The sequence below is a fragment of the Pseudonaja textilis genome, chromosome 7 (assembly GCF_049901715.1).
Source record: "Pseudonaja textilis isolate UNSWEBS1 chromosome 7, rPseTex1.2, whole genome shotgun sequence".
In the NCBI taxonomy this organism is placed as follows: Eukaryota; Metazoa; Chordata; class Lepidosauria; order Squamata; family Elapidae; genus Pseudonaja; species Pseudonaja textilis.
Window position 1 is genome coordinate 39,118,747 of NC_141996.1, and position 72,089 is coordinate 39,190,835.

Below are 72,089 nucleotides of genomic sequence, written 5' to 3' on the forward strand. Positions count from 1 at the left end.
CCTCAATGATTAAAATATACCTTTATTCCCTCATCTTGATTCCCAATAAACCATTATTTTTAAGAAGTTACAATAATAATCATTACATCTTTTCATTTGGATTCTCCAGCATATTTCCCCCCCTTGATTTTTAATAAGAGTTATCAGTATCTATAGTACCCTATTTTCTAAATATTTTTAATTGCAGAAATATTCTTATTTCTTTATTTCATGCAGCTGTTTCTTACTGCTTCTCCTCCCCCTCTTTTCCCCATATCTTTTCTCATTCCAGTTTATATCCCTCTCTTTCTTAATATCTTCCTTTCCCCTTTTCTGCTGGGTCTTTCTGCCTTTCCCAACTTCACAGGTATTCCCTTTGATTGCCTTTTTAAATCTCAACTTTTTAACCTTCCTTCTTTCCCCACTTCTTTGTAGTGTTCTTTGTGTTAATTGTCTATTTAAAATGTCTTCTCCTTGAGTCGACTCCTCCTCCTCTGACTCTCTTTCTTCTTGTTCTTCAATCACCATTTCCATTTTTTCTAACACAGAGCAAAGTGATTCACCTCTTTCTTGTAGCAATTCTCTCATATTTTTAAGTTCCATTTTTAATTCCCGAAGAGATATCATCATTGCACACTCTTATATTTTATGATCATTAAAGTCCACAAAAAAACAACAACACTTTTACTTTCCTTCTTTCTTCTTTCAATTTTCTAAAGTTCTCAATTATTCCAGCCCAGGGTCTATACCAAAAACATCAATCAATCCCACAGTCAGTCTTTCCTTGCTTTTTCCTTTATTCTGGTTCTGCTTTCACTTTCTGATATTCTTACTTTGTTTCAATATTTCTTTAATGTTATATCCACACAAGTTCATTCAGAAACAGGATGCTTTCCATTTTGTTTGAGCTCAAGTTTTTGTCAAAAGGTGGCACTCTCCATTATACAAAGTCTTCACCTTTTCCCCCTATTTTTTCATTTAGAGTTTTTCGAACCTCAATATTCCAGCACAGTCCAGTCTCCAATTTGTAAACTTTATTATTATTATTTTTTGACAATCTTAAGTCCAGCTTTATTTTATGCCTGTTTATTCCCAAAATATTTTAGTCCAATTTAGTTAAACCTTTAGTTCCAACTTCTTCCTTTCCTGGTTTGAAGCCCCGTTTAGCTGTCAAAAATGTTTTCTTATTTTTTTTCCTTTCCCTTTGTAATTTCACCGCTCACTTTTCTTTTCTTAAAAATTCCATGTTACCTTAATCCCGGGGTACTTTTGTTTAGTTGTATTGCCCAGTTGCCCCGGTTCAGATGTTATCCACCTCTTTCTTCCCTCCTGCACAAATCTTATCGGACGAACACAGTACAGAAGCCTGATGATGGCAGATGAGATTCTGCCAAAACGTTGCTACAACTTTAAAAGCACAACTATAATGACGTGGGAAAATACCCGAACAAAGCTGAATAACATAAATGTAAGTACCCCCGAAAACTTAAGAAATACACACACACACACACACACACACACACACACACACACACATGTATGTATGTATGTATGTATGTATGTATGTATATATATATATATATATATATCAGCTTTGTTCAGGTATTTTCCCACGTCATTGTAGTTGTGCTTTTAAAGTTGTAGCAACGTTTCGGCAGAATCTCATATGCCATCATCAGACATCTAAACTCCCAACCAATGAGAACACAGCCCCACCCAATCAGAACACAGCCAAGCTGTTGTAGTTTGAAGGAAAGGAGAGGCTAGACCAGGGCATGCGGTTAACAATGTTTATTAAAGGAACGGTGGTTGTCGCGTCTGCCAGCCAACGGGCAGACTAGCGCAGAATCAACGGTTGGCTTGGCTTGACAGCCGGCTTTATATAGCCGGCTGTCAAACGGCGCCAGCCAATAGGAACGGTTGGTGATCCTGCTTAAAGAGCGGACCCGGTTGGAACCCCAACCGGTTCCCAAGACATAACACCCCTTCCCCTAGATGGGAACACATATAGTCTTTGAGATACGCCGGTGGTCTGTGTTGGCGACCAGAGCAACGTAACTCAGAGGAGAGTCATTGGGCGAAGACAAGTTCGCGGACCCCTGGTCAGGGTACGTAGGGGGCGAACAGGGCTCGGTGCAGGAACTGGAGCCAGGGAAAAGTCTCTGCCTTCGCTGGGGATAAACGGTGGCGCTCCCGGCTGGCAGTCCCGGTCTACTGCCTGCTCCCTCTGCTCCGCTGGAGAAGGTTGGTCACTCTGGGGATCCTCAGCTGGACCTTGGTGTGGAGCCCGCGGCTCATCTGGTGGGGACGGGTCTGGGCGGTCAGGCTGCTCCGTCGTGCCTCCGCAGCTGGTCCAGGTGCCTTCGCCACACACCACCGTCTTCAAGTTGGACCCGATAGGATCTCGGACCTGTGACAGCCACGACCTTCCCGGCCACCCACAGTGGGTCCCCCGCATAGTTCCTAGCAAACACTAGGTCCTGAACTGTGAAATTCCTGGCCAGACTGTCAGACCCCAAAGGGGTGTCTGGACAGTAGTGGGGGTGCAGCCTATCTAAGGTAGTCCTCAGGCGTCTCCCCATCAGCAGCTCAGCCGGGATTTGTTCGTAACTGTGCACGGTGTGGTATGCTGGCTTAGGAGGAAATGAGACAGTTTAGAATGCCAATCCGCTTGGCTGAACCTGGCTAACGCCTCCTTGGCTGATCTGACTGCCCGCTCAGCCAACCCGTTGCTGGCAGGGTGGAAAGGGGCCGTGAAGACGTGTCTGATGCCCAGATTGGTGACATACCTGCTAAACTCGTTCGAGGTGAACTGGGGGCCATTATCGGAGACCAGTGTGTCAGGGAGTCCGTGAGTTACGAAAAGGCGAGTCAGGGCTTTAACAACTGCCTGGGTGGTGGTCGTGGGAAGTAAGGCCACATCTATCCATTTTGAATATGCATCCACGACCACCAAGAAGGTCTTGCCGTGCATTGGCCCGGCCATGTCGATGTGAAGCCGTGACCACGGGCATTGGCACTTTCCCACTTTGTGGGTGTGGCGGTTGGCGGGCTGCCCTAGATTCCTGACAGGGTCGACACGAGCTTACCCACTTGGCTATCTGATCGTCCATCCCGGGCCACCAGACGTAACTTCGAGCCAACGCCTTCATCCGCACGATTCCTGGATGGCCCTCGTGCAGCATCTTTGGGACGGGTATGCGAAGGGTGGTTGGTATGACCACTCTGGTACCCCACAATAGGCATCCCTGCAACTTAGAGAGCTCTAGCTGGCGAGTTTTAAATGGGGCGAAATCAACTGAATAGTTAGTTTCTGGCCACCCCCCTCCCTACCCAGTCCAGAACTTGGGCGATTGTTCTGTCCTTCTTGGAATGTGACGCGATGTCATCTGCAGTCACTGGCAGCTTGAGTTCGTTTACATCAAAAATGGCATGCACAGGAGCTGGGTCCTCGACTTGGGCTGGCAAGGGGCAGCGGCTGAGGGCATCAGCGTGGTTTAGATTTTTACCGGGACGATATACCAGTTTGTATGAGTAAGCCGCCAGGAATAAGGTCCATCTGGTCATTCTGGGTGACAATATCTGTGGGGTTTGCTTTTCCCCTGATAATAATCCTAAAAGCGGCTTGTGATCAGTAATAAGTTCGAATTGGTGCCCGAATAGAAATTCGTGGAATTTTTGACTGCTGCTACTGCAGCCAAGGCCTCCTTATCAACCTGGCTGTAATTACGCCAGTCGCTGAGAGGGTTCTTGAAAAGAAGGCAATTGGTGCCTCGGAGCCATTGGGGAGCTTGTGACTTAAGACAGCTCCTATCCCAAAAGGGGATGCGTCTGCGGCTAGGACCAATGGAAGGCGTTGGTCAAATTGTATTAAGACAGCCTCAGAGGTGAGTAGAGATTTGACTGCCACAAATGCTTGGTTTTCTTTGGGTCCCCAGTGCCATGGTGTGTTTTTGTCTAAGAGTCTGTGCAATGGCTCAGCAACTGACGCCTTGTGTGGGAGAAATGAAGCGTAGAAGTTCAATAACCCCAGGAAGGCTTGTAACTCGGTTTTGTTGGTAGGCGTGGGTGCCTCGTGGATGGCCTTGACTTTCGATTCCACCGGTGGATGCCTGAGGCGTCAGCCTGTATCCTAGAAAGTCCACCTGTTTAGTGGCGATGGTACACTTCTCCCGTTTTAGTTTGAGGCCATGCTGCCTGAACTTCTCTAATACTGCCCTGACTCTCTGGATGAGTTGGGGTCTGTCCCTGGCTGAGACTAAGATGTCATCGAAATATGGCACTACGCCGGGAGACCTTGGAGGATTCGCTCCATCAGTGATTGAAAATACCTGGGGCTACACTTACGCCAAACTGGAGACGCTTACATCTGAATGCCCCTCTGTGTGTAACTATGGTCTGTAAGTCAGCTGTTTGGTTATCCACGGGAACTGTTGGTATGCCTGTGACATGTCCAGTTTGGCGAAAATGGTGCCAGGTTCGAATGTGTGTAACAGGTGCTGAATGACTGGGACTGGATATGCGCTAACCTGTAGATAATGGTTGATTGACGTCTTGTAGTCAGCACAAATTCTTAGATTACCGTCTTTTTTAGCGGGTGACTATGGGGGTCTCCCACTTAGCGAAATCTGTGGGTTCTATCACCCCTTGTTTGAGTAGTTTGTCTAGTTCCGCGTCCAATTTGGGGCGGATGGCGAAAGGTACTCTACGTGGTTTTAAGTGAACGGGGACTGCCTGTGGGTCTACTGAGAAGGAGATGGGAGTGCCCTTATAGCAGCCTAACTCACTACTAAAAACGTCAGAGTAGTCTGTAAATAAGGAGTCAACATCAGAAGTTGAGACAGCATGGACTCCTTTATACTAAGGCCGAGAGAGGGGAACCAATCCAACCCCAAAAGACTAGGGAGGGCACCATTAACAACCACTAAAGGCAAATGGCCTTTAAAGGTTTGGAATTTCACGAGAAACTTGCCTTTCCCGAGGACGGGGATGTTCTTTCCTTGGTAGTCTCTCAAGGTGAGATGGCACTTTTGAAGCTGGTTCTTCGTCAGTCTGGGCTGGATCTTCTTAAGCGTGTCCCAAGATATGATTGAGAGCGCTGACCCGTGTCTACCTCCATGCGGCAGGGATTACCTTCTAGTAAGACAGAAAGTGTAATTTTATTGGGGGTGTAAAGTGTGTGGTTGGCTTGGTAGCAAGTATGGCAGTTTTCTACTTGCCTTCGGGAACAGGAGAGGAAGGAGATCTTTGTGGAGAGGTGCGCGCTGCCTGGCAGACTCTTGCGAGGTGACCTTTCTTGTGGCAGTTGTGGCAGGTGGCTTTTGAACCTGCATGATGCCCGGGAATGGGAACCTCCACAGGTCAGGCATAAAAGAGTTTGTTTTGGGCCACTGTTTCTTGGCCTCGCTCCTACCTGCGGCTGTCTCATCGGTTTGAGGCGATGCACATCGGAGTATTCTGCAGGGTCATCCTCACTTACCGCTTCTTCAGAGTGAACGGAGGACGTGCTGGGCCTGGGAGCGGTGCCCTGGATCTCAGCTGCGGACTGTGCTGCAAGTTCGGCAGCTAAGGCTTCTTCAACTGCCTGGGGAGGTTTAGGTCTCTTCTAGCCAGCAATCACCTCTGGAGTTTTAGATCCCTCACCCCACAGACGAGTTGGTCGAGCAGCATGTCGTCCAAATAGTTCTTGAACTCACATTGTAGAGCTGCTGTCCTCAGGTCTGCCATATATTGATTTATGGATTCCCCTCGGCTTGCTTCCTCATCCTAAAGGCGAAGCGCCTAGCAATCTGAGACGGTTTTGGTGAGTAGTGGTTGGATAGCGTTTCCACCAACTCTGCCCATGGGACATTCCCGATTTCTCGTGGTGCCAGGAGTGCTGTGGCGGTGTCGTAGACTACAGCCCCACAGTAGCTGAGGAAGTAGGATTTCTTCCTCTGCTCCGAAGCTTCAGCCAGTCCAATGGCATCGATAAAGTGGTTGAAGCGATTCTTATACGAATCCCACTTTTCCTCATCAGGTTTGAAAGGGGGAATACTGAATTGACATTCATTTTGGACCCCTCAGTCTCTGGGTAGACTGGTCTGCCTCACTGGGTGCTCGTGGTCTTGGATTGATGCTGCCTGAGAGCGTTGGCGGCTGTGGCTACAGTGCCTAGTCTCACTCTGTGACTTAGGCTTTCCTGAGGCGCTTGAATTTTCGCGCTCTTTGCGCAGCGTTAGGTGGCTGTGGCTGCGGTGCTGTACTGACAGCGCTTTAAAATTCGAGCCCCCCTTTTTTTTTTTGTGTGGCGGCTGAGGCGCCGCAATTTTGCTTGGTTGCTTCTGTTAGTGACCTCTATAGTAATTCGCGCCTTTTTGTAATCGAGGCGGCTGAGGCTCTCAGCGCCGTATCTTGCTCTAGTGGCTGCAGCTCAGTGACAGCCGTTAGAATTTTCGCGCCCTTTTTCTGCACGCGCGGGCGGCTGCGGCTTCAGCGCCCGGCTTTCACTATCTGTGGTGCTCTAACCTTCGCGACTCTTACTGACAGCACCTGGCCTTCGCTACCCGCGGCAGATCTAACCTGAGCGGCTCTATCACTTTAACTTTCTCGATGACAGGCTTCTGAGTCCGATGCTCGGTAAGCAAAACGGCTGCGGCTTCCGTTCCTTGAGAAAATGCTCCTGACTAGCCTTCCAATCCCACCTTCGTCGCCAGTGTTGTAGTTTGAAGGAAAGGAGAGGCTAGACCAGGGCATGCGGTTAACAATGTTTATTAAAGGAACGGTGGTTGTCACGCCTGCCAGCCAACGGGCAGACTAGCGTATAACAACGGGCTGGTTTGGCTTGACAGCCGGCTTTATATAGCCGGCTGTCAAACGGCGCCAGCCAATAGGAACGGTTGGTGATCCTGCTTAAAGAGCGGACCCGGTTGGAACCCCAACCGGTTCCCAAGACATAACACAAGCCCCCACCCAATCAAGTCACACCCCCACTAGCAGTTAAAAGGAAGAAGCAGTTGGAAGCTCACATTACTCCGAGAAGCACAAAGCCGAAGACACAAGCCTGAAGATGATGAATGAGACTGCATCGAAATGGGCAGTACATTATATATATGTTAAACTTTAACTCTTAAAGTTTCCTTAAATCAGTATATTTCAATCTATTTAGATGAGGGATATATTTTATTAACCAACAGGTGGCAGTATCATCCTTTTTTTCCTTCAACTTATTTTCAATCACTTCATTTAGAAGCTTTTGCAATATTCTTACCACATCAGTTTCTTGTTTCAAGTAAATATAACTGAATTATTACGATTTGTTTAAAAAAACACACCAAATTATACTGGTAACATTTTCACTCAGGACATCCTTTGAAAAATGTAGATATAGGCAGAGCTCTATGTGTTTACTTGTAAATAGTATTGGTATGGTGTGTGGTTTGTATGCGTCTGTGTGTGTTTATGTATTATTAAGTTGTAATAGAAAGCTGCATATAGTCTGTTTTTATTGCAATTAAAATTTCTGTCTAATAAACATTACATTTTTATTACATACACTAGAAAACCTATATATATGATTCATTTAAAAAGAGTCTCTTTTGGTTGCCTCACCTCTCATACCAATGTTGTTATGCTGCCTCATAAAGGGGAAGAGGATTCTGAGATGGATGAATGAAGAATGTTGGTAGTGTAGGCAAAGAGTAAATATTCCCAGCAGGGTCACCCAACTAGTGAAGATTGGTTCAACTGCCCAGTTAAAACAAGTGGCTGCCTATATTGGGTGGAAGTTGTAAAGGAAGATATCAGAGTTAATATCAATGTCAAAGACATTGATTCATAGATACAGGACAAGAACGTGTTAAACTACTTTTGCATTTTTACCAAAAATGGATAGAAAATATAAAATGATAGACAATAGAATACTGGATGGCAGACCTCTCAGATCAGATGGCATTCAATATGCTTCTGAGGATCATTTATACTGGGGTTTACCACATGTCTAGATTAAAGCATTCAGGATGTTTGATTCCTGATGTTCCTAGATGGATAAAGAAAATCTGAAGCTGCAAAGACATAATTGTAGTAGGGACATGGAATGTAAGAAGCATGAAAACAGGAAAATTCAACACAGTGAAAGATGAAATGAAAATACTTAGACATCTGTGTATTGAGATGGAATGGGATCGACACTTGCCATCAGAAAATCACACCAGTTATTAATAAGGAATGGCATTGTTTTATACTTATGAAGATTACTACCCATACACAGTCCTGACAGCTGCTTCTTATAAGTAGACTGTAAGAACTGAAATTTTGAAGATGGCTTGTAAGATGAGTATCTGGGGGATGAGGGATTCCATCACTGACATAAGTCAGTTTTTTTGACAAAAAGTTCAACTGAGTCTCATTTCTTTATCATCTTTGGAATATTTTTTTATTGCTTTTGAAATATTAAGAACCTTTGGAACAGCAAATTTTTATTGCATCAACTAGGTGAACCTCTTTATTTATCACAGAAGATGTTTTAAATATGAGTTTAAAAATAGAAAAATATTTTGACTAATTTTACTATTGACTAATCAGTAAAAGGGTGTTTATAGTGTTGATTTTGGAAATCTAAAAGCAGATTAAATGGATTTGGATTTGAAATAAGAATTTGAAATTAATTATAAGGATTTTTCCCATTGGAAACTGTGACTGTTTTGTTAAAAGTGAATAGATTACATTACAGAGGCTACCAGTGGCTATTCCCGATAGCCTCTGTACATCTGCACAAATTAACAGTGCTGAATGAGTGAAGAAAGATGACATAGAAGTTGATTGGCAAGAACAAGTGAAAGACCCTTAATAGTTTGTTCCATGTGAAAGTAATCTAATTAAGCTTCTCAGATATTAATTTAAATGAATATAATTGTAATGTACTGAAGACTTTAAAGAGTACAATATGGGCAATTATCATGAAAAACCTGTCTCTGAAGTCACTAAGAATTGATACCAATTGATGTCACATAATCAATTGATCATTATAGTTGATTTCTGTATTCAATTTTCAGTAATTGTGATGCCTTTAAGCTTAGTTTGATTCCTGCTTATTATGCAAACTAGTGTCCCACCTAAGTACTAAGAATGCCGTGTTTTCACATTAAGAGCTTATAGTGGATATTACAGAACTGTCCTGTTCAACTTGAAAAAATCAGTTCAAATTTGCAAGTGTATTTATATGTAAGTTGGATGATCATGAAAAGACTCAGTATAGAAAAAAAAAAAAAACCTTTGAATTTGTAAGTAAGCAGTGGTTATTAAAATCCAAAGGTGTTTCCGTAAGATCACACCACCATTTTTAAAAAAATGTCTTTATTTGGAAAAAAAAAGGGGGGATGAAGCAGGTTATTAAGGTTATTAAGCCTCTAATAATCCCTCTGGTATTTGGAGCAAAAAAAATGTTTTTTAAAAATGGTTTCAAGCATTAAAATATAGTCTGTTTGTGTTACAAATTCTCGTAGATCAACCTATTTCACAGAGTTGTGGGAAAAAATAGGAGGAAGAAGGACTGTTTGGTAAATTGGCTGCCTGGGATTATTTATACAAATAATAAAGGACGTATAAAAATTAAAATAAAGAAAAATAAAAAAAACAAATAAATAAATTATTTGAGTCAGTTCTACACTGGTTTGGTATAAATAATCTACAGTGGATGATATAAATATTCCTTATATTAACTGTTTGAACACTGATCCTGGTTTTCTTTGTCCTTTTCCACAGAGTGATGAGTACCACTGCTATAAAGCTTCCTGGAGACATGGCTATAAAAATGAAGTTTGCATAGCCTGGTACTGCACAGAATAATGTACAGACTGAAGTACTGAACTACATTAAATGAGAATTTGTCTTTTGGCTAAAAGTAAAAATAACTATTTCAATTTACATATAGTAGATGAAATACTGTAACTTTCATTTGTGTAGAATTTGTAGTAAATTTATAGCTCTAGCTGCCTTCCGTTGGAATGAAATTATATTTGCTTTATTTTTATTGCCTATCCTGGTCATAAATCCATGGACTTCTATATATTGTCTATCACTGTTGCTTACCCTTTTATTACAGGTTGGGGATTATTATTATTTTCTTTAGGGTAATTTTGACACAGCCTTAACTTATGTAAGCTTTGCTTAATAATTTATATCCTTATAATAAAATGACATACTTAATAAGCTTGTTACATGCTGACAATCTTATTGCACTCTTTCTGCTGATGTAGTTTATTGCAACTATATTAGTTCCTTGGTGTGTATTTTACTTTCAAACAATATGTGTGAAATCTTGTAGTACTGATGCATGGCGTATAAATTCTGCATGGATTTATAACTAGAAAATCCACAGCAAAGAATGAGCAGTATTTAAAGCTTTTCTGATTCAGGCATAGAAACAAACCTTGTTACCCCTCTATTCACACTATCAAATCAACTTCATAGTCTTTTTGAATATGGGTATCTAATCTTTTTTTAAAGCATAAGACATTCTCTTTATATAAGTTATAAAGATAGGAAACATCTGTGAAAAAGCGAGAGGGGATAGGTCCATAAACATAGAAATAGGCTTCAAGTACTGAAATTAGAATGAGTAATAGAAGCAATCCATGGCGTAAAATGTAATTGCGGGATGTGACAGTTGTGCTGCAGCAACATTAGCTTCAGCAGGCATCATGCTTTGAAGATTAGAGCAGTACCACATTTTACGATCAAGCTGGGCAAATAGACTAAGCATATCGTAGATAACAGATTGGGAGCTGTCCTTTTTTGTTTTTAGATTTGGAAACAATTTGGATTTAGGAAAAAAGTCTCCCAAAATATGGGTTCTAAGCTAACTGAACTGTTATAAAATTGTTGCAGATTTTCTGTTGCTACACATACTATTATGTGGGAAATGTGTTTTTCTGAGAAAGAGAGAAGAAGATTAACTATTTCTAGAGCAAACATATATTATTAGTGATGGGAAATACATTTAGTTCAACTTGCATTTTTATGTGTATTTACTCAGTTCACTCTTTTGAAACCTAATGGTAAGTTTGAATGTAGCTTTATTTGCATAATCTGCTATGAAAATTATTAACAACTTTTAAAAATAGTGCCTCTACATATTCTACTACTGTAGTTTATGCTTAGTATCTTCACTCAGTGAAAGAAACTGATGGAAATTCTGCCAAAATGAGAAAGGTACAAATATTTGCTTTTTCAGCAAACTTTAGGATTATATTATTTATGCAACTCATCATTCTTATGTATTGAATAAAGTTCATCTTGAATAAAGGCTGTGGGAAGTTATAAAATCAGCCTCATTTCCTTCCTCTACCTCTTCCTAACAATATCCTTGATGAAAAGTTTTTGAACTTTCACAATCAGATTTATAAACTTAGTTGTCTGATAAAATTATTGCATCTATGGATTTTAGATTCCTTTTATTCATGACTGGTACAGCTATTAGTGCTTTTGATTCAGTCCATGTCCAGAAGAATATGTAAACTGAATAACTATCAAAACAATAACATAATGCAAATCCTGGAATGAAAGAACAGTACATATATCAGCCGGCATAATTAACAACATTATCTTTTGTTTTATTTAGTTATTTAAGCTTGCAACTGTTAAGTTTGCAGCTGTTAGCATGTGTCATTTTTATACTTGTTTAAAATAAATTTTCTTATTGCACATCTGTTGTGTGTGTACAATTAATGTAGGAAATTAGATAAAAATATTTTTCTTTCTAAAATGGATAAATTGAAAACCAAACTCATTGCATAATGTTTTTAATAAACTGAAAACGTAGAATTTAAATTTGTAAATGTAATTTGCAAATGTAAACATAAAATGTAGAAGGAATGATCCATATTGTCATTTTCCAGATATTACATTCCAGATATTACATTCCTGGTTTTAGAAAGTCAATGCTAAAATCTATTTTAAATTCTTCAAGTGGTTATTATTAATATATGAACAGCACATCTGCACAAATTAACAGTGCTGAATGAGTGAAGAAAGATGACATAGAAGTTGTTTGGCAAGAACAAGTGAAAGACCCTTAATAGTTTGTCCCATGTGAAAGTAACCTAATTAAGCTTCTCAGATTTTAATTTAAATAAATATAATTTTATTTTCATTTCATACCTCATGTCTGGCATTGTTTACTTTTTAGCCTGGCATTGGTTTTTATCTTTTAGACATGGTTTTTTTTTTCATTTTTATCTTTTTTGATCGTAATAATGTTTTATTTTATATTAACTTTAGATTTGTGAGTAATTCAGAATGATGGAGATTGCTTATTGAGTAAATGAACATGTTTTTATGTTACTTTTTTCATTGCTCAAGGAGGATGATTTGTCCTATTTGCATACAGTACAATGGAGGAGAAGAAAACGGTTTGATTTTGCATTTTCAAGAAGTGTTATCTAAATGAATCCTTCTACCTTCATCATATATATGTTAATGCGTTCTAATTTTTAATTGCATCCATTTTTTCATCCTGTGTCACTAGTTGTCACACAACTCCAAACTCAATTGTATGCTTAACAATTGCTAAAGTTATTTTCCACAAATATTATACTCTTTTCTCCAAATGTACATTGTATGAGTTGTGACCAAACATTTCAATTTTAATTTCATTAGTCTATACCACTTTGTTCCTACATGTGTCAGGATTATCTGTTTTGAATACCTTAGATCAAGGTTGCTTTTCGGCTTGCCTGAGCTGCATTGGATTACATATAAAATATGAAAGATAATTATTGTATATAAATAACAAATTTAATTTATTTTTAAATATTTTTTATTATCTTGTATACTAGCCATTTAAGCCTGCATCTGGCCGGTGTTACATGTTTAGACTGTTTGGACATACCTGCTTTAGATGATGAAAAGTTTTCTTTTGACAATTCTTCATGCAGATTGCTGGTCTTTATTACATTCCAATTTTTGCTAAATTTGTTAATGAATCATTGATAGTGATGTTTGAATTTTGTTTTGCATATATGACCAATTTTAAGGTAATACTAAACAAAGTTTTTTCTTTGTCTTTCAAATCTTGCTTTGACATTAACAGTTCTATGTAACTTCATTTCTTAATTAAGTTTCTCATAATTGAAACTGCTAAATGGATGGTTTATTAAAAAAATTATTTTCAAATGCTAAGGAGTGAAGATGAAAGTAGTCAGAATTATGATCCCAAACTAAAAAATTAGAAGACTGAAGCCAGCATATTTCTTTGTTTGTGGATTTGCGTTCAGTAGGTCTAACCTAACAAGTTGGTTGCCTTTTTGGGACTAATTGATTTTCAGTAAAGAAACAAATCAACAAAAAATAGCACTGAACCACTAGGGCAGGAGTATCAAACCTGCATTGTCATGGCAGCGTCATGTGATGTATTTTTTTGACAGTTTTTCCCCTTCACTAAAATGGGTGTGGGTGTCGCCATTGCATGACACATCCAGTCTGCAGGTCATGAGTTTGACAGCCCTGCAGTAGGGTGACCAAATTTTTTCACCTATCATATTATTTTCCTATTTTGTGTGCCTGAAAAATTGCACATAAGTAACAAATGTGCACTCAGTTTTGCAGAAAGATGTCAAAATTGACTGTGTTATATATGTCAGTTTCTATTCACTTAGGGATTTATTGAAACATACAATCTTTGGGGTGTGGGTTTTGAGAATAAACATTTGCATAAAAGTGTAAACATATATTTGCAGACCTTATTCACTTATTCAAAAGAACTAAAGCTAGATGATTACCACACAATATTGCCCTATTCTATGTGATGACATCAAAGTACTCCATTCCCGGGGTGTGATGCTAGTTTGCCTCCTCATGGTATACCCTGGAGAGCACAATAGCAGGAACCAAACAACTAGCAACAATTGGCAGCCAGACTACATTGAAGAATTGGCAGTTTATGACAGTTGGCAGCTAGAAAACTTTATAGAACTCCTGGCTCTCTAAATACATGGGAATGGATAAACAATGGATAAACAACAAAGAACAAGACACATTGTTGTGGGATCTTGTCTCTACCCTTCAGTGTGACTTTTGTTCAGCATGGACATTTGAACTACTGTGGGTCCATGTATTTGCCATATGCTAAATAAATAAACAAACTCCATTCCCATCCTCTTTTATAATAATGTTTGATTAATTAGTTAGTTCTCTTTTTATACCTTGTAGTACTATTGCCTGACCAGTTCATAAAGAAATTTTATTTTGGAAATCTTCCCTGATGAGAGCTGTTTCTGATTTTGAGATGCATTTCTTGTTCAGTAGGTCCAAAATAGACTATACAACTCTAATGGTACTTTTCCACACAAATAAAAGAGCAAAACTACATGTAACAGATACAGCTGATTTTTTTTTAAAAAAAACTATTGCTTGGTCTCTAACCTTTTTTTAGGAAAAGTGGTTAAAAGAGTTTTGGGATTACATTTGCACTGTGCCCTAGAGGAAGCAGATTATCTAGATCCTTTCAGTGAGTCAGACATCAAACAATTTTAATGATGATAGCTGGGAATAAGTCTTAAATCAGAGCTGTACTTTAATATGGTTGCTCTAGACCTTGTCAGAAAGCCATGGCTTCCTTCAGAGTAGAGGAATAAAGGGAGCAAAAAAAAAAAAAAGCCAAAAAGGATATGTTTTTGCCATGCACTACATAGCGTATATAAATTCTATTGAATATTTTGCTCAGTGTAAACCACAGCAGTACTGCTTTCCTCTCCATAGAATTCTACCTGAAATAATTGGTAATGTCCATCATGATATTGATTTCTTTGGTTTTGTTTATCTGTTGTTCTTTTTTGTGGTTCTTACTGCATTTTGTCATTTATTAACATTTTTTGACTTTTAGTTCATTTACACTGTTCAATGTCAATGTATCTAATAAATACATAAATATGATAGATATTTGCACCCAAACTTTCACAAACGGATGAAATGGTTAATAACTGGCACGTGAGTTTTGACTTTTTCCGTGCCAAAGTATTTGCCTTTTGACTGAGTGTCTCAAGCTGTCCACCATCTGGGTTTGCATTCTTCCTGTCCAAAATTCAAACTGATGAATGCCCACCTACAACCAAATGTCCACACATTTTGCTATTTCAATATGAATCATAATTGTATAGGAAAAGTGTGTCCTATCAATGTGATGAGGTTTATGAGTCTCTTTCTAAAATCTTAGCTGTTTCTGAAAAGAGGTTTCATTCACCAAGATATCCCGATTGCTTGAATTCTCTAACAGTTTTGGAATAGTGCCCTATAAATTTGCTTAAATTATTTCTATTTTTCCTTTTTAAATCAGTAGATATTTCATGGCTAGGGTAATGATATGATTTTATGACTCATGTATTACATTTTTCATTCTGTTATGTTTGGGGTGAAGAGATAGGTACTATGATGCATAATTAAAGTAGGTGGCTGAATTTTTCATAACCAGCACATCCACCATGTTTATAAAAAAGGATGTATAAACATGCCAGCATCAATATACAGAAACATTTCAGCTTTGCCAAAGTGGAGGTAGTAAATCCAAAACAGGATAGGAAAATGATTTTAACCAGTAAATGGATTAATTAATTTAATTTAATTAATTTTAAAAAGAAAAGTTTAAACAAACAACAAATATTCTATAGTTCACTGTGAATTGGAGCTATCATTTCTTGACTCATATTTATGATCTGGTTAATTGTATTAGTTATTCTGATTTTACCAGCACCTAATGATGTTAGCTGGTCTTAATTCTTAGATCACATGGATTTGCAAAGGTGCTTATTAGTATCCCTTGGAGATGCAGTACAAGGTGAGCAAATGTTAGTTTTCTTGGCTCTCTATGGTTAATGATTAATAGAAATAGGGGATCACAACAAAATACCAAAGTTATAGTTTTAGACTGAGGAATAAAAAGGAAAATGGCATGAAAGAGCACAGGGCCAAACTATTTTCTGTAACCAATTCAACTGCATGAAATTGTCTCCTTTTGATTTGAGAAAATTTTTACCTTATAGGCATGGTTCCAAGTAGCCTTGTTTTTCACACAATAGCTAATCCTGTGTGAATAAACTGACCCCTTGGCAGGAACACGCAGCTGGGGCTAGTGGGCAAAATTGCAGGCATTGCCATGGATTGAAGTCCTACCCCTTTTTACACCACACAATATTGACACATGTGAAAGAGGGAGTTCAATTTTATCGTGCCTGCCATTTTGACTTCTCTAAGCTTCCTGATATGGATTTCCTTGCTAGGATGGAACTTTCCCAAACAACAACCTATTAGTTTCTGTTCAAATGATCATCAACTTTCCAACCAGCAGGGAGCTCTAAAATGCAATTTTCTCCCTATCTGCTTCTATCCAATAAAAATATATATAAATAACTGGTTATTTCTTCCTCCCTCCTCCCAACAAGAAAGTGATAAAGTTCAGAAGCACAGTACACATTCATACAATTCATCCATTCTCCTTCAGTTAAACAAATATGTTTGTCATTGTACTCTTCTGCTTGATTCATCCCGAATCTCCTTCCTGCTAGCCCATTCTAATCCCATCTACTCCTCTTCAGCTATGTTAGCCAGATCTTACCATACTGACACACTCTAAGTCATGTGTGTCAAACTCGTGGCACCTTGGTGGTATCACATGACATATCAGGACTTCTTTTGCCCTAAACCAGGTGTGCACATGGTCAGCATGTGACGCATCTGGCCCATGGGCCACAAGTTTGACAGTCTTGCTCTAAGCAGATATTTTCCTTTGGGCCTCAGGCTAGGTATGCAGCCTAATTATGTACAGAATATCCCCCAATCAGTTTTTCACAATCTGTACTGGCTAAACTACTCAAGTCTTTCCCATTTACTTTATTCACAGGAAATTTTTCTGCTCCTTATTTCCCATCCATGGGGTGGTGTCACTGAATCTTTGAGTAAATACCTCTCTGTTTAAAGTGATTGTCAATTATCTTCTTCAGTAAGATTGTTTCTTGATCAAAGCTAGCCATTTTTCTTCTTTAAAAAAAGTACATCCAAGTTGTACTTCTTTTTTTATTTCACCCACAAATGATTTTCCAGGCCATTTTATCTAGTCACATGTCTAGTATTTTTCCAAACTATTTGGTGTTGATCAAGTACTTCAGATGGATACTTGACTGCATGTTTTTCCAGATGACTACTACTTGATTTTTTTTTCACTGTAATCTGTAAGGCATACTTCAAAGGCCCAAATATCTCAAGAGAAATTCGGAGTGTATGTATGTCCTTGGCTTATGACCACAATTGAATCCAAAATTTCCATTGCTAAGCAAGACAATTGTTAAGTGAGTTTTGCCCCATTTTACAACCTTTCTTGTCACACCTGTTAAGTCAACCACTACAGCTGTTAAATTAGTAATACAGTTGTTAAGTGAATCTGGCTTCCCCATTGACTTTGCTTGTCAGAAGGTCACAAAGGCTGACCACATGATGCCGGAACATTGCAAATATGAGTTAGTTGCTAAGTGTCCAAATTTTGAGCATGTGACCAGAGGGATGCTGCAACAGTTATAAATGTGAAATATAGTGATAAGTCACTTTTTTCAGTGCAGTTGTAACCAGTGGTGAGATTCAAATTTTTTTACTACCGGTTCTGTGGGCATGGCTTGGTGGACATGGCAGGAGAACGATACTGTAAAATCTCCATTCCCACCCCACTCCTGGGGGAAGATTACTGCAAAATCCCCATTCCCACCCCACCCCACTAGCCTACTTTCCAGCTCCATTCTCCTGTGCAGGGCAACAAAAGAAGACCCAGCCGATCAGCTGGGACTCGAGAGGCAGAGAATAGATGGAGGCAAGGTCAGTCAGAAGTGGTATTTACCAGTTCTCTGAACTACTCAATTTTTCCACTACCGGTTCTCCAGAACTGGTCAGAACCCACTGAATACCACCTCTGGTTGTAACTTTGAATGGTCATTAAATGACTGTAAGTCGAGAAGTACTTATAAATAATTGTCAAATATATTATTCCATTAGTGGAATAACTGCACTTATATTGTATTCAAACTTAAAACTTATGATTGATGGCAGTCTACTACAGTGATACTTGGAATTTAAAAGTACAAATTAATTATTTGTATTTAGAAAGATACTAATTATTTTTTCTCAACTTTTTAGTGATGCCATTGTTCTAATGCCTCACAGCATCTTCTGTGTCATTCCCAATAGCAAAATGTGCCCACTAGTGCATGAGATCTAGAATTATGCTGTAATTATTCAACTTCAGAAAATACTATTATTTCATTAATTTGACTTCTTTGCTGGGTTTTGAAATCCAAATAGATTCGGAGTCTTTCAAATGTAAATTTGAAATTGGAAGCATCTGTTCTAAGATTGACTGCTTAAACTATGTAATAATTCATGGATGTCATCTCCATATTTAGGCACTCCATGTATCATTTGCAGAAGAAATATTAAAACATAGGACAGCCTTTGGCAAATGATTTCAATTAAAGTATTTTAACATAATCAATACAACTGACAACAAACATGTTATGTACCAACATCTCAAACTGCTCAACATGCCTTGTACATGTTAGAGTAGAAATTTATTTTTCATCAAAGAAACTAGGGCAAAACTAGAGGAGATCCTGGTAAATTGTTTGTCAGACAACAACAATCTCAGAATTAGAACTGCTGTCTACAGTAAGTTAGAAGAAAATACATATTGATTGACTTTAGTTGTGAAAAATGTATATGAGGAAGAAGCAGACCTTTCAACTTTTTGGATTGAACTTAATGCATTATTCTTACATCCAGTCAATGTTATTTTTTAAAGAAATAATCTTCTTCCAAAGATCAAGTATATTGACAAACTGGAAGGGACCAGAACATAGATATTGTAACTCTTCCCTCATTGCTCTCATGCCTCTTACTCTATCTACTGTGCTTACCTAGCAGAAAGGTACAAATGTAGCACCTCAAGCTCACATTGCTAAATTCGTGCTTTAAAGTCTTGCTCCATATGGAACATAAGAGTTGTAAGAGTTATTATGTTCAGGAGATGAAACAGACCTAGTGACAATTTTCCATCAATGTAATGATCAACTTCTGAACTACAATGCCATCTAATACCTCAGAAAGGAATCATCAACCTATTCACACCCACAGGTTAAAATGGAGGGACATTGAATAAAAGCAGGAACACCAAAGCCCGAACACACTATATTTTAACATGCCTGTCATCAGACTTCAAGGATAAATGTGTACCTAAGGATTAAAGAAATACACAGTGGCTTTAATTCACTGTTCCAGAGATATGAACTGCATCCATAAGAGTCTCCATACTATCTGCAACTTTGTCTTTTATTTATCTGAAGGGACATGCATGTGGAGAATTATCCCTATATCAAAATGATGAACATTGTTCTTTCAGCGAGCATATGTTGTACATCAGAGAAACCGGATGAGGGATTACTATATCAAAAAATTACAGGATGTAACATGGAGTTTCATCTCTTGAATAAGAAAAAAAAATCTAAAGAAGTACCTTCTGATCTTCATCACAATAAATACAAACTTAATAATTCATCACTCTTCTTCTCATAACCCATATCTTATCCATAAATCATTAACATAAAATTGCTAGTGTCAGCAAAAAGTCTGTAAAGAAAATATGTCATTTTAACCTTGATCAAACAAACCAATTCTGTACTCAATCCTTTTGCTTTTAACAATCCTAATGTTTAGTTTACTCAGATACTGTCATAGAATTTGATATCTCTTCCATTTTTATTTATCCTATCCTGAAGTTTCCTTTAAGAGTCTAATCAAGTTCTTTGACCTGGAAGGGAATTTTTTTCTTAGTCTTTACCAATTTCTTGACTTGTCATTTGTATTTCCAGTTTAGTTATGTTCTCTGTCTTATAGTCCTTTTTTTCCAGAACTTCTGTAATTCCTTTATCTTATTTTTGTCATCAAGGCAAGTTTGTTTTGTCTCTTTATCTTGTAAATCTTCCAAGATATTTTTTTATTTTGCATCAATAATTTCTTTGTTAATATTTTTTGATGTAATCTATATGAGATTGAAAATGCTATTTTTTGATCCTATTCTTACAAATATCATAAATTTCTTCAACTGTCAAAGCATGCAGTCTTACCATGAGCAATAGCAATAACAGTTAGACTTATGTACTGCTTTACAATGCTTTACAACGCTCTCTAAGCAGTTTACAGAGTCTGCATATTGCTCCTAATAATCTGAGTCCTCATTTTACTAAAGACTGAGTCAACCTTGAGCTGGTGAAGATCAAACTGCTGAACTGTAGCCAGCTGGCAGTCAGCAGAAGTAGCTTGAAGTAGTGCATTCTAACCTCTGCCCCACCATGGCTCATGGTGTTGCAGCTGTGGTCATTGTTTCCACTAAATTGAAGGTGTCTTAACTCATTCATTCCTGTGGTCTTTTGTGTTAGATGACTTTTGCTAAATCTTTTGAGGACTATAGTAAAAATTAATATTTAAGATGATTAAATCTAATAGAGCAAATAGACTTGGCAACCTTCCATATTAAAGAAGATGTAAAAAAGAAACATAGGAATGGGAAAACCTTGGATGTTGGGTAGAAAAATTGGTGTGAGAGTGGCAATTAGATTGGAGGAATCCAGAAAAGCTCAATGTTTTCTTAAGCAGTAGCAAAGTGTGTGTGTAAGAGAAGAAATCCCTAAGGATATTCTATTGCTTTTTCCATGGAACACATTGCCTTTGCTATCTTTTTAATTTAATTTAACAGTATTGATTTCATAAAGTTATTTGAACTGATTTGGTCCCATTTGGTTACTAGAAGAATTTTAACTTTAAGAATTTTAACTTTAAGAACCTTTTGTTAGGTATGTATGATTCCTTTTCTTTTCTTTTCTTCTTTTACTTTTTGATCTTGCCTAATTATGAACCTGAGAATTGAAAATGGCTGAAGAAGTGAAATAAGTAAACACATAAGATTAGATTGATTGCTTCCACTTTTTCAATATACAGGTGAAACTCGAAAAATTAGAATATTGTGCAAAAGTTCATTTATTTCAGTAATGCAACTTAATATATGAGATAGACTCATTACATGAAAAGCAAGATAGCGCAAGCTGTGATTTGTCATAATTGTGATGATTATGGCTTACAGCTCATGAAAACCCCAAATCCACAATCTCAGAAAATTAGAATATTACAGGCAATCAATAAAACAAGGATTGTACAGGGAACAATAGCGGACCTCTGCAAAGTATAAGCATGCATATGTACTCAGTACTTGGTTTGGGCCCCCTTTGCAGCAATTACTGCCACAATGCGGCATGGCATCGAAGCTATCAGCCTGTGACATTGCTGAGGTGTTATGGAAGACCAGGATACTTAAATAGCAGCCTTCAGCTCTTCTGCATTGTTCAGTCTCATGTCTTTCATCTTTCTCTTGGCAATGCCCCATAGATTCTCTATGGGGTTCAGGTCAAGAGAGTTTGCTGGCCAATCAAGCACAGTAATCCTACAGTCATTGAACCAGGATTTGGTGATTTTGGCAGTGTGGGCAGGGGCCAAGTGCTGCTGGAAAATGAAGACAGCATCCCCATAAAGCTCATCTGTGGAAGGAGCACGAACTGCTCCAAACTCTCCTGGTAGGTGGCTGTGTTGACGCTGGACTTAATGAAGCACAGTGGACCAACACCAGCAGATGACATGGCTCCCCAAATCAACACAGATTGTGGAAACTTCACACTGGACTTCAAGCATCTTGCAGTGTGTGCCTCTTCGTTCTTCCTCCAGACTCTGGGTACTTAGTTTCCAAATGAGATGCAAAAGTTGCTCTCATCAGAAAAGAGGACTTTGGACCACTGAGCAACAGACCAGGTCTGTTTTTCTTTAGCCCAGGTAAGACACTTCTGATGTTGTTTGTTGTTCAGGAGTGGCTTGACAAGAGGAATATGACATTTGAAGCCAATGTCCAGGATCCATCTCTGTGTGGTGGCTCTTGATGCACTGACTCCAGCCTCAGTCCACTCCTTGTGAAAGTCCCCAACACTTTTGAATGGCCTTTTCCTGACAATCCTCTCCAGGCTGCGGTCATCCCTGCTCCTTGTGCACCTTTTTCTTCCACACTTTTCCCTTCATAACTTTCGATTAATGTGCTTTGATACAGCACTTTGGGAACATCCAACTTCCTTTGCAATTACCTTTTGAGGCTTTCCCTCCTTATGGAGGGTGTCAATGATGGTTTTCTGCACAAGGTCAGCGTCTGGTCAGCGGTCTTTCCCATGATTGTGCTTCCTACTGAACCAGAGACCATTTAAAGGGTCAGGAACCCTTTGCAGGTGTTATGGCTTAATTAGCTGATTAGATTGGGACACTTTGAGCCTAGAATATTGAACCTTTTCACAATATTCTAATTTTCTGAGATTGTGGATTTGGGGTTTTCATGAGCTGAAAGCCATAATCAAATCAATTATGACACATCACAGCTTGAACTCTCTTGCTTTGCATGTAATGAGTCTATCTCATATATTAGTTTCACCTTTTAAGTTGCATTACTGAAATAAATGAACTTTTGCACGATATTCTATTTTTTCGAGTGTAACCTGTAGCTTTTCTGCATGATTTGTTTTGTGAAGACAGTAAGTTTAGATGGCTTTGCTAAGTTTAGACATCTAGGTCCCTACCTAGATGAGTTTTGCAGAAATGAGAACAACAGGGCAGAGAAGTGGAGTAACAAGGAAGAATATGCAGTTTATTTTAATTTTATATATTCAAGGTTTGACAGCATATGACTACATATGATAATTTAGGTGTGTGGAGTAGAATTTACAGAAAGAGTAAGACTGGGCAGGGATTTGAATGCGCTAAAAGGATTCCACCAGAAAAACTTGTGATTACCTTATGCAATTTTATCATAAAGAGACGATTGTCAAAATAACTGAACATTACAATCTTTTTCTTTTTTCTGAATGGAATAATTTCACTTGAAAGGACCAGTTTCTAGCACCAATACAGAATTTATAGTTATATGGCTAGGTAAATAAATAAATATTTTTTCACTTCTCCCCATATTAAGAAGCAAAATGTGTAGATCATCAAGATTTTTATTATAGAGAACTCATATAATAGAATGTCATTATTCTTGGTAACATTCTGTGAAACAAAGAAAAAAACCTCTGAAAGCAGATCTTGTTTCATAACGTTATGCGTCAGTATAGAAATGCCATGGCAATGTTAAGTACCTACATTTGCCTTTTATGATAGAATAATGTCTGCATAAAATTGCATTTCTGTCAGTGAAATGTTGCAATGGTCAACACTATGGAACATCTATCATAAGAATCTTAGTTTTAATTTTGAAACCATAAATCTATGCAAAAAAAAGTTGGAGTTTTTTTTTAAGTCTGTCTGTGCATGTGTGTATGATCCTACAAATTTCCTGCTTGGGATTATTATACATATATTTTAAATCTGCTGTGTTAGCCTCGGCAGCCGCGGTGACCCTTTATTCACCAGAATAAAGCCTGTTAACGTTCAGCCTGCGTCTGTCTCTATCTCTACCGCCGCTCCACAACAAAATCCTTCTGAGGGATCTACATTTTCTTTAGTTTAAAGGGGTTTTAATCATAGGCTTCTATTAGGACTGTGCACCAACATGGTGTAAGTGCTTAACTGGTAGGTGATTGAGGCAAGTTGTTTTTGTATTCACCTTCAGTATGTAGGCTTTTCTGTTCCTAGGTAATGCTTGGAACGGGTTTATTTAAGTTTATGTACTATATGTTTATGAGTAGGTGTCCGCCAGATCTCCAGCATGGGGTTTCCCTTTAATGCTTGCTTGTTCTTGGCTGGCATAGGGAAGTGAGCTGGTGTGAAGAAGGCCCATGTGAATAAAAAGGGAGGTTTGCTCCTACAAATTACTGCACTGCTGAATAGAGTTGTTTACATCCAGTCAAGGCCAACTGTCCTGGAACTCCAGATGGACGAAAACACCTGAAGATGCCCCGCATGACACTATGTGGGATGGGGATTGGACATTTAGCCTGGGTCCCTGGGGGAGTGATTTGGGGAAACTTTCAATATGTAACTTTCACACCTTTTGGCTCAGATCTTGCTTTTCTTTCATTTCTATCATTTCAAACTCAGTAAAAGTACCTCTTCTCTACTTCAGTGGAATCAGGGGTTTTCTTTCTTGGATTTTGAACAGAGGCAACCCATGACAATAGGTGTATTTTCTGATTCAATCTCTTTTCTGATTCAGAAGAATTGGAATGAGCTGCTGTCCCATTGGGTTTACATTAAATGCCTTGGAATCAAGGATCCATCTAAAAAAATGACTTGGCAATCTTTGTCTGGCCCTCGTCTTTGTGCTGTGCCAATAAATTAATATAGTTGGTATATTAACAGCTTTTCCTTCCTATTTAAGAATAAGCAGTCAAGTTTCTTTCCACCATCATAATAGTTTGCCTATTAATTTGTGTTAATTTGAAGCCATCGAACTCTTTTGATTATGTGGATTTCCCAAGAATTCCCAATAACTATGGTCATAGACATACATCAGTTTTAATCCCTGTGTTCAGTGCACACCACATGTCATTATTATTGATTAAACAGAAGCATGTTCCACTTCTCCTTCCATTTGCCATAAACCTTTTTTGTGCCGTCCTTAAGGGTAAAATATGACCTCTTGAAGAAATTCTACCTAAACTTTTAAACTTTTGCTTATCCTTTATACCCATCTGCAGATGACTTTGTTTTCCTTTTGCTTTGTTAAAAAATAGACACACTTAAACCCTGGAACATTCAGTTATACATAAAATATTTTCTTTGGTCACAGTACTTCTCCCACTACGTGCTTTAATCTGAAGAGGTAGATCTAAAAGCCCATCTCATCTTCAATAATCTTCTTCCGTCCATTTTACCGTCCATTGTTTGGAAGGCTAATAATAACTCACTTATGCTGTGCGCCACCCTCTTGATTTTATTTATATTCCTGGTTCTGAATACTTGAAATTTCTGCTTGTGCTCATACTTGCTGCATATGGTCCTAAAATTAAACAGGATTGCAGATGCTATGGATTATTGGGACAAAAAGGAGGAAGAAACAGCTTGGTTGTTTTTGTTTTTATAAAACTATATAAAAAGGAACACCTTTAACTAATTGGAATAATGTTCACATTAAAGGGTAAAAAAAGGCACCCCACAGAACCGGTAGTGAAAACATTTGAATCCCATCACTGATGTTCTCCTTAATGTAATGTTGTCTAAGGTAGAGCAAGATGGCTGCTTCAAGTAGCTGAGAGAACAGCAGTGGTGGGATTCAATTTTTTTTAAACTACCGGTTCTGTGGGAGTGGCTTGGTGGGTGTGTCAGGGGACGGATATTGTAAAATCTTCAGTCAGAGGTGGTGTTTGCCGGTTCTCCGAACTACTCAAAATTTCCGCTACCGGTTCTCCAGAACTGGTCAGAACCTGCTGAATACCACCTCTGGAGAACAGCAATGCCACTTTGTTTCTTTTGCCCTTGTATTTATACTTGCTCCAAAATGTATAGGATAAATAAAATACCTTTGGGTAGAATTCAGTTCTTCATGATTTACATGGACCTACTGAGGCAGTTTTCATTGTCTAATATGATAATTGTTTGCCATTACTCCTTTCTGAACATTTCCCCCCAGCTTTTAGTCTATCTACCTATGCTCATTGACTTCTAGATATTTTCCCTTAGAGTACTAGCTAGGGCCCATCTTTCATACTGAAAGTTAATTCTTATAAATAAATGCAGCAAATTGTGCATGAATGAGCACAAACATGCACAAAACCAACAATATATTCTAAAAAACAATGTTTTTTTTTTACTGGAGACAGCAAGCTTCAAATCTGCAAATAACTGATACAATAATGTGAAATCTACTTATTTCTCATTTCTAAGGATTTTGCAGATATCCACGGAAAGAGTAATCTAGTATGAATGGTCATTGCAGAAAGTCCTCATTTAGTATTTCTTTTATTAAGTGAGCCCTTTTCTTCCTGGACCTGAATGGGAACATTTTCAGAAGAAACTAATTTAAACCTTGTTATTTTATGGAAGAAGTTATTTTAAATGATAAGAGATCACCTTATTCATTACAGAATATATTAATTTTTCTGCATGTTGAAATTGTCATAAAATATTTATCTCAAAATCCTTATGGTAAAGTAGATGAAGTAGACTTCCTTTATATCATTGCTTTCTATTTGGAATATACAGGTGAAACTCAAAAAATTAGAATATCGTGCAAAGGTTCATTTATTTCAGTAATGCAACTTAAAAGTTGAACCTAATATATGAGATAGACTCATTACATGCAAAGCAAGAGAGTTCAAGCTGTGATGTGTCATAATTGAGATGATTATGGCTTACAGCTCATGAAAACCCCAAATCCACAATCTCAGAAAATTAGAATATTGTGAAAAGGTTCAATATTCTAGGCTCAAAGTGTCCCACTCTAATCAGCTAATTAAGCCATAACACCTGCAAAGGGTTCCTGAGACTTTAAATGGTCTCTCAGTCAGGTTCAGTAGGAATCACAATCATGGGAAAGACAGCTGACCTGACAGTTGTGCAGAAAACCATCATTGACACCCTCCATAAGGAGGGAAAGCCTCAAAAGGTAATTGCAAAGGAAGTTGGATGTTCCCAAAGTGCTGTATCAAAGCACATTAATTGAAAGTTATGTGGAAGGGAAAAATGTGGAAGAAAAAGGTACATAAGCAGCAGGGATGACCACAGCCTGGAGAGGATTGTCAGGAAAAGGCCATTCAAAAGTGTTGGGGACTTTCACAAGGAGTGGACTGATGGATCCTGGACATTGGCTTCAAATGTTGTATTCCTCTTGTCAAGCCGCTCCTGAACAACAAACAACATAAGAAGTGTCTTACCTGGGCTAAAGAAAAACAGACCTGGTCTGTTGCTCAGTGGTCCAAAGTCCTCTTTTCTAATGAGAGCAACTTTTGCATCTCATTTGGAAACTAAGGACCCAGAGTCTGGAGGAAGAATGGAGAGGCACACATTGCAAGATGCTTGAAGTCCAGTGTGAAGTTTCCACAGTCTGTGTTGATTTGGGGAGCCATGTCATCTGCTGGTGTTGGTCCACTGTGCTTCATTAAGTCCAGTGTCAACACAGCCATCTACCAGGAGAGTTTGGAGCACTTCGTGCTCCTTCCACAGATGAGCTTTATGGGGATGCTGACTTCATTTTCCAGCAGCACTTGGCCCCTGCCCACGCTGCCAAAATCACCAAAACCTGGTTCAATGACCGTGGGATTACTGTGCTTGATTGACCAGCAAACTCTCTTGACCTGAACCCCATAGAGAATCTATGGGGCATTGCCAAGAGAAAGATGGGAGACATGAGACCGAACAATGCAGAAAAGCTGAAGGCCGCTATTTAAGCATCCTGGTCTTCCATAACACCTCGGCAGTGCCACAGGCTGATAGCTTCCATGCTATGCCGCATTGAGGCAGTGATTGCTGCAAAAGGGGACCAAACCAAGTACTGAGTACACATATGCATGCTTATACTTTTCAGAGGTCTGATATAGTTCTCTGTACAATCCTTGTTTTATTGATTGCATGTAATATTCTAATTTTCTGAGATTGTGGATTTGGGGTTTTCATGAGCTGTAAGCCATCATTATCACAATTATGATGAATCATGGCTTGAACTATCTTGCTTTGCATGTAATGAGTCTATCTCATATATTGGTTTCACCGTTTAAGTTGCATTACTGAAATAAATGAACTTTTGCACGATATTCTAATTTTTTGAGTTTCACCTGTTTTTTTTAAAAAAGCTGTAGCATCCATCCATCCACATTCACATTATATTTGTTGTAGGATCCAATCTGGGTTGGTCACCAGGACCAGAGACCTGTCTTCTGAGCTTTCAGACTTGTGTTGAAGCCCATCCTCAGGGAACTTCTCTCTAGCAGAGAGTGTGCTTTGCTGTAATGTGTGTGGCTTTTCAGTTGTTGATTGGGATGTTGATAGTTGACTATTAAGTCAACAATGATTTCATAATCAGCCATCAATACCCATATCAACAACTAAAAAGCCACACACAACCATGTATCATATAACTAGCCCAAAGCACATTCTTTGCTAGAGAGAATTCCCTGAGGATGGGCTCCAGCATGAGACAGAAATCTCTGAAGACTAAATCTCTGCCCCTGGTGACAGATTGGATCCTTCCACATTATCCCAGGACATGTAAATTCACCTACATTTATTGTAATCATCATTTTTATTTTTACATAAACTAAAAATTATCTTGCTATTTTGAAATAATAATTTTTATTTTAATGAATAAATTTCTTCCAATCTAGCTCATAGATTTATAAAAGAAGCAGTAACATTACAGTTACTTTTATGTTCCTGTGAAAGCTACCTGACAACTTTAGAGCAGTCAATTTCTCTCAGCCTAGAATGACAAGTTAAAAATCCTTAGTGAATCACACTGGACCAGCATAATAGATTCTGGTAAAAATTAGTCTATAACCATAAACAGCTTCCACTTGCTATTAGATTCAGCAATCTACTAGATTGCCAAGGGTATTCAGAAGATTAACTGTACATCATGCAGTAATGTCAATTTCTTTTGAGTGTGAAGAAGACAAAGATGTATTTTCCCCTCAAGAGGTCATCCTTGGACTTTAAGTGCCTGGACAGCTGGATCCATTTAAAAAATATGGTCTGAGAGCATTTGCAGAAGATCTGAAGGAAGCCCATTACGGTCAGGTGTCAGGCCATGGTCCAGCACAGAAATAGCATTGTTCTTACTTTCTAGTGACCAACAGAGCTAGCATGGACCTGTCAGAGGATTTCAATACTATTGATCATGTTTATTTTGGACTAGTTGGCTGTGGATAGGCACTGTAATACAGTGGTTTTCCTCCTTTCTCAGTAGCTAGTAGCAGGAGAGAGAGGTTGTGTCCTTGTTTCTTCATTTATGGAACTTTGATGCTTCCTTCCCTCCTATTGTCATCTTAATAAAACTATTGGGACAAGTCATTTGTCAGTTTGGTTTGAGTACTAGGACAAGTGCCTTCTGTCATACACCTATTCTGTAGAATGATTTCTACTCAGATTTCTATGTGGTTTCCATCCTAATGATGTTCCAAATATTTTTAAAAAACTGTTTTTCTAGGTCTTGAGGTCGACTAGCTGTGGAGCTCCATTAGTGTTATTTTTATATAAGTTATTTTCTGCTCTGTTCAACATTTTTCCTTTTGGGTATTACTTTTTTATTGTAAGTCAAATTAGATTTGGCTTCCACATCTAATAAATAAAAAAACTTTCAGTGATAAGACCTTTACCTTCAATAGATTGATTCAGATAGATAGGTAGGTAGCCCTTCTATTGGTTGATAGTTCTCACTGTCATATCACTAGGTGGTTCCAAATGAATTGGCTCTGAAAGATGGAAAATTGCCTCTAAGTTCTGTAAATGCTTTTCTTAACTCAAGGTAGAATATGTTTAATATTTAGCAACATACAGTAGAGACATATAAACATGTTATATATCCATATAGCTTAGGTTTTTATCATAACTTGTTCGGTGATTCCTATTTAAAATAGCTTGGGAGAAATTAACCTTACAGAAAAAATAATAAATAACAGTCCAGAAAAAAAAAGTGGTTTTCTTCTACAGTTCCAAACAAAATTGTTGGAATGGAAGACTCACCAACAAAAGAGTACAAAACAGTTATTTGAGTGAGTGAAGCTGTTTGACTGTTCTGACAAAGCTTGGCTGAGCTTTCTTCCTACCGATATTTATAAAATGAAATAATATTTTATTAAAAAAAAAAAGAACTGGAAAACTTGTTTCTTTCAGATATCTCAAACTGGTGAATGTACCCAAGCATATTTTCGCTTAAATTAGCATGATTACTGTGTATGAAAATACATTTGAACTGGGTCCTTACAAAGTCCATTTTATGGATTTTTGCTTTATTTCTAAATATTTTGCTATGTTTTTTTTTGTACTTTGTTCTTATATCTTTTTATGTATATTTATTCTGTGCTAACTGTGCACCATGCCGACAAGACTTGATTAGTTTTTCAAACTAGCAAACAGGCATCTATCTATCATCTGTCTGTCTGTCTGTCTGTCTGTCTGTCTATCTATCTATCTATCTATCTATCTATCTATCTATCTATCTATCTATCTATCTATCTATCTATCTATCTAGACCTTTCCAACTAACAACTTTGATTGTAAGAAGTTTTCTTGAGTTTTACCTCACTTCATCAGAAGTAGAAATTAACTAGACTGATGATAAGATTTATGTGAGACAGAATACAGGTACCTTGTATAATTACAAATGTTGAGACTGAGATTGCCTGAAATTTTATCTTTTGATGGTTCTGCTTTTAAAGTTCCACTTTTTTATAATAAGCATTTAGAGTTTTGCTATGGAGTCTTCCTCTACCATGTGAGTTCCTCTGTGGCCAGGACAGGCAGTATTTCCTTACAAGTTCTGATCAAAACTGGATTTCATTCCTTCGGTCACTTTAATATGTATATTGTCTCCAAATCCCAGTTTTCCGGAGAGCGCTTAACAAACTTTAAAGCCTTTATCTTATCTCACCAGCAAATGGATATAAGAAAACAAAAGAAAAGTGAAAAATGGCCCATCTTTGTGATAGTCATAGAATAACAAATTATCAGTTTCTTAAAGATTTCATGGAACTGATACCAGTAACAGTGTGTAGATAGGCATTGGTATTGGCACATTTCTGTGCTTGTGTGTGTTTCTATTCATATCTGTTGGCGTCTCTTTGCAAGCTTACCCATGTTCTGGTTCACTGGCTCAAAAAGTCCATATGTAGCTTTTCAGTCTCAGTATCATTTACTGAGAGGTACTGCAGATTGTGTTCTCAGTAAAATCCAAGGAAAGCAGCTGTGCCTGCCTGGAATAGCAACTGACTACCTGCTGTGTGCAAATACACAGCCCCCATGCCCATTCCTGCTAATCCACATGTTAGCATAGCATCTTGGCAGAAGATAACAGCAAAATAGGGATGGAAATATGGAATCAAAGGGAATAAAGGGAGTCCATGGTGACCTGCATGTTGCAGTCTGCTTTTGAAGGTATCCTACAACTCTTCTGGGATGCCCAGTCCCTGCTGTAGGGAGTTCCATAGATGTCTAATCATCTTTTGTCCCTACACTTCTGAAATGTGGAGAAAGCAGCAGTAAGAATTAAGATACCCAGTCCCTTTTGATCAGGACTATCAAAGAGCAGTAGAATTGGCTGTTCATTACTATAAGCACAGGATGCACAATTGAAGCAATAATCAAGTGTAGGTTGTAGATTGATGTGTTTTCATACACAGTTGTTCATCCATAAACTCTTGTCAATTTATGTACTTTTACTGAAAATTCCACCAGGTTTGCCACACAGATGAATTCCCAGTGCACTTCCATCCTTTCCATATTGCAGTATAGGAAAGAGAAGTTTTGACATGGCAAAGACAAACATTGTGAGATAATGGATCTAGTATCATAGCATTGCTTCTGTGGGCTGTCCTGCATGCCAGTAGGACAGTAATATTAAATTACTATTAATTCATTCCTACTATTCAATACTATTATTGAATTAAAATGAAATCTTCACCTATGGTTCAGCTTCTTTTTCCTGAGGTGGAATTCTTGGTGCTCTCTGAGCTTTGTTATTTGCTTGCAGACATTTCATTATCTGACAAGGTAATATTATAAGTGCTAGTGACTATGTGGTTTTTCTTTGGTAGTTCCTAACCGGTTGGGATGGAAACCTGTATATTTTGTAGCAGGGTATCACATCTTGCTAAGCTGAGTTCTGCATGGCAGATTTTCAATATGGAATATCTAGCAGTAGCAAATATGTGAGTCACTGTGAATGCCATATAGTTTCCAAATTTTGTACTATTCTCATAAAACCATTCCCATACACATATCCTGGCAACCTACAGGTGGGGAGATTGATTCAGGTGATGAAAGGTTACTAAAAAGAAATAACAGGTCAAATATAAAGTCCAACTTTCCCTCAATGCCCACGGCACAACCTGGGTACCCACAATTGCAAGGATCCTAGCTTTCCCTCGTTTTGTCATAGAGTGAAAGGAATATTTTTGCATACTGTTGAGTCTGACTTGCACAGGTAGGATCCAAGCCTCATAATACATGTAGCACACTGTAAGTGAGAGAAGGTGGGAGAAAAGAAAGGAGATGGTAGAGTCTTTTTCATGTTAATTTTACAGGTGTTTCCTGTTTAACCAGAAAGCTTTGCATTCCTCTGCAGGAATAGTCTGTACAAAAGGCATAACCATCCCCCATTTCCACATATCTTAGTAACAGTATGCTGCTAATTGACCAGTTGTGTCCCATTGTATGTACACTTTTCCTCTATATACTTCATATACACCTGGTGGGTGGCAGATAGCACTTTAATTCCAGCTTTTATGATGTCTTCCAATAAATTGCAGAACAGAATAGTCAAAAATTGAAAGTCATTTCCCCCACAGACCCATGCAGAATTGGGGCCAGGATAATTTCTTCCATAGCAATGTTGGAGACAATGGAGTAAAGGAACTGAGAGTTAACACTGACTAATCACATTATTGTTGCAGCAACTCCCATCTAACAAACAATGAATCTGGATGCTAAGGCTAAACCAAGGCAGTCTGACAAATCATAAATCGAAAAGAATAAGAGGATCATTCTTCACCATGTAGCAACCATAAGGCATAAACCACATGCAGCCTTCTGTATTCTGTTCTGTGACATATTGACACATGGGTTGCACGTGCTCACCCCTCCATGAGCAGTTAATTACACAATGGTCCACCTTTCAACAGAAAAAAATGTAGATGTGGATGGTAAATCTACATTATTCCAAAGAAGGTACAATGAAATCCAATAAAGCAGCCATCCATGACCCACTTAAATGCTCATGACTATTGTTAGGGATACACCCTAGCAGAATCTGCACGGCAGTCAAGCAGGCAGGCAAAATATGTGAGATTTTTGTAGCTTACACTCAATAAAACAGATACACTGTGCTAGTTAAATAGTTTATTCTAGTAAGAGTTATAGCATAGTCAAACAGTCCACATATCATTCACTAGTTCAGTCCGTCCGGGGATTATACAGTTGCAAAGTCCAGTGTCGAAAAAGAGGTCAGTAAACTTACAAATATCAGTCCAGTAATATATCTCCTCGCAGTAGAGATATGAAGAAGTCAAACCTCCTTTCTTCCTTCGACATCAATAACGCAGCAGCAGGGAACACGCAGTTAGCAAATCATCAATCCAGTATAGTCAGCAATCGTCAGCAATCCAGCAGGTTCTCTTGCTCCCTCTTATGGCGGTTTCCTGACCGCACCCAAAATTACATGCTTTGCAGTTTAAAGTAACACACACTTAAACTTACTATCATAGTTTATATATATTATTTTACACAAACTACGTTAGGTAAGCTTGTTATTCCTAACAACTATATTGTAGATAGCTAAATGACCATGGTCAAGCTTTTAATGGACATGGGTGATTTGCTTGCAATAGCATTACATTTTCATGGGTGGATGACAGTATGATGAAAATGTTGGGAAAAAATGAATTGAAGCACATGTGGCAATTTCTGAACACATATGTAGCAGTCTGTAACATTACATGGTAACCCTCAGTTGGTTGTCTGATTGCCATATGCTGCCCCTGGATGGATAGCAATAATATTATGTGGGTGTGGGTGAATGTGTACAGGTAAAAAGATTCTGAGTATTCTATGGCTACACACACACACACACACACACACACACACACACACAGAGAGAGAGAGATAGAGAGAGAGAGAGAGAGTATTTCCTTTCCTTTAAAAATAAACTACTTCGTTCCCACATGATGGAAAACCAGAAAACTATAAGCATTTTTCCAAAAGCAGCAATTCACAAAATGCTCCAATTGAAAATGGTTTGGTGGTAGTTTTATGAGCTTTGGCATTATATTGCATAAGGTGTCTTTTTAAAAATCACATGAGAAGAAACGGTTAAATCTGCATCAATTCTTACAGATTTGTCATTTCTTTTTTTCCTGAAATTATTTTATTATAACGCACTTTAGGAAAACAGATGCCATTATACCTGCTGCGACTAGAACGAAAGTTTGTTTTTTGCTCTTTGTATGTCCCATCTTTTATGCTAAGGTTATAACAATGCAATGCAAAAATGCAATGCAAAATTAAATTAGACGATGATGTATATTCCACGATGAATTTCAAATTGTCAGATACATTGACAGCAAAGAAAAAAAGCAAAAATGTATATTATTTCCTCATCCTTCCTTGGGCGCAATTGCTATTCTCAGCTTTCGCGAAGCAAAACGTACCGCAGCATTCCCATCGCGCAATACCCCAATCTAACCCAGCGGACTGACACAGTGCGCTTCTATCAACCTGCACAAAAGAAGCAAGCCGGCAGTTTCTTTTTTGGTGAGAATCCACTTTCAGTCTCGATGCAAACTTTGCTCCAATCCGAAGAGGGCAAGGCGGAGTTTCCAAAGTGGGGACGCGCTGCCTGGTGCTCTAGCAACTGATCGAGCGTGGGGGCTCCGTATTACGTATATGATAATAAGGGCGGCAGAGGCGTATTGCGCTTCTCTGCCTCCTTAATGCGGCCGCCGCCGCCGCCGCGGCTCAGAACTTCTTATATAAGTGTTAAAGTGGCCGCCTGCTGAAGATGAACGCATCTTGGCTTCGCAGTCCCATCAAAGCGCCGTTGTCGAGATCACTTGGGAAAAGGTAGCCGTGACCGGGGCGTAGAGCTGCAGCGACCAGCAAGGGCAGGTCCTGCGAGTCAGCATGAGTTGCTCGGATGTGGTGAGGCACCAGGCACAGGCGACGTGTCACCCGTCCCAGGTGAAATTGCCCGCAGCATCCTCCGTGTCTTCCACGAGTCCTTGTCCCTTCTCCACACCGGCGTTCGCGTCGAGCCAACAGGTGAGAGTCTTAACGAGTCAACAGGAAAGCTGTTCTTCTAGTAGTGGGCGGAGAAATGAGAATGACGAAGTCTGCTAGTCCCGTTCTTGGGAGAGGTGGGGTGGATGAACCCAGCAGTGAGAAAAATTTGGTGAAGTGTCGGCTCAAAAATAAAGACTGGACGTTTATCTCTAGAAGGGGCTGGGTTTCTTTGTAGTTTAACCAATGCTGTGTATCACTTAGGAGCTTGATTCATGAGGCTCATTAGGTGAACATACCTGGTTGAACAGAGTGACTGGTTGCTCTGTGTTGAGACCTGTCTTCAGCCACACTCCATATACACAAATATTCTTCCGGTGTTCTCTAATTTAGAAGTAATACTCATCTCTTCAACAAGCAGACTACATATAAAAAGAGCATATGAATCCAGTCAGATGCAGTGCTTGACTCGGTCACTTACTCACAGTTGTATTCATGAACACATGCTTTGACTTACTACTAACACCTTATACATAGCCCTTTCAAACCTTAGTCTGAACATGATCCAAAATGCCCCTACATGGTGAATGGCAGTTTATTTTTTGCCACCCTATGAGTATTTGGGCAGGCTCTGAGCAGTGTAGGTGTAGGTAGGGTGGCTTCAGCCACTCATTTGACAAAGTGTCTGCTCAAACGAGGAGCACTGGACCTTTGTCGCTGGAGGGCTTGGATGATTTGGATATCTAGATGCTGAAACTGAAGAAGAGAGGCTATCAGATGAGCAGACTTAACAAGGAACCTGTAAGAGGGCTGCCTAAGAGGGCAGAAGAAAAGGTGCTGCTATGTTCCGTAACATAGAACTAATATACTGCAAACTGGTAGCACTTCATGTTTAAAGTTATTTCCCACCTGATCAAAATGGAAGTATCAGTATCAGAGGATTGTGGAAGATACATCCAGCTTGCTGTTTTTTCTTCTTTTTTTACCATTTCTGTGCCCAAGGCTGGAGGGTTTCTTGAGTTATCCTCTTCTTGGAATATGAAAACCTTTGTGAAGACAATATTGAGAGCCACTCTGTCCCTTTTCTGAGTCACCTGATATCTGTTCAAAGTTCTGCTATTATCTTAGAAGTAGGAATGTACGGACTTGGAAGAGTAAGCCTGCTTGCATAAATTGCTAAAAAGAAGGGATGTTGGTGCTGTGAATTCATGAATTCACCATTAATTCTGAATAAAAGCTGAAGGTTGTCCTTAAGGAAGACTATTTTTCTGCATTTATGCCCCAGGTTTGAATATACAGCAAGTCCAGAAACAATTCACATTAAATTCAGTATGGTCTTTTATTTACGGGTACATGTCTTCAGAATAAATGACTAAAATTTTCTTTTGAAGGGTAATGTAATATTGTTTTGTCTAAATTAAAAGTAGGTTCCAAGAAACATTTGAGGTTTGTTATAGTGTACATTTGATCATTATGATGATTGTAGACTCTAAAGCACAATAAGTTATTTTTAAATAGAAAGCCTAGTCAGTTTTGAGTTTTAGTCTTTTATATATGTCACCAGAAATAAAATGTCCCATAGTTTCAGATAGAAAATTGGTTTGTAACAGCAAACATTTTAAAAACTATAGGATGTATTACTGCAAAGACTTTAATCCTTTGCATAAGAGTATTCGATTAACTGAGTTGTAATGCATGGAAATATAGTATCTCAGTAAATGAACACATTTCTGCTAAAAGTGCCATTATATTATGTTGCTTATATTGTTTCTACTGCTTGCTATTTGTTTTTAAGTCAATTGATTGTTCAGGTCAGTATTATAACAGCCATGATACAACAAAATTAAGACTTATATGAATCAAATGTCTGCATATACAGTATATTTACCATGGCAGCAGTTTCAGTAGATATGTTTTATTAAATACAATTTCACTGACTTCTTTGCTAAATATGTGCAGAGTTATTCGCCAAAATTTAAATAAATGATAGAAAGCCGAACTTTGTTATATATTTGATTATAGTATTGATTTCAAAGAAAAGTGAAAAATATATAAAAACTATATATAAAATTTTATTTTTGAAATTTAGCTTTTACTCTTTGACTTATGAATCTGATGTAACAAAATAAATCAGTACATTCTTATCAGGATGACAGCACTTTTCGACTATGCTGTGCGTGGGTGAAGTGGGACTAATATTGACTTGGCCTCAATATAGTCATCTGAGAATTCACTTTTTTTTTTTTTTGCTTTTACTGCATTCCATGAGGTTTTATCATTATTATGCACACACACACAAAAATGTTTTCTCCATACATGGGAAGTGACCCTTAATACTATCTTGGTTGGAATTCACAAATATGGTCTAAACTTCAATAATTTCTGTTTTATTTTTTCTTTCTTTCTGCTACTGTGAGCAGATTTATCAAAACCAGGCTAATTATTTCAAGCCCACTCTACAGTGTCAGAGCAGTATAAATCTGGAGTTCTCTCCCCTTCAGTTGAATTGTAATTGATTTTTGGATGTAGGTATTCAAGTTTATTTATTGATTTATAATTTAATGTTGTATGACATTAATTTCTACTTTGAACAAACTTTTCTATCAAGAAGCAGATGTTTTTCATATCTAGAAATCTAAACTGCTTTGAAACATTATGATTTATTTTACTGAAATTTTGATTTTGATTTTTATAATAGAATATTGGGGTATCATGTCATAACAGACAATTTTTTTGTAAAAAAAGGGAATATTTTGAAAATTATTGGGTTAAATTTGGCTGATTTTTTCCTAGCATAATTGTCTATTTTATTGGAAAATAATTAAAACTTACTTCCAAGTAATTATGTATAAGATTGAGATTATAATTCTTTTGTTTTCCACATTATTTATTCAGCTTAAATCTGCCTTTTTATGCCATGCACAAAAATACTGCAAAGAATTTGCTTTTGTTAAATATGAAACATCTTAAAGCTGAGTAACACTGAAATAATAAATTATTGGCATTCTTCTTTTCTTCATCAAAATATATGGCCTCTATTTTTCATTTCTGAATACTTACTCCTTTTCACTGAGGGAAGGGATTACTTTTCTCCTCTTTCTCCATCATCTACTGGTCATGACTGCTCACCCAAAGAGTGAAAGAGACATAATAAAAATGTATTTGTTTAGGAGTGAGATAGTATTTTTCACCATTATGAAACATTCAGAAAGACTTGTTTTAATTTTTTTTCTATCACAATCAAATAACCAGATGGGAAATATCAGTGAGATCCTAACAGGCCATGATAGTAACTAATTAGCAAATTTCGTACTATGGAGAATGGGTCATGAATGACAGTTGTAACAAATATATAATGTATATTCATTTTCATAGGTTGACAATCATTAGCTTTTATGATATGTAATTATATATTATTCTATTATTTATCCATTTTTTCTCTCTTAGAATAAAATAGTTGTATACAGTAAGATGCAAGAAACTCTGGAAGTAACACTTTCTAATAAGCAAGAGGAAGAGGAGAAAGATCAGCCTACTGAAATGGAATACCTTAATTCTCGCTGCGTCCTTTTCACCTACTTTCAGGGAGATATTGGCTCAGTGGTGGATGAACACTTTTCAAGAGCTTTAAATCAAGCCAATAACTTCAATTCAGAGGCTGTTCTTTCAAAAACCAAAACAGATTTATGGAGAGGTAAGTTTTAAAAGGAAAACTGAATTGTACATTGTTTTCTTCACATACTGTGATTTCTTTCATCTTACTATATTATTGTTATTTAAAGAACAAAAGCAATACAACACAACACAAAACCATACATCTATCTGCAACCAACATATAAGAGATGCAGCTAGAAAAATTGGGCTAGCTAGCAAAAATATTGCCCTGGCTGGATAGAATCTAAACAGCAGAATGTAAAAACAGCTGGGAATGTTTTAATTATCATTATTAATCAAATCATCTTTTAATGACCCCATAATCCTTGCAAGGTGGAGTTTGGGCAACAGAATGCAGCTGAGTGGTTACTGGCCGGATGCCCTTCCTGTCACCAATGTGGAGTTATATTCAGCAGATATATTCTCATCGTGTCCAAAGAGAAAAATATCTGCTTCTACCCAAGATCGAACTCACAGCCTCCTGAGTGTGAGGTTAGAGCTCTACCTCTAGGCCATTGTACCACTCATCATTATTAAGTTTTAATGTATAGATAAATAACAAGTAAGAGTAATTAAAAATTCAAAACACACAAGAAAGCAATTGAAATGCATATCATATATAGAGAAAATCATTTGCCCAATTTTAAACATATCAGTGTGTGGTCATGTGGAATAACATTGGTCATTATATCAATTAAGTTTAAGTTAACAGACATACAGTGTTGATTCAAAATTGTCATTCTGAACCTCTCTGTTTTTAGGACACTGAAGAGTAGTATCATTTGTAGCACCTCAAACTTTGCAAATAGTTGGAATAATTCTTCCAATAATGATACATTCAAAACATGGGATATGTAATTCAAAATATTCAACTCTGCAAACCCATTTAAACCATCTAAACAAATGTATGGATATGAAATTAACACAGTGACATAAGCCTATATCATAGGAGTTAACATCTTTGCACCCATTTTATACTTCCACTATTACGGGATTGGCAACAAATACTTTTAAAAAGTGAAAACTTTATCTGATTTTTCAATATTCATAAAAGGTAACATTTTACTCAATAATTTTATCTGCAGAAAAACAAACTTTTTTTAAATCTTCAGAGCTCTTAATTTATTAGTGTGTGACCTTCCCATTCTTTATTGTAGAGTTCTTATAAATAATTAATATGTATCTAAAGTTTTACTCTTTAGTTTTTTTATAAAAATATTTTGGAGATTTAAATTTTTTTCCAGACCCAAACCAACATTGAAAATAATTCAGGATTAAGAATTACCTACTGATTTATCTTGATAGAAGAACAAATAAAAAATATTCAATATTCTTCTGTTTTGCAATGGCAGAAAAAAAAGTTATGAAGTGTTTTCCACTTTTAGAAATTTGGACACTAGTATGCCACTAAGTAATTTTCTCAGGTCTTATTAAAGGTAATCACAGTAATAGCACAAATCCAACAATTTGGGTTGATTATGCTTTTTTGTAGCCATGAAAGCCAGCTGGTTGACTTTGAGACGGCATTCTTTCTTAGGCCAACCAGGAGTGGGTTTCTACCGGTTCTGTCCACCTCTATAGAACTGGTAGCTCTGAAGAGCATCAGACATAAAACCAGTTCTATGTCTGCTGATGTTTTTGCCCACCCACCCACCCGGGCTCTTACCTGACCTTTATTTCCTGATTTTTCAATTTCAGCTGCTGTGCAAGGCACAGCTGCAGTTAAAAAAGCAGGAAAAGAGGACTGTTTCAAAGGCTGCTTCTCTGCGCGCAGCGTGCAGGGAAGCACATCATAAATCACCAAATCTCTGAACCGGTAGTTAACCCTGTCGTATCCCATCCCTGAGCCCAACCCTCTTTACAGATTGTTGTGGAAAAATAGATAGGGGACAGGTGTCTTAGGCATGTTTGCTGCTTTGAGTTTTATATATGAAAAGATAGTATAACATTATTAGGTTGGTTGCATAATCAGTCAGATGTTTAGACATCTGGATTTGGCATTTCCAAGGACTCTGGATTGGCAGATGTTGTGGTCTGATAGTATTAAAGGTATTGTCACAGGATGTAAGCTTTTCAAAGTAAAGCTTACATCCTTAGCAATTGATTGATGATGATTTTGCCATTGCCAAGTATTTTCAAACTGTGATCCTATTGCTTTGGGATTGCTTCTGAGATACCTATTACTATCTTTGTTTTCCTTTGCCACAGTTGTTTTACTTCTATGTAAAGAACTTTGTATTTTGTGATTTTTCTCTAGTTCTTTCTTTTATATTCTGCTTATCATTATTTTATATTAGATAGTTCCAATAATATTACTACGCATGTGTCTCCAGACACTAGTAAATTTAAAACCATATAACATATTTTCTTCTAATTATTTTCACTAGTTTAACAGCACATTAAGACCATACAAAGTACAGTGAAGAAATACAACTAAGAAGCAATTTAAGTTTACTTTGGATGGCCAGATCTAAAGAGATAGTAGCATCTTGAATTCATAGATTCATATCATATTCAAGAATTCATATCTTGAATTCATAGAGTATTGTAACTTAATTACCTGAACAAATGATTTATGTGGATTTTCAGAATTTGTGAAAGTATTGTAACTAATTTTATTATTTCTCAGTATATTAATCATTAACATAATGCTACAACAAACAAAAATAAGAACAAACTAAATTAACATATTAAATTGACAGAAATCACATAGTTCCTCTGGGTCGCAAACAGAGGATTAAAACCTCTGTTTCAGAACAATAGATATAATAGAATCCTAAATTAATAATACCTAAAAATCTAACAGGAATCCATACAGACCAGCAACAAAACCACCATCAGGTAAATTTAACCCCCAGGCTTATTGCTGGGGTGCATGTTCAACACACTACTCCATGATTTTCAGTCCAAGGGTGCTTTCTGCTGTAATTCAATCTGTTTGTCACCTTTAAGGTCATAGTTGACTTAGAACAGCATTTTTCAACCCAGCATGTCTGGAGTTTGATGCTAGCTGGGCAATTCTGGAAGATGAAGTTAACATATCTTAAAGTTGCTGTGGTTAGGAACACTGGTATAGACTAAGGATAACTGCAGGACAATCTGACTATGATTATGTTTTGCTGAGTACTGGCAAGGCTGACATGACATGGGTCCTTTCCATTAGGATATATCTAAATAGCAATTGTGCCTTCTCTGTTGAATAACATCCCTATAGAGATCTTTTATAAGGCATCTTGAGACCTCCATTCTTATAAGAAATATAAAAATATTTGTCTCCATAATTTTCAATATTTTTTCATGGTGTTATACAGTTTTTAAAAACTGCCTCCTTGATTCAGAAATCACTAGTTCATCAGATTTTCAATTATTTCACATTCTGTTTTAATAATATGAATTTAATTTTAGATTTAATTTAAAAGGTATAATAGATATAAAGCACTGGTCACTATAAAATGTGCTATGATTATTATATTTATTGGTATACTTTCATGAACATTTAAAAATGTTTATGAACATCCTTAGTTTCTCTACATAATAGCAGTGGTGTTTCTGAGTTCATTTTGAGAGTTTATATCATTTTTGCTTTTTCTCTTAAAAGAAAACACAACAATTGCAAACCAAAGGAGGAGCTTCCCAGCTTCATTTTGGACCAGTTCTTATCAAACTCCACCTCCACAATCTTTAAGTGGGATTCATCGTGATTTTCCCATTACTATACCAAGCACCTTTTCAGTAGCAGATCCTAACAGCTGGCCAGGGCATACGTTGCATCAGACTGCTCCACCTCCTTCATCTAACATGCCAGAGTCTTGGCATTATCCTTTAGCATCTCAGGTGAGCTCTTCATATGGACATATGCATGATATGTACATGCATCACCATCATCCCCATGTACACATGCATCATCATCATCATCCGACTTCACATCTTGACCCACGGTACAGACCTTTGCCAGTGCCCTCAGTTTGTTCAGGCAAGATTCCTCCACCACAGTGTGATGCAATGAAGTCAGATCCTACTACTGTCAGCTGTGCTACCTCGGCTTGGGCAGGAGCCTTCCATGGGACAGTTGATATTGTGCCAACGTTTGGATTTGAAACAGGTAAGCTGGAATTAGCCTGTGGGTATCTATACATATTTCAGAAAAGTATGACTTATAGCTCTTAAAATATTGTATTTATATTCTTCCTTATTTTCCAGAGTTCAATATGGTATACTTAGTTTTTCCTATTTTATCTTCATAAAACTCTAAGACAGGTTAGAAATATTAATTGGTTTAAGGTCACCATGAGCCTTTATGGTTGACTTTCATAGTCCAAGTTTAACTTTTTTCTTTATTAGAATAAGCAATTGTAATAAATTTTGTTCTTAATCTTGTTCAAGAATAGGATGGTTTAAATTCACATACTGTAGACCTGAATGATTTTTTTTAATTCAATGATATGTCAACCTTTTCCGTAATAAATCAACACACACTATAAATTTTACTCAATTTTTTAAAATATAATTATGTATTTATATTTGTAAGTAGGAGGGTTTTTTTTTGCTAAAACTGAATTGCTTTTTCTGACTTTTGGTTTTAAGTTTGGAAACTTCATAATCTTTAGTCATTAATTCAGTTGAAAACTGATTTCAGACTTGATATTGCCATAATTTTCCAGAATGTTAAGTTACAATTTCAGCTACAATTAATTGCCTTGTAATTATACAAACCAAATTCCATTGCGACAACTCAATATTTGGAGTACATATTACATTAATATCAGAGGTGGTATTCAGCAGGTTCTGACCAGTTCTGGAGAACTGGTAGCGGAAATTTTGAGTAGTTCAGAGAACTGGCAAATACCACCTCTGACTGGAGATTTTACAGTATCCTTCCCTGCCATGCCCACCAAGCCAAGCCCACAGAACCAGTAGTTAAAAAAAAAATGAATCCCACCACTGATTAATATGTTTTCTGCATTTGTGAAAATGTCAAATTGTTACACTAAACTACAAGCTTAGTTCTTGCAATAAAAACAGATAACATTATTGTTAGGCTTATTTTGAATCAGTCACTTAAAACAACTTCTTAAATTTACAACTTATAAGAATGCTGATTTCAGATATTGTCATTCAGCAGATTTGACTGCATTATTGATATTGAAATATAAAATTTGAGGCAAACTCCTGTTTGAAGTGTTGATCTGCAAACTCATTCAAAGCTTTTCAAAATGTCCTGTGACATTAATCCTGCAAATATTTTTTCAATGCATTTTAACATGATTATTAAATCAATCATCAACATTTGTAAACTATTGTTCATGCTTTGTGTTATGAACAAATAAGTAATTATCACTTGTCAGACAAGCCATGAATTAAAACATGCATGGTGTTATGTCATCTATATACCAAGCCTGTGTTGTTAGAAAGTTGGAATAACTCTAATGAGTTGGCTTGTCTAGTTATTGGCATTTTTTTACACAGAAACTGAAATTTTCAGAACTCTACTGCATTTGCCCAATTTGTTATTAACTATTAATATAAATATGATATGATATGATTTGATATTAAACTATTCCTGTGCTGTGTTATATAGCAGATGATACAGGATAGTTCATTGGCCTTATTGTGGAACTTATACATTCTGCTTGTGACTGGCATAACTAATTTCTGAAAAAATATGAATTATCACTTACTGAATTGTGAAAAATTTAGCATAGGCATGTATTTCCTTTCCCTTCCCTTCCTTCCTCTCCCATCTTGTTACCTACATATTACTGGATAATAGATCACGAAGTTTCGGTCTATAGAAACTATGGCATGTTTAAAGAAGGTAATGTATGTTTGGTTTTGCGCTCAAAATGAAACAGCTATCTTCATTTGAGATGACTCCATTAAAGAAATGAGAGAAAACCTGTATATTCAATACAGGTTTATAAAGTCCTTACCAAATAGCAGCATTTAGGAAAAACATAATGATGACTGTTTTGATGAATATGTGTCATAGTTCATTTTTTTGTGTATAAATCCATAGGTTTATTTGGCACTATTGTAAGCAAATCTTTTTATGCATTAAACATCATTGGACATAGGCTCATTTACTTCAAGATTTCTATGTGTTGTGTCAGGAAAACGTTAGATACATTCTGTCTCTTTAAATTGTTTTCCTTTTTTAAATGTTTGAAATAGAACACAGGATCAAGCAAAATAATTATCTGAGGGAAGGGAAAAGACAAGTAATAATTTGGATGTATTTTAACTGCATCTGACTTTCTCTCTCTCTTTTTTTCTGTACTAATAGCTACAAACTAGCAGGGTTTATTTTCACATTTGCATTTATATAATGGCACAGTCAGTTGCTTGATACTTGCAGCCTCAAGAAATTAATAAAAAACAGCACACAATTATATATTTAAAAAGCCTGGATAATTTTATGGCCATTAATAATGTTTCTAGCTATAGTGATGAAACAATAATAATTATGTTTCATATTTTGAGCTGTTATAATGTCATCATCTGCCAAGACAAGCAGATTACTCTTTATAGAACCTACTTTTTGCAAGGTATAGTATATTTTTAGTAGATTTGATTTTTCAATGAAATTTGTTTTGATTAACACATAGAAGGAAAAATGCCTCAAATATTATACCATCTATTTTTATTTTTATTTTCCTTTGTCCAGACTATCACTCAGCCCACAAAAAAAATATTTCTTTTTTTTTAAAGCCCTAATTTTAAAGGAAAAGTTAAAAACAAAACAGAAAATGCAAACTTGTTATTTCATGGAGAAAAGAAAATTGGAAGGGCAGAAGGTCATCACATTAGCTAGGTGTACTCTCACATATAATAACTTTAATATAGCCATAATGTATACTTTAAAAAAAATGAAACACTAATAATGCAGTGTAGAGAGTTATGTTTTTGTGTGTTCCCCCAGCTATCAAGGTGGTTAAAGAATCAATTAAGTAGAATCAATTAAGTAGAAAGAACAGGCTCCTTTTCCATTCCAAGAGAGTAGCATTACTGAGATTGATAATGTCAAGTTCATGATTTCAGACCCAAACTTGTGACTTCTTAGTCTAAGAACAGAATTAATTAAAGCGTTAGAGCTAAATGCAGTTTCTTATGCTACCCTGTTTCTCCAACAATATGGCCTCCCACAATAGGAAGTCCCAGCATGTTTTATAGGCATGAAATGAAATTAGCCCCTCCCCCAAATTAAGGTCTACATTAAAACATGCGAAATGGTGGGAATGGTGGGGGGGGGCTTGCCATTAGGAAGTACTTTTGTTGCAAGCCCAGATATGGTGCTGCCTGTGTTGACCCCGTTATGAAGTGCCCCACCAACGCCAAGGTCAACATCCAAGCCGTCGCCGCCCACCCGAAGATGCAAGGAGGGGGGAATTAAGTCACCCCCGAAAAGATGGCCTAGCCATTTTTTGGGGGCTCAAAAAAAAATAACACCCAGCCTTATTATATGAGAAACCCGGTAGTATGCATGTAACTTATTTTGCATGGTGTGCCAAATCTTGTTTTAGTTTAGTTTACGTTATTGTTATTGCACCTCGTGCAACAAAAATAAATGCCATCTTCAGTGTGCATTATAACAATAAAAATAAATCACAAACACACATCCTTCACATTCTGTACAATTGAGTAGAAAACTGATATTGCATTCATATTGCATTATACAGTAGATTAGAACTTGGGTTATGGCACCTTTGTTATAGCAGCAGAACCTGGATAATGGCACAAAAAAGCTAAATGTATATAGCAAAGTATATGATAAATATGACTTTTAAAAAAGGATAAGTTGAGATCTTGCCTATAGGAAAATTAAAATATTCTAAAAGTTTTTTTTAAAGGAAAGATGCTGTGAGACTTTAGTGGGCAGATACAGTATAGAGAGGTATAAGAGAAAGGCTGTTTGGGTTAGAAAATTGGAAGGATTAGAATACCTAGATCTGAGTGCATGGTTTCTCAAAAAACATCTTGCTTTAAGAATTCCTTAATTCCTGTACTGCTTTACATTCCTACCATTAACCTGGCATTTAATAAATTTGATTCTCACATGTATATAACATTAATAGTGTGTCTTTATTCTTTTTTTTTTTTTGAGGGGGAATGTCCATTTGTTTATATACAGCAGCTTACGGTATATGCATGCCTTAAAAATGATGTTGCATAATGAAGAACAGTCTCCATTACATATTTGGCTTTGAAACAGTGTTAGTGATGCCTGTTTTATTTTAGTCAATAATGGATATATTTGACCTGATAAAATCATTTCATGAGTAAGCTGGAAAGAAGTTACACACATTCTTTTTCCACCTTGTAGAATCTTTTCAAATGAGGAGCAGGCTTGTTGAGATGTGAATATATGGCAGTAGATGATGTGGGAATAACAGTTTGTTCATTTGTTACATTTATGCTCTGTGTTTCTTCTTAAGGCACCATACATGGCTTGTGTTCCATTTTTTATTGGTAAGAGTCCTGTGAGTAAGATCAGATGGAGAAAATATAATTGGCTTAAGGTCATTCTGAATCTATTTACTTTTTGCACTTCTATGATTTATTGTTAAAAAGTCATCTCATCCATTGCTGTTTCTCTCCATTAATAAAATGGCATGGAGTCTTCTTTCTGCAAGGAGAATTCAACAATCAATTCACCCAAACTATTGCTTGCATTATTATGTCATTGCACCAACCCCTCATCATTACCCAACTTTGTTGACAATTTTCAAACATAAAAAGGTAATAAATGAGATATCATTCCTTTTCTTTTCTGTTCAAATGTGTTGAATGTTTGAGGATTGGAGCTAAACTAAGAATAGCGAAGGGTGAAGAATCATGTTAGAATCCGTATATTAGAATAATTTGAAAGCACAATTGCAATAGTTTGCATTGTAGTTACAAAGGAGTATATATTATTTACACCATGTGTGTGTCTATGTGTGTGTGTGTGTGTGTGTGTGTGTGTGTGTGCTTTTTTTGTTAAAATTCATATTTTGTTTTTCACATCTTAACTTAACCTGGGGTAATATTGAAAAAAATGAAGACAAGATGAACCTGCTGGAAACACATTAGTTTTATAATTATTTTGTTATGTTAAAGAACATTTGAGGAGGCATATTTCACTGGTTATGGTACATCTGGTAGCTTTATATGGTGTTGAGTGCTGGCCAACCACAGAATCCTATATACATGCAATGAAGATGTGCATGCTCCATTGGTCATTAGATGTTCCTCTTCATGATCATATCAGCAGTGACAATATGGCAGCAAATGGGCATTGCATCAATATTTTTGAAAAAATGCAGAAGAGAGGCCTACAGTGATATGGCCATGTTTAAAAAATGGCAAGACGACTAAGCAAATCAGTGCCCTTTGCATGTGCAATCAACATGTCACCTTTTTGACAGTTCCCCCCACATCCTCCCATTCAGATTCCCCTAATCACAAATCAGGGTATGTCATTATAAAAAATACAGATCCATCTGTTCACTTCATACAAATTTAATCAATATAAGTTTGCTGTTCTAGAAAGAGGCTGTTTCATTATTTCCAGGGGTGGGATTCAATTTTTTTAACAACCAGTTCTGTGGGCGTGGCTTATTTGGTGGATGTGGCTTGGTGGTCATGTTATTGGCTGCGTATGGCCAACTCAATATCACTCATATCGAGGCATGCATTGCCTCGCCTGGCCTCTCATGATTGTGGGGATGCTGCAACAGTTGTAAATGTGAAAAATGGTCATAAGTCACTTTTTTCAGTGCCATTGTAACTTTGAATGGTCACTCCACACAAGCAAAGTACCAGCAAAGGAGGGGAAAAAACTTCCAGAGACAGGAAGTCTAGCCCTGCCAAGAACCCTTATAAAAATGGTTAATGGAGGGGCAGTTTCTGTAAACAACACCAGAATGTTTCCTTCCTGCCTTCCTTATAGGATTAGGCCAGTAATTTCTTGTAACAACCGGTTCTCTGAACTGCTTAGGATGTTAACAACCGGTTCTGGTGAATAGGTGAGAACTGGTAGAATCCAACCCCTGATTATTTCTATTTTGTGTCACTTGACTTAAAGTTTGTCCAGGCTATTAAAACAATGTTTTCTCTAAGCTGATGGTACTGCTTTCCTTGAGTTAAAGCACATTAAGGGGTGATAACTCGCATATATCACATGATGTTTCTCTGCCTGTAAAAATATAATCCTACTCAGAAGTAGTCACACAACATTTACTCACATGCTTTGTAGTTAGTTACTCACAAGATCTAGTGTTTCAGAGTTTATTATTCTATGCATTGTTCTTATCCAAACTTTTCTTTGCTTGAGTTGATTCACATGTTTGTGATAATTAGCATATTCTAAGGAGTACTGGAAGTAACAGAAAAAATAGATGTAATGAAGTGATGTCACTGAAGGGCTTGTAGTTGAAATCATTTGCCTCTTGGGGTACCAGTTCTGGGAGACATTAAAAAGCTTCATTAATGTTTAACATGCGTATTTCAGTCCTTTTTTCTTGCCACAGTCCTTTTTCCCCCTCACTCATTGATATTTGAACATAGATCTTTTTGAATATTCATATTTTTATTGGATTCTACTAATATAGTTGAAATATTAATTTATATTTCTAGTCAATGTATGTATGATATGCCATATGCTAAATAAATAGTCCTGAAAATAAGGCAAGGTTACATGCTGTTATTGACACTCTTTGCATCTTTGGTTATAGAGGTAGATTTAAATATTACATAAAGTCTGGATGATGCTTGGGTGCTTGGTAGCAATGCTGCCAAGAATTTTATGGACTACAGGAGGCCCTCCCAAACCCCAGTCCGTGGACCAGCACTGGGCTGCGGCATGGCAGAAATTGGGTCACACAAACAAACAAAGCTCTATCTGCAGGATGCAAGCAGCATCAAAATCATGCCCTCTCTGGTCCTCAGAAAAACTTCTCTTCATGGAACAGATCCCTTGTGTCCAAAAGTTGGGGGCTGCTGTACTACAGTAAGATTGAGGGTCTTGTATTTACCATCATTCTATATTCTAGCTGAGTAATATCAGAAATGGAGTTTTGGAGAAGGCAACTCCCGGACATGGGCCTTTGAAACCTACATTGTCTATACAGGAGGAACATTGACACCCTCATTTCACCATGTATGAATTAACTTTTAGCTCTTCTGTGTAGATGCTTTGTCATTTAAATAGTTATTAGAATTTGAATACTATATACAGAAATATGTAGCTCAATGAAAATGCATTTCCTATACCCCAATTCCAACCATTCAACTAAAAGCATTCTTTTATGCATTTACAAGAAAAATCTTTACTTATATCTATCTACCCAACAATATTCTTAAATATCCTTCATCCTTAAAAGAATGAAAATGGAAACTAATATCCACTCATTAGCATCATTCATAGTCCCAAGAAAGGCATCTCCATTTATTCAAGAGACAGAAGACCAAATATAATTCTAAATGCCTATATGTAGTTTCCTTGATGTTGAAGAATTGTAAAAGTATATTCAGTCAATATATTAAAATACTGTATATTGAAATGATTCAACAGTAAGTAATTTCAGGAATGTTGCCATCCCCCCCCCACCCTTGACTGTTGAAATTTCAGCATTATCCTTAATTTTAGTTTGATTTGAGATAGAGACCAATAACAGTCTCATCTTTTTCAATTTCCTTGTATTAAACTTTTCTAACACTTTTGTTTGTAGATTCATCGGTCTGGTAAAAAAAAATTCTGAACTAATTGTTTTCAGTCAATTAGGTTTTGGTTTTCATATTGATCCAGGATTGCTTTTATTTTTAGCAGCTGTAAGACTGAAAAAAATAATAATGGAACAAGCAAGGTGCAATAGGGAGTGTCTTGAAAGTCAAGCATAGTTTCTCATGGTATATCCTGTATGTTTTTTTGGTCACACTGTTATTTCAAGACTTTTTGAAGACTTCTTAAACTACACAATTTCATCAAAACTACATATTAGGTTTATTTATTTATTTAACCTATGGCATCTACAGAGGTCATGCAATCACTGATATGCAAATTTAGTTTAAATAAAGCATCAGCAAATACACACACACACACACACACACACACACACACACACACATATTCTGGAAATAAAGCTAGGTGCATCTTATGGTCTGGAGTAGCTTATAGCACAAAAAATATGGTATTTGGGGCGAGTGCTCTGTATTCACTGGTTTGAATGACATGCTAAACTGTAGTTAATGATATGAACCAAGATGCTGTTCACTGTTCTTTGTTCACATCAATCAACTATGAGATCTTCAAGTATTTTGCTTATTTATTTTATATAAGTCATAATTATGACTAAAGCAACAAACCTTAAAATATGGCTAAGATTAACCCATTATAGGTTTTGAGTTTAATACTGTTATTCTAAGTACAAAATCAGAAAAGCTGCTAATCCCTTTGCAAGGTTGCCAGGAAATTGAGTGAAGAGACCACAACAATTTAAGATTCACTGTGTCTTATTCCTATCATGCTAAATGGTGGTATCTTATAATTTCTGAAAAGCACCAACATCTTTTAGGCACTTATTGAATTTTATAAAGAGAGGTAAAGTTCATGCCAAAGGATTTTGGTAACTATATCAAATTTTTTAAAATCACCCCAATTTTTCCTGGAAGACTGAAGACTGAAGACTCTCTTTGCGTGTGTGTGTGTGTATGTTTGTATAATGTCTAGAAAATGTATTACATTTTCCATTGATGCATCCTTTCCTTTTTCTTTTGAAGCAGGCACCCAACATCAGGACAAAACTAAGGCGGCTTTATGGTTTTGAAGTACAAATGGAACTTGTAAAGAATCAACATTAAGAGTTCCTATCCTTGAGAAAGGGATATGGTACACCTTTTCCATCTGTCTCTCTCCTCTCTGCATCTTCACAGCACCACTAGACATTTTGCTAAGCAGATGCTGAGCCTACTGTATCATATGACTGATCCTTTATACCCAGCTGCCTATTTGTCAATCTCAGGATTGTTAAGTAGAAATGAGATGAAAAGACAACAGCTATTCATCATCCATCATTTGTCACCTGAATCTGCAACAGCATTTCTGATATCCATCTTTTTATGCCGCTAAATAAGCATTTGGTGTGGTTGTATTGGCATCTAATATTAATGCACAATCAGGTGAGGACATAACTGAAACTAATTGTTAAATTTTGGGAATGCATTTTGGTAGCTATTTGTGAATCCTTTTTGAGGAAATACAGAAAGTTTACATAAATATTTACAGGATATTTTAGAACAGATTGTTTTTTTAAAGTTAAATAATGTTAAAGTTCTGTTTAAAGAACTTGTCTGCAGAGGTGCACTGTCAGATGTTTTAAATGCCTACTTTTAGTTGTTTGTGGAACTTTATTGTTATTTGCTCAAATATCTTGTAATTGTTCACTGTTCGCTATATAGATTGTCCTACATAGATAACAAATTCTTGAATGTGTTTTACCTTCTTCTGAACAATCACTTACATATAAAATAGTTTTAATAGCTGCAGCATCAAAAACATGAGCGTAAGCTTTACTGCTTTTAATGAAAACTTTGAGATATGGACAATTTGTTTCAAAATGTAATCGGATACAGAGCTTTTGACTGAAAATCTAACTGCAAAGGAAGCTTTGGTCTTAAGTTTACACTGACATTAATGCCATTCTTACTGTTGAGCACAAAATACCTAATATTAGCCTAATTTCTTTCAGCTTCAATCTTAATTAAAATACCTGATTGGGTGCTTTAGAAGCCACTTTATATTGCACTTGTACGTGTCTCTTTTTCCCCCTCATTGCAAACTATTTGGAAGTTTCCTACTTATACCAGCCTTGAAATCCATGATTAGGAAGTACTTTAAGCAATCTATGTAGCATATACAGTAGACTGGAAAGTATGAGGTGATGCTACAAAGAGATTTGGTACAAGTACAGTTTTGAAATTTTAAACAAAACTCATCTAGAGAAAGTCTGGCTTTGCTGTTGCTAATAGCTGACACTGACTTGATTAGACATGAGTTATGAATGTAGTAGAGCCTGCCAATTACATTTGTAAACCAAATGTTAACTGAATTATGTTAAATTAAATGGATTTGTTAATTGAGATCATTAAGTGCACATGATGTATCTCATGAGGGGAAGACAATGGGTGACCTAGTGCTGGACCACTCAAGGCCTCCTTCAACCCACTGAGATATCTCATGCTTTCCCCCCACCCTGCCCCACCGGGTGTCCACATATGCTGGGCCTGTTTCCTTCCAGATTCCAATTGTTCCCCCCTACCCATGCCTGATTGCTCACTGACTTTTCAAAGATCACCAGAGTTCCAGACCAACAGCCATCTTTAGTCAGATACTGGTGAAGCTGTAAGAATGTGAGAACTAAAGAAAACAGTTTTGTCAGCCCTGTGAGCCCAATGAAACAAATAAGCACTGTATTGGCTGCCACTGCTGCCTTTATGCCCCAATTCCTGAAGCCACTCATTCAAACCAGCCATCCAGCAGCAAGCAGGCCAGGACCAAACAAAGTCTGCATGGCAGTAAAGCAGTGGGGGCATTGGCCTCATGGTGTAAAGCCATGGGGCAGGATGGGGAGTTAAATAGTCAGTGGGCATGTTGCGGTGTCTCTGTGGTCAGTCATAAGGATGAATGACCAATGAAACATACGTTACTTGATAACCAGGTTGTAAGTACTTTTTTGGGGGGGTGTCATAATTTTGAACCATAACTAAGTAAAATTGTAATACCTCGAAGAATACCTGTATTTAATAACCCAATCAACATTCTGTTGAACCAACTGTTTTAGTTGAATATGAAACAGACATTAATTAATAATTTTAGTAAAATCAGAGAGAATAACAATAATAAATATGGTAAACTTATCATCAAAATATTAAACACCAGTATTTAGTGAAATTTATTAAAATTGTGGTTTGATTTGTCCAAAGTTATATTTTAACTAATTAGGGATATTTCTAATGGAAATCATAGAATGGGTTTTGTTTCAACAGGTAACCACAATGGAAAATGGCTTTTGTGATCTGGATTTGGTTTCTATTTGTGCAAACTTTATATATTTACAAAAAGCTCATTACTATTAAGTACTGGAATAAAGCTGTTCTTTTTTCATAAGCATTTTCCCTTTGCAGTCTATTGAATGTCTTTTCTACCACTCTTCAGAACTGTTTTTTTTATCCTGAATATAATGTATTGATTTCTAGTTCATCCAAAGATTTCAAATGTTCTAAAATTGCATGTTCTCTTTCCTTCAGTGTAAAGCTTTGATCTACTGAAGTTGTTTAAAGTTTCCCATGCTCAGAGCCATATGTACCTTTAAAAAAAAGGCAGGAAATGTGTCAATGTCTGGAAAGGGTAAGGAAGGAGAAAGAACTATGTAAGAGTAGAAAGAAGCAAAAAGCCAGGAAGAGCTAAAGGTGTACAAACCAAGTGGAGGTGTGCAAATATAGGTGTAGAAAACTACAGAGATTGTCTTGTCTGTAAGACCCTGAATCACAGCAGTATCATAACCATCAATTTATAATAAATAGAAGTGAACACAATTATTCAAAAGTGATTTCTATTGCTTAATTCCAAAATCATTGGTTCAGGAGTCACGATTCTATTAAATAAAATTCTCATGATGCAACTTTTTTGTGTGAAATAGCAGCTTCCCAAAACCTATGCTAAATTATTCATTTTTTAAAAATGTAGTGAAGATTCATAAATATACTCTATCTATAGGCTTCACTTCACTCTTATTGGGAACATTTTTTCAAATGAAGTACTCTTCGTTTAAATAGATATTTCAAATACTATAGGGCATTGCCAATCATCTCTTCTTTCTGGCTGGTGAAGCTCATGGTTCATTCACAATTCACCTTTGCCAGATAATCTAATGAAATTCTTGAATTTTATTCTATAAGTTGAATAATTAATAAATAAACCATGCAACAGAGCATTTGCTGGGTTGCTATATATTTCTATCATAGTAGTAGCTTGCAGTTCCAGCATATAACAAATGTGCTTGCATGATCAATTAGCTTAGCATTCATTCATAAACCTCAATATTATTGCAGCAAAATATTAATTCTCACTAATAATGAATTCTGGTTAGTTTAATATTGCTTAAATAAAGCATTTATTGCATTCTGTTCAATCTAAGAATGGAAACTTACCAAAACACCAGAACTTCTCATTTCTTCCTTCCTTTTGAGATAGCCTTTTGCATTTTAGATTTCATTATTATTGATTCACAACAATCATGTAGAAATGAATGACAGATAAAATTACAGCTTTACTATTCAAGAAAGTGCAAGAGGCTGGTTTGAATTATATTCTCAATACTTTAAGAGTAAATCAAATGCCCTTTCCAATAACTCTAGTGGGGTCCCTTGGCAAAAAGAGTTGAAAATAATGATACTATAGACTGTTTTCACAATCTAGAAACATTTTTCTAAAAAAAAAACCCAATTAATGATTGTATGTTTCACAAACATGGCATTACCATTGCAGATTGTATGCACATACCTTTTGATAAATGAGTGCAAATTTTATTTTTACACAGATTGGTGTGAGTTTATGCCTGTAAAGTTCTGCTTTTCTGTTTCTGTGTTGGAAAGTTAATTTTCTGGGCTATAGACAACTATTAAATAGCATGCAAATAAACAGTAGCAGATTTTCACAAGGAATCCTCATCCCATCATATTTATTTCTCATTTTTATGCCATTAAAAATAGACCACAGTGATGAACCTGAATAGATAACACCAAAAGGAATATATGAGATAATCTTGCAGACTTTTTATGTTTAGAAATACTTCATTGTGCAATATTGTTTTGTGTCTCTTTTGAAATAACAAAAACAAGTTACTAGATCATCCTATATTGCGTAAATAAATAAAAAAGATAGTAGCATAGAACCAACCCTCTTATTGTCATGGGCTTATCAGTTATCAGGATTTGATGAAACAAACAGGAACATTAAATAGCTCTCATAATTCAACATATCTATTTCTTCAATGTATAAGACTTTCCATCTGCCCAATGCGCACTCTGGACAATTTACAGCATTAAAAAACAAGCAACAGCAAAACTAAATATAACCAAGATAAAAAAAACCAATTAATTTACAATTAAACTATCCTATCATGGAAAACCCACCCCCTGTGTACCTGAACACAAACATGGTCCAGGGTCTTGCAAGAATTGCGTGACTCCAGTTTGAAAAGAGAGATAATGGCCACAATAAAGATGGTTGAAAGTTGTCACTGGAGAACATACAAATTTGTCTTATAGTATTTTGGAGATGCTTTGTAACTCAATGGTTTGGCAACTTTCTTTGGCACAATCCATACTTTAAATAAAAATATAATAATTTGTGAAATAAACACATGAGCAAATATGCCATTAGCCTTGACACTGTGAATGTTTCTAATAAATGCAAAATCCAATATCTCTCACGACAGAAACATATGTCTTAGAATGTCTTAGTTACACCTTGCCAAGTTTACTTCATTAACGCTACCATATTTGAATGGTGAAGGGCACTTTTGGAGGCCTGGAGGCCTTTGCTAAGGTTTGCAGGTCACTTACATTAATAATTAATAAAATTATGTGCTTACAAATATAGGTTAGTGTATATGTACAGTGTCTTGAAATAAATATGTAATATAAATTATTGTGATTTTAGAATATTCTGAAATGTATCTCAATTCTTGCATTGTATAGTGCATCACTGGACCAACAGGAGTGTTCTATATAATGCATAATACTATAATGCATTATTTATTTATTTATTTATTTATTTATTTATTTATTTATTTATTTATTTATTTATTTTATTTTATTTTATTTTATTTATTTTATTTGGTTTGTCAATTACTTACAAGATAATAGGTATAAATGAAAACATAGTTATATGGATACATATAAGAAAAATAAAAGAAACAATAGGACAGGGATGGTAGGCACGTTGGTGCGCTTATGCACGCCCCCTACAGACCTCTTAGGAAAGGGGTGAAATGAGTCTAAGGTTAAAGTTTTTGGGGTTTGGGGAAGAAACCACAGAGTCAGGTAGAGTATTCCAGACATTGACCACTCTGTTGCTGAAGTTGTATTTCCTGCAATCAAGTTTGGTGCAATTAACCTAAAGTTTGTATCTATTGTTTGCTCTTGTATTGTTATGGTTGAAGCTGAAGTATTCATTGACAGGTAGGACATTGCAATGTATGATTTTATATACTATACTTAGATCGGACCGAAGGCAGCGTAGTTCTAGGTTTTCTAGGTCTAGAATTTCAAGTCTGGTGGCATAAGGTATTCTGCAATGAGTAGAGGAGTGGAGAACTCTTCTTGTGAAATATTTCTGGACTTTCTCAACTGTGTTAATATCAGATACATAATGTGGATTCCAGTCTGATGAGCTGTATTCGAGTATTGGTCTAGCAAATGTTTTGTATGCTCTAGTTAGTAGTATTACCAGAGAAAAAGTTATGTAAGATTAGGTTAACAACTCTTAACACCTTTTTTGCTATGTAGTTACAGTGGGCTCTAGCACTTAGATCATTAGAGATAAGTACTCCAAGATCCTTGACAGAGTTTGGATCATCAACAATGTTGCGACCAGCAAGTCCTCACTCCGTTCCACTGTTTAAGCAGGAGCTGGAGAAGTCCCTGATTGGCTGGACCATTTGACAGCTCTGTATAAAAGGAGCTGTCAAATGGAATCAGCTGTCTCTCTCTCTCAGCTGCTGCCACGACCTGTGGCTAGCCGCAGCTGGGTTAGCAATGTTAGCAATAAAGCCTGTTAAAGCTTTATATTGCCTCCGCCTCTTCTTCTAAGCACGCCAAACACAAAACTGGCAACAAAGATGGGATGCTGATGAACTGAGGCAATTCCTGATGCAAAAGAGAGAACACCACATGGCTGAAGTCACTTCAAAAAGAGCTGTCACTAAGAGCTGTCACTAGAACAGTCACTATCAAACGAAGATATGTTGGCGCCACCAAATTTTCCACCTTTTTGGCCAACCTCCGAGTCGTGGACATCATACATCAATAGGTTTGAGTGCGTCATGAATGCCACGAACCTATCTGACATCCCTCCTAACAGGAAGAAAGCCTATTTCCTGAGTTTCTGCGTGGCCGCCGTTTTCGACACTGCCACTGCGCTGCTGGCTCCTTGTATGGTCAAGGCTGTTCCCTGGGAAGAACCACAAGAGGTACTCGGTAACCACTATGCCCCAAAGCCATTGTGTATGTCCCGACACCATGCATTCAGAAGAAGAAGCCAAGCAGAAGGCGAGTCCATAAGTGAATACATGGCGGCTCTTTGTTCAGCCGCCCTGCATTGCAGTTTCCGAGATCATCTAGATGATGTGCTGCTGGACCATCTCGTCTGTGCGATGAGAGACCTTCGACTTCAACAACAGCTGCTGGCTAAAGGTGACCTCACCTTGAAGCAAGCCATCGAAGAAGCTCAAGCCGCTGAACTATCCAACTTATCTGCAGCCAAAATACAAAAACCAAGCAGTCTTCCCGGGGTAAAACCCAGCACTGCTGTCCACTACGAAGACACCTACAGTGAAGATGATGATTTTGAAGAGGAAGAAGCAATCAATCGCCTCCGAGCACCTCAGCTGATGCAGAGAAAAAGTTTTCTTGCCGACAGGAAACAACTTACATCACAGCTGATTTGCCTCAGCTGTGGAGGAAGCCATCTGAAAGCCACTTGCCATTCCGAAACACTGTCTGCCTAAAGTGCCAGAAGAAAGGCCACATAGCTAGAATCTGCCAGGCACCTAGAAATGCAATCCTGCCATCTCAACTTCTCAATCAACCAAAAAACCTCAAATCCAAAGAGGAATGCTATGCCATCAACAAAGCATTCCCAAGAGCTGAGTCACTAACTTATTCTTTCAATGTTAATAAAATTAATGTTGATCTTCTCCTAGAAGGCATCCCCTGTCAGATGGAGATAGACACTGGATCATCTCTATCCCTCATCTCGTGGAAGATGCTACAGAATCTGCTACCAGACTTCCACAAGAATCAGCTGAGCCCCTGCAATCTGACCCTGAGAGACTACTAAGGACAATCCATTCCAGTCCTCGGTACAGGCAAGTTCCATGTTCAATACAACAATTTTCAGGGTCACCTTCTGAAACCAAATTGTTTATTCAAGAGTAGGTTGTTTGTCTCTAAGTGGAGGATAATGGATTGGTTAATAATTGATTCCATGACTTTACAGGTGATGCAGAATAAAGAGATTGGTCTGTAATTTTCAATTAGGCTGGGCTCTGCCTTTTTGAAGATGGGGATGACTGTGGCTTGTGACCATAGTTTTGGCAAGGAACTGGTCATGAACAACAACAAGTCTTCAGAGCAAGTTACAGAAGCTGCAGAATTGAGAAAAAATTGCCATAGTTCATGTTCCCTCTGTAGTGGGAATACCTGTCATTATATCTGTTTCACAATATATTTATTATCCAACTCTTCACTGATATAATTTTGCCTGGTTGCTTCATTACTTGCAACAGCAATAAATATCTTTGTCTCAATGATCCCCGTGCCCTAAAAATATTGATTTCCTTTTTTTTTTAAAAAAAGTCAAGCATGATCCTTTTATTTGAAGGAAATAGATGGAGACTAAGACATCTGGTAAAAATTTCCAATCATTGTTTATTTGTTTTCTTTTGGGAATGAATTGATGAGGGTATTTTGGGGAGGAACATATATGTAATTTAAACAATTACCCTTCAAGAAGCCTGTGCTCTCTGATTATGGTCATTTGTTTTATATCCATGGATTTCAATTGGACGTGCATATGCATGCTGAGTGCTGGATGATACCCAATATCTGCACATCTGCAGCTAGTTTTGCTATTGTTTTTCACTAGCAGGGAAAAATTGAGTCAATCCTGCGTCGCTTTTCAAATCATACTTTGTAAATGATGATGGTATGATTCTTTTACAAAAACAGGAAGCTTGTCTCCAATGCTACAAAGATCACTGAATCACATACTAATTTCTTCTTCATCTGCAGAATTCTAGAAGTGTAGTCCCAATAGCTAAATAATAAAAGAAATATCTTTATCAATAGAACTACAAGATTCATTATCATTCATATATATATATATATATATATATATATATATATATATATATATATATATATATATATATATATATATATATATATATTTTCATTCTTCTGGTTGAACTCAAAAAAAAAAATATGTGTTGAAGAATTCTTTTTCTCCCTCATTGTATTTAAAAGCAGAATCACTGCGTTCATATTGGAAAGAAAGAAATCATTTTATGGCTTAGTGCAATATATAGTTCTACTGTAGTTTTTAAATCATGATTATAGCTTATGTGAATCCAGTAAACTATGTATGCATGCATATATGTATAATATTATATTAGTGATTAAGCAATCATTGATACTTTATTTATTTAGTTATTTATTATTCAATTTATGTAGCCACCCATTGGACAGCTTAAAATTAAAACATACAAACATTGAAAATAATGAATGTTTTTATGCAGTGCAGTGACTGGGAGAGCACAGACATTCAAAAAAAGTATAGCCATTTTATGAGATCTACACTGGTCTCTGATCTGTAAGCCAGATGGCAAAGCCATCTTTTCAAGCTCTTCAAAAGGCCAGCAAGCTCATGGCCAGCCAACTTCAGATGAATGATGTTCAATGGGGTGGGTGCAGCAGCTGAAAAGGTCCTCCTCCTGAATTCTTACAAGATAATATTCTCGAGCAGATGGAACCTGTATTGGTAATCGATATAGCTCTCAGAGCAGTAGTCTGTAATATGCACAGATCCATGCTACTTCAACTTGGATGATCTGAAGCTTCTGAATACTCATATTGTGAGTGAAGCATGGTAAAATCCTATATTAAAGTGTTCTCAAAATCCAAAGCTACTCACTCTTGCCAGGGTTTAACCAAATCGATTGTTTTTCATCCAAATTTATATAGCATCTAAGCACTGAGCCAGGACATTGGCAGTATCACAACATGGATGGATGTGTATAATTGGATGTCTTCAGCATACTGGTACCTCAGCAACTTGATGTAGATGTTAAATAGGAGCAGTGAAAATACAAAACTGCACAATTTATAGATGGAAGATAGGAACTCTTCCCCTGATCAACACTAACTGAAACCAGCCCCTGAGAAAGAAAGACAATAGGCTAAATAATGGCACCCGCTCCTGATTCCTGTAGTCGGTCCAGAAGGATACCTTAGTCAATAGTATCAAAAACTGGTAAGAAGTGAAGAAGAGCAAGCATGGATATAATACAGCCATCCCACTCTCAGCAGAGGCAATCAAAAAATGTAACCAATGCTGTCTAAGTCCAATAAACATACCTGAAACATGACTGAAAAGGCTTGCTAATCTGCTTCATCCAGGATCCACTGGAGCTGTTACCCTCTCAATAATCATCCATAAAAAGGTAAGATTAGATACTGGATGAAAATTGTAAAGAAAGGTTGGGTCTAACAATGGCTTGTTGAGAGGAAGGCAGTCCAACACTTCTTAAAAGTCACTGACATCATCCCATATCTCAAAAAAGAATTTATTACTACAGAAAATAAATCACATGTTACCAACAAGAAAGTGTGTGGATCGAAGAAATAGATCGTCAAGCTCACAAACATAAGGACTTTGTCTTCTTTTTGGGGCCCAATAGATTTGAATTCCTCCCAAATAAAATGGCAAGATTGTGCCTCAAGGCTTCCCCACAGGGGCTGCACCAAAGCTAGTATCAAGCTGGGAATGAATCTGAGTGATTTTGTCAAGTCCTGAAGAATCATCTCCACCCAAGCCAACTTTGTTTATCCTAAACAGAACTGTCTGCTATCTCCAGATAAATAAGTATAGAGACTTACTGATGTGAAATATTCTTATCTGATATGCATCTAATAAAATTCTAATTATTGGATAAAATTCTTCTTTCAAAGAGTCAGATGAAGTTATAAAGTTAAAACTTATTAGAATGCAGAGAAGGCAGAACCCTGTAAGTAAATGTAAGGAAAGATATTCATTTTATGAATAAAAAGAAATTAACTAGGTAACAGACTCCAATATAAAGTATCTGAGATGGATCTGGATTATTTTGATTGTTTCTGGATCTATTCCCTGTAAACTCCTACAGGAATAAAATAGATCAGTATTAATTAACAATAAGCTAGCTGGGATCATTTTCTTCTAAGTAGCCTAGACCAGTGGTCGCCAACCAGTGGGCTGGGGACCACTGGTGGTCCGTGAGAAAATTTTGGTGGTCCACAGAGAAAGCACCCCACCAAAGCAATTAATCCAGGTTGTGTGGGAACACAAGGCTTGCGTCACTTGCATTGTGAACAACACAAGGTAGTGAGGGGAGGGGGGAAAGGGCGGAGGGGGGGACTTGCCCCACTCACCCCATGTGCCTTGCCTGGCCACCGGGCGGCTTCTTTCCTCTTCTTCTGCTTTTGGCTGCACGCAAGGAAAGCAGCAAAAGTCTTTCTTTCTCTCCCCCAAAATCTGCCAGAAATGAATCTTTAGGATCCTGCAAGGCATCCTGCTCCAAGAGGCTGCGCCAGCAAAGACTCATTTCTGGCAGAGTTTGGGGGAAAGAAAGAAAGACTTCTGCTGCTTCTGCTGCTTTCCTGCATGAAGCCAAAAGTCTCTCTCTCTCTCTCTCTCTCTCCCTCTTTCTCTCTCTCCCCCCCTCTTTCTCCCCCCCACCCCCGAGAACAGAGCTGCAGGTGGTGTCTTGTGATCCCAAATAAAAAATGATCGATTGGTAGGACAACAGGATGGGGAATTTTCCTGCAGACTTTTGGGGTGATTTTCCCAGGGTCTCTTGTCCGCAGGATTTAAAATTATGAATTTGGTGGGTCCCTGAAGTCCAAAAGGTTGGCTACCCCTGGCCTAGACAGCCTTCCAATAAAAATGTTGAGGAACTTATCAAATTTCATGTAGTTACAAATTACTAGTCTGAGTATCATTTGTTGAAACTAGGATCACCCAATGGAATTTACATAATTAGTATTTTGCTTTATTAATTTTAGTGGAAGGTGTTTTGCTAAATTTGTTATACAATCTAACCCCTTCATGGGGTTCACATTATATGCTAGGCCAAAGTACAGTATATTTGTTTTTAGGTTATTACATTATATGAAGTCAGCCAATTTTGAGAAAAAACAAAGATTATTTCAACAAGGAATAATTAAGTAATAATCTATATATACATTGAAAACCACAATCGCCAAATGCCATTTCCATCCAGGAGTTCTATATAACTGTTGGAGGTTGAAGGATGTTGTGTAGAGGGTATGTGTGAGCATTTCTGAGACTAGGAATCTAACTTTAGCAAGGAATAATGAATCACATTTCATAATTATATCAGGTGATTTAGCAGAGGAAATACATTATAGCTACAAACAAAAGCTAGTACATATCCAAATATATTTTACCGGGATAGGAGACAGATAGCATGTTCTCTGTGTGTGGGGTGTTTGTGTATGAGTGGTATATAAAAGGCAGAATGAAGTGACCTCTGAATAGCAATGTCTTAGATAGACAGAATAGAAGGAGACAAAAATATATTCTATCTATATTTTACTACTCCCTTGTGGTAAGTTGGTCATAAAGTATTCCAGTAGTACTTCCAATAGTCAGCAACTGTTAAATAAATTCTATTTTCAAAGGTAGAATTTCAGGCTTTTTGAAGACATGAGAAGAAACCACTTGGGACATAATCAAAGACCATCAATCTTTTAATAATGCTCCATAATGAAAAATAGCCCCTCTATGGCAGCTAGTTGGCATTGATCCTAACATCATTTCATAAAGCTACTTAAACAACTCTTCTGTAGCCTCTGAAGCTTGAAGACTTAGTGCACTGATGTCATTATGTTAGCACCTAATGTTACATATTATATTGATTGTATTATATTATTATTTGATGGGTGATTTTAGTTGTATATTTTGCTTTATCATAAACTGTAATATTCTGATTCACCAGCTTTTAAAGGTAATAAACAAACCAATTTAAATTGTGAAATAAACAAAACAAATTGAAAACACAAATAGATGTTATATTTGTGAGACAAAATCATTTCTGCCATGAGTTCACATTTTGTATCTTCTGGAGAGGTTCTCTTTTCTACTTCACTGTGACATACCTAGTTTACATCTTGGTTTACTGCATCTTTCAGAGAGAATACAAAAAAGACAATGATATTTGGAATTCATTGGGAACTCTTGTAGTTCTCAGCAGGAAATTCGAACCCAGCAGAGGAAGTTTCACTTAAAATCCAACACTCTCTTGAGTCAGAAAGATAAGATACTTTGGCTACATTCTTAAGAACATGAAGGGCCCAATCAATTTTGGATTGTACATTATTTACTTATTTATATCTCACTCAGGCTCTGATTCTCACACTAATTTTGACATGATTCTTTTTACCATTTGCCCTAAATAAACAACCAGTGTATTCATCTTTAAGGATCCAGCATATTTATCTCTGTCTCCCAGACTCACTAGGATGGAAATGCTGTTGCCTAATTGTGACATTTTTGGAAAGTAAAAGAGTTAGATAAGGCAGAAGACAATGCAAGTCACTTCTGTACTGTTGACAAGATATATATTGAGCCAGCTATGGGACCACAAACAGAGCACAATAAGTGGAAGGTAGTTTCTATTAGTAAAAAAATAAAATCTATCTTATATTATTATCCCTAACCAGCAAATATTTTAGTTAGGAGCAATCAGTTGTCCTTTTATATTAAGCAGTGGGTGGGATTATTATGTGTTAAAGGATATAAACTACATCCCTTAGACAGGTTAAAGTCAATCAATCATGGTTTATCAGAGCATGTTCACTGAAAAAAAAAATGTTCATGCCTTTTGTCTGTTGAAAGAAAAAAATAGAACAAAGTAGTAACCCTAAAAAAAATCGAGCAGATTTTGTTACTCTTTCAGTATGAAAAACTAAAATAATTCAGGATCAAGGTTCCTTCTCCACCTCTTATGGTAAAATCTTAGTTTTTCTTCACTTTTTGAGGGATACAGATAAGGAAAATAACTGTAGTCTTGAAGTCATTCTTCTAGCTAACAAAATAACATTGCTTCTTTTAAATAATCAGGGCTAGTTTTGTGCTGGCCTTCACTAAAAACAGAGCAAACATTTTTAAAAGTTTCCAAAATAGTTTTACCCAGGGAATGCATATCTACAGAGGTCAGTTGCCAGACATATTAGTGATGAATTTTAAAATAAACACTGGGATGTTTGGAAAAATTGTTGTATGCAAATATGTAAAACATGCAAAACAAGGCTAACAGCTGTGGGGTGTTCTCACAAGCCACAGATTAAAACCTCTCCCTGCCCCCTGCCGCCTCCCCTCAATAACAGGCACAGAAGATTCTTGATGACCTTCTACTAAAGAAGAATAGATTATAACTGTGAAGTAAGATCTGATTTTTTAAAAATCATGAAAGCAATTCAAAATCTCATACTCACATTATATTCCTTTCCTGGATTAATTTTCAATTTCTGTTACATACTAAAAAGTAAAGAGATATTTAAGACAATTTGTCCAAGAACAGAGATGTTACCGTTTCTGTTAGTTCCTTCTCTCATTTCTTATCTAATTCGTATATAAATTACTTTCCTGGTTTTTTTTTCTTATGTGTGTTGAGACTTTTTCAAAGAAGCAAAATGAATGTCCTAAGCCAAGGGGCAAAAAAGGTGTAAAATCATGGTTCTGAGAATTGGTAAATTTGTTGCTGAATTTGATTGAGTGGTCAAAAATGAATAGGCAGGTTAGAGCAGTCATTACAATATGCCTAATTTTTTTTTTTTTTTTTGCTATTCTTAACTGGCTCCATGTGAAGAAAAAGTTGGAATTGCTAACTCAATCTGTTAAAGAACTGTTTGTTTTTAAAATTATCTATTGAAGAACTACATAATAATTATATTAAAATGCAAAATAAAAAACTGTTACTTTTCTATTTAGACACAAATGTGGATGCTATATATTGAGCTTTCTCTATATTTTCTATCCCTGTCTACCCTCAATCAGAACTCTGCTGATGTATTTAACTCAACTCAGCATATCTGAAGCTGGTATCTGTTCTGACCCAACTGGGTTCCCAAAGAGCAAACACAGACAAAGGCAGCAGCCCCCACCTTTTAAGGTTTAATAACAAATTCTGTTCCTTTACAGATAAAAGGCTGCTTTCTACTAATTAGCTCCAACCAGAAAGAGCCTTGCCAAGGTGTTCATCAATGCTACCAAAAACCCAGAGATAAGAACTAATTTACAAGATTCTCCAAACACTAAGATGTCCACAAGCTGAGCTTCATACCTTCTTTGCTTTCTGCAAAGAACGCTTTTTCAAACCTGGCTTTTATCGTCTTGAGGGTGGGGCCATTACCTTGCAGCCTTACTCTCGAGTTGCCTGTGCTGCTGTAATTGTTCTTTCCTCCGAGTAATCCTTCGTGCACATGCACTTGGCACAGGCTCCTTGGGAACCTCCTCATCACTGCTGTCAGCCCACACAATCTCTGAAGGCAGCAGCCCACTCCCTGATGGTCCTGGCCCCTCATTAGAATCCTCATTCTCCTCAGCCATCTGCACCTGCTGCCAGCTAACCACAACATTATCTAAAGAATCTGGAAAACAAATTGGAAAAGGACACGGTTTGCAGGACTCACTCTGCTCAAAGCAATACATTATATGAATCCCTAGGCCATGTCATTCAATTACAGTACAGTCACTATTAGTGAGAATAGATTTCCAAGCTCTCAGAGGACAATCTTTTTTTGGAGATGGAAGGGATAAAATAACATTTTCTAATGCAAAATTATGATTTTTTCTGCTGTTAATCCTAAAAGCCATGTCCATCATTTAATTCATGAGAACAATAATACCAGTAATATTTAATAACAATAAGAAGAAATATTTCAAGTTTTTTTTCTGAAAAACTATGTAATCTACTTTGAATGATGTATACTTGGATTTAGCCAATCTATTCTCATTCATTTCAATAACATTCATATGATATGTGCATTACTGGAATTCAGCACTAAAACCATATCAGCATTTTATATTTATGTACTTTAAATTTAAGAATCGCTTTTGTTTTCTTCAACATTGGTACATCAGATTCAAAACAAGTATTCTGGACAGCAAAAGAAGCATTCATTAACCATCTCCAAAGATGCAAATGTGTGAACTGGAAAGAAAAATAGGAGCATCAGCAGCAAGATAGATGGAGTCAATTAGAAAAGTGATGAGTCAATCCTTGGAAAATTGGAAGATTGGGATCAGCATGAAGAATACCCATCTATGGTGTTGCTAAGAACCAATAGCAATTAGATGATCAATTAAATTGAAAATCAATCAATTTAATCAATATTTTTATACATGTATAGCCCCCCCACCATTTTTTAGGATGCACCAATCAGTGAATCTGGAAATTAGGGGCATAAATCATTCCATATTTGATTATCCTACAGATTTTTTTAAACAAAAATGTAGGTTTCCTCCCCTTTTCTTGAGTCTAATTAGTTTTCTGTTTGGAAACACAAACTGTGAGTTGTCAAAATAAAACTTTTTCTCTCCCCTCCCTTTTTTTGTTTTGTTTTACAGGGTTATATTCCAATATAAGTAGATGGCTGATTAGTCTAACAAACATAACCACAGCTGTTAGAAGTCTAACACTATTTAGGCTTTGCCTCCTGGCTTTACTTTTGACAAGTACAAAGACATATGGTAATGTTACATTATTTTGCCTCCTTGTGTTGCTAAGCTAGACACTTTAATTCAGATGCTGAAATCATTAGAAGGAAGTAGGGAAGGAAGGTGAGAGAGAGACCAAGAGACCTTTTAAGTGAAGATCTTAAAACAAAGAAGGATACAGGAGGTGAAAATGGGAATAAATTAATAAGGAAGCCCACAATACAGGTAACTTAAAACTATAAGGAGCAAGTGTGTGGAGGAAGTACTCATGTGCACTCATATTGAAGCAACTATGAAGAACCAGAATGAAGGGTCAGTATTCAGCTTTGAAGTAGATGAAAATAGGGTCAAGTAATAACTTTGAATAAGTTTAAATATCTGGCTAGAGTGAACTGTTCTTTGGGATAATATGAAGAAAGATGATACGTAAAAAATCCTGGACAATGGATAAAGTGCCAGATGACTGGAAGAAAATTAAGGGAACTTCAGAAAAGGTAGTCTGAAAGCAAAAAGAAGAATCTAGAAAGATAATAAAATGTTGCATATTGAATGAATAAAATACTGAAATAAATAAATATATATATATATATATATATATATATATATATATATATATATATATATATATATATATATATATATATATATATAAATAAAAACTGAGATTTAGGAAGGGCATTATGTATGCACTAAATATGCATTTATTCATTTATCCAGATCTTTTCTATATAAGAGCTCTAGACAGACCTCCTTTATTTATTCTTCAATAAATATCCAGGTAGAGAATATGTTTTTCTATGTATTGTTGCTTCTTAATTCAAAAATAACTTTCCAAATTGCATGGTTTTGTGCCATTATATGTATAATACAGCACACTTAATTAAGTTTGGATATTCAGTTGCTCATCATTTCTTATAATACTATTTTGTTTTGTTTAATTATTAAATAATTAAACCAGAGTTCTTAGGTGAGATGCACCACATGATAAACTGAATAAATATATATATTTATAACATTTATTTATAACCTACTTTTTAAAATAAATATTTAGAACCCAAGACAACTTTTAAATTCGCAATTATTATATTAAAAAATACATGCCATCATACTATAATAGGAAGAGAGGTGGCACAGGAAAAAATACTTCTATAACTTCAATCTAAAACATGTCAATTTCCTCCCTCCCTCTCTCCCCTCTCTTCCCTTCCTAAAATCTTCACATTATATCCAAAATTCCTTGCCCACTGAATCATACATGTTCATTTTCCAAATTCAATTTAAATAACATTTTATAGATCTTACTGATGATATGTTCATTGTTTCCATATTGTAAAGTTTCCAATTCATTTTTAACAAAGTCAAATCCATAGCACTTTTTATCCAGTTTAAATTTTTCTTTAAGTTCTTGATAAGTAAACCAATGACAAACATAACATTCTGATTCAAGTTCTTCCCTCGGCTTTAATATTGGGTCACCAGAATTGAAAGATAAAATTTTACCATATGTCAACCAGTCTGGGTTTGCCACCATTTCTTTTCTTAAAAAAAGAGAGGCAACTTCATAGAGAGCCTTGTTTTATATTTATTCCAAACTAGCACGTCTAACAAAATGATTATTAAAATCAATTTTTGGTTTTTCTCCTTGCCATATAAACTTAGAAATATCCTTCTGCCATTGTTTGAATTAACTTTACTTTTATCATACCATCCAAACCTTAATTCATGGCTCTCTAATTTAACTAACTCTGTATCCTGGAGGTTCACCTAATCTTTTGACAGGCCAAACAGCAAGCATCAAAATACAATTTTTAAGTCTGGTAGACCCAAACCCCCTCTTTCCTTAGTATCTTGCAATCACTTATATTTAATTCTTGTTTTTTTCCCCTTGCCATATAAATTTAGAAATATCCTTCTGCCATTGTTTGAATAAATTGTCGGTTTTAAGTATTGGTAACATCTGGAATAGAAAAAGCATCTTTGGTAAAATATTCATCTTGATTACAGAGATTCTACTCAATAGTGATAAGTGCAGTTTATCCCATCTTTATAAGTCCTGTTTAATATCCTCCAAAGAAGGACGTAGTTGTTATGAAACAGTTTTATATTTGTATTTGTCAACATAACAGCTAAATATTTCACCTTTTCGTCAACCCTAAAATCCAACTTTTTGTTCAGTATATCACTGTCCTTGAAGACATATTCTTGAACAGCACTGTTGTTTTCTGTTTATTTTAAAACCTGCCAAAACCTTTCTTCCTAAAATATTAACAAGTCAGACAAGTCAGAAAAAATGTTACTCAACATGCACCAGAAACTTAACAAGCACTAATTTATGGTAGCCATCTCTCATCTTTATATACAGAATAATTAGAAATCTACTGTGAACATGGTATTTATTACATTAATTGAATTACAGAGTTTGGATGATATCAATAGGTATTTCAAATTTTATATTTTGGGAGGTTAAGATAGTAAGTAATAGCCTAGAATATAATTGAGTTCTTGAAATTTGGGGCATGAGCTCTTTGAAGGTTGTTACTAGTCATATTCATTGTGCAAAGTACCAAAACAACAAAATCAAGCTGTATATGAAAAGATACCAGGTTTCCCAGAACTGAACTTTTATCGGTAATCATTTTAATGAAACATGCATATAATTATGTACATTAGGTAGATAGCCCAAATTCTAAAGAATTGAGCTGTATTTAGTCTAAGTCATTCTATTGCTCTCTTGAAATTAATTGATCAAGCTGGCCATGATTAAGTCACATCTCATTAATTTCAATTAGACTTAGCTTTGAGGCCAAAGAGTCTCAGAAAAGTTTCATGCAAATAAGCATATTCTAAGTAATGACTCTGCTCTAAGGAGCAGAAAAATCACATTATCTACTATGGAAATCAAAAATCTACAAACAGAAGCTAAGAAACAAATTACAATTTAGACATTCAGCTGCCTTTGCTGTATTCAGTTCTAATAGTTCATGTCCAACTTTTCACATCCTCATGGACTCTCTCTTGGAGTTTGCCAAATTAATATTCATTGTGTTGACTACACTATCTAGCCACCTCATTTTTTACTGTCCCTTCTCCTTTTGCTTTCAATGTAATCTATCTAATGTAATCTAAAACTCTTGTCATGATCTTTATTTAAGATCTGGGTGAAATGGTGCATCACAGGAAAACAATTACAGAATGTATCTAAAATGTGGGACCCATGATTCCTGAGGTAGTAAAGTTTGGAGACTTTTGTTTCAGTGCTACTGACTGCTTCTGCTTTGATGCTGTGTTCATGTTATTTTCATTTGCGACATTCTATGACTATTTCCCAGCCCGTCTCTCAAACGCTCACTGTCTCTCCCCCACCCAGCATCAAGAAATTGATCAATCATGTGGCTGTAAAGAAGGAACAACTTTAAGGCACATAAAGAAAAACCTGGATATTTTTATTGCCCTATTTGCCCCTTCTCTGACACATAAACATGCACATATATCTATATCCAGAATTCTCTGAAATTTTTGAAGTCAGTGTTCTGGGTCAAGTGTAGACCATTTCTCCATGAACTGGTGACTTCTATTACTGCAGTCTACTTCTTCACTACATAAAGGACTCAATATATTTTGAATAATTGAAAACACATAATGGACATATCCTTCCTTCATTCAAAAATGTCTTCAGAGAGGGAGTGTGCTATTGAAAGCTGGTTATCATTGACAACAAACCATGGTGAATTCCTGGAGCAATTAGAGATTTGTCACCTTGCTATAAATCAACAACCCACATTTGTGGAGCTAGTTCAAAAATGCAGTGTCTGAAGACTTCCTCCAAAATAAGACAACAGCCATCAATGAATCTAATATCATTATCAATAAGAGATATAATGAAAAGGGTTTTCGTATTTCCAAGAAAAACTTGAGAAATTTGGAATTGACTATTAGATCTTCACTGTGCTATATACTATTTTACCACCAGGCATCAATTTTTCTGGAGTACCAAATGATGCTATACAGCAACATCTCCATCTCCCTTACTTATTTAGCAAATATCAAGTTGGAAATGTTTTTCCTTTTTTTTTTCAAAATATCTATTTTCACAGAATGAAGCACCATCTTCATTAATGTATTTCTGTCCTTGTCTCCTTTAAAAAAATATTTATTGATATTCCAAAATTTAAAAACATGAAATAAAACTATATGCATTGTTATCAACCTCAAGATTGGAAATGTTTTTCCATTCTTCTTTCTTTTGATAATGATAATTATTGAAGAAAGATTGCTTCGCAAACACACACATAATACAACAGAGTAAACAGCAAGAATGTATACTACATGATGACACCCTACTGGATAATGAATAAAATAGTAACTGTAAGAGGGACCATGGAGTCCTAGTGGACAATCACTTAAATATGAACCAGCAGTGTATGGCAGAAGCCAAAAAAGCTAATACAATCCTTGGTTATATAAACAGAGGCATAGAATCAAATCATGTGAAGTATTAGTACTGCTGTATAAATACTTACTAAGACCATACTTGGAATACTTTATCCAGTTTTGGATTACAAAAAGGATGTTGAGACTGGAAAAAAGGCAAAGAAGAGCAACTAGGATGATTAAAGACCTGGAGACAAAACCATATGAAGAATGGTTGCAGGAATTAGGTATGGCCAGTCTAGAAAAAAGAAGGACTAGGCGTGACATTATAGCAATATTCCAGCATTTGAGGGATTGCCACAAAGAAGATGGG

The 72,089-nt window shown here is 36.5% G+C and overlaps 1 protein-coding gene across 2 annotated transcripts; it reads left to right on the forward strand.

Moving 5' to 3' along the window:
* The first annotated feature begins 34,572 nt into the window (after nt 1-34,572).
* VGLL3 (vestigial like family member 3) lies at nt 34,573-53,731 on the forward strand. 2 transcript variants are annotated; one of them, XM_087937492.1, is made up of 5 exons: nt 34,835-34,974; nt 37,353-37,457; nt 38,380-38,626; nt 42,185-42,688; nt 51,343-53,731. In XM_087937492.1, exons 3-5 carry the CDS (start codon nt 38,404-38,406, stop codon nt 51,387-51,389), a joined length of 774 nt encoding a protein of 257 aa, XP_087793618.1. In that variant the 5' UTR covers nt 34,835-34,974; nt 37,353-37,457; nt 38,380-38,403; the 3' UTR covers nt 51,390-53,731. The 2 variants fall into 2 exon arrangements, with proteins under 2 accessions (XP_026556461.2, XP_087793618.1); XM_026700676.2 differs by lacking the exon at nt 37,353-37,457 and having other exon boundaries at nt 34,573-34,974.
* The last annotated feature ends 18,358 nt before the right edge of the window (nt 53,732-72,089 follow it).

What these genes read in the sequence shown, in the direction of transcription:
- VGLL3 (XM_026700676.2), top strand. Translation starts at nt 34,837, where the DNA reads ATGAGTTGCTCGGATGTGGTGAGGCACCAGGCACAGGCGACGTGTCAC. An exon ending in CGTTCGCGTCGAGCCAACAG is followed by an intron (nt 34,975 to 38,379) that starts GTGAGAGTCTTA and finishes TTTCTCTCTTAG; the next exon opens with AATAAAATAGTTGTATACAG. An exon ending in CAAAACAGATTTATGGAGAG is followed by an intron (nt 38,627 to 42,184) that starts GTAAGTTTTAAA and finishes TTCTCTTAAAAG; the next exon opens with AAAACACAACAATTGCAAAC.